This window comes from Delphinapterus leucas, chromosome X (assembly GCF_059928025.1).
Source record: "Delphinapterus leucas isolate spDelLeu-1000000601 "Yukka" chromosome X, BTC_Dleu_Yukka2, whole genome shotgun sequence".
Taxonomy (NCBI): Eukaryota; Metazoa; Chordata; class Mammalia; order Artiodactyla; family Monodontidae; genus Delphinapterus; species Delphinapterus leucas.
Genome location: NC_143150.1, coordinates 57,275,257 through 57,347,345, shown reverse-complemented (window position 1 = coordinate 57,347,345; position 72,089 = coordinate 57,275,257).

Genomic DNA, 72,089 nt, shown 5'->3' with positions numbered 1-72,089 from the left:
GCTGCTGCTGCCACACCAAGAAGCCTGTGTGCGAGCACAGGTCACTATCCACACCTCCTTTCCAGGGAGCCTGTGCAGGTGGCCACTGCTGGGTTCCCGGGATCCAGGGACAACTTAACCGGCAAAACACACGATGAGCCTCAGGCTGGTGCAACGTCACACTGGCCTCTGCCGCTGCAGGCTCACCCCACACTCCATGCCCCTCCCTACCCCCAGCCTGAGTGAGCCAGAGTCCCCGAATCAGCGGCTCCTTTAACCCTATCCTGTCTGAGAGAAAAACAGACACCCTCTGGTGACCTACATGCAGAGGCAGGGCCAAATCCAAAGCTGAGCCCCTGGGAGCTGTGAGAACAAAGAAGAGAAAGGGAAATCTGTCCCAGCAGCCTCAGGAGCAGTGGATTAAAGCTCCACAATCAACTTGATGTACCCTGCATCTGTGGAATACATGAATAGACAACAAATCATCCCAAATTGAGGAGGTGGACTTTGAGACCAAGATTTATGATTTTTTCCCCTTTTCCTCTTTTTGTGAGTGTGTATGTGTATGCTTCTGTGTGAGATTTTGTCTGTATAGCTTTACATCCACCATTTGTCCTAAGGTACTACCCATCTGTTTTTGTTTTTCTTTTAATTGTTTTTCTTTCTTAATAATTAATTTTAATAACTCCATTTTATTTTACTTTATCTTCTTTCTTTCTTTCTTTCTTTCTTTCTTTCTTTCTTTCTTTCTTTCTTTCTTTCTTTCTTTCCTTCCTTTCCTCCTTTAGACAACGAATCATCCAAATAGAGGAAGTGGACTTTGAGAGCAAGATTTGTGAATTTTTCCCCTTTTCCTCTTTTTGTGAGTGTGTATGTGTATGCTTCTGTGTGAGATTTTGTCTGTATAGCTTTACTTTCACCATTTGTCCTAGGGTTCTAACCATCCATTTTTAAAAAAAATTTCTCTTTCTTAATAATTAATTTTAATAGCTCTAATTTATTTTATTTTATCTTCTTTCTTTCTTTTTTTCTTTCTTTCCTTTCTTCCCTCCTTTAGACAACAAATCATCCAAATTGAGGAGGTGGACTTTGAGAGCAAGGTTTATGATTGTTTCCCCTTTTCCTATTTTTGTGAGTGTGTATGTGCATGCTTCTGTATGAGATTTTGTCTGTATAGCTTTGCTTCCACCATTTGTCCTAAGGTTCTATCTGTCTGTGGTTTTTGTTTTTAAATTTTTTTCTTAATAATTATCTTTTAATTTAAAAACTTTATTATATTTTACACTAATTTATTTTACTTTATCTACTTTCTTTCTTTCTTTTTTCCTTGCTTCCCTCCTTCCTTCCTCCCACTGACCCTCACTCCCTCCCTCCCTTCCTCTTTCCTTTCTTTCTTACTTTCCTTCTTTCCTTCTTTTCTTCTTTCTTTCTTTCTTCCTTCCTTCCTTCATTCCTTCATTCCTTCCTTCTTTCCGTCCTTTCTTTCTTTCCTCCTCTCTTCCTTTCTTTTTTTCTTTCTTTCTTTTTTCTTCTACTAATTCTTTCTCTCTCCTTTTTCCCTCTTTTATTCTGAGCCATGTGGTTGAAAGGCTCTTGGTGCTGCACCCAGGAGTCAGTGCTGTGCCTCTGAGGTGGGAGAGCCAACTTCAGGACACTGGCCAGCAAGAGACCTCCCAGCTCCACATAATATCAAATGGTGAGAATCTCCCAGAGATCTCCATCACAATGCCAGCACCCAACTTCACTCAATGACTGGCAAGCTACAGTGCTGGACACCCTATGCCAAACAACTAACAAAACAGGAACACAACCCCACCCATTAGCAGAGAGGGGCTTAAAATCATAATAAGTCCACAGACACCCCAAAACACACCACCAGATGTGGACCTGCTCACCAGAGAGACAAAATCCAACCTCATCCACCAGAACACAGGCACTAGTCCGCTCCAACAGTAAGCCTACACAACCCACTGAAACAACCTTAGCCACTGGGGACAGACACCAAAAACAACGGGAACTACGAACTTGCAACCTGCAAAAAGGAGAGCCCAAACACAGTAAGATAAGCAAAATGAGAAGACAGAAATACACACTGCAGATGAAGGAGCAAGATAAAAACCCACCAGGCCTAACAAGTGCAGAGGAAATAGACAGTCTACCTGAAAAAGAATTGAGAATAATGATAGTAAAGATGATCCAAAATCTTGGAAATAGAATAGACAAAATGCAAGAAACATTTAACAAGGACCTCGAAGAACTAAAGATGAAACAAACAACGATGAACAACACAATAAATGAAATGAAAAATACACTGGATGGGATCAATAGCAGAATAACTGAGACAGAAGAACGGATAAGTGACCTGGAAGATAAAGTAGTGGAAATAACTACTGCAGAGCAGAATAAAGAAAAAAGGATGAAAAGAACTGAGGACAGTCACAGAGACCTCTGGGACAACATTAAAAGCACCAACATTTGAATTATAGGGGCTCCAGAAGAAGAAGAGAAAAATAAAGGGGCTGAGAAAATATTTGAAAAGATTATAGTTGAAAACTTCCCTAATATGGGAAAGGAAATAGTTAATCAAGTCCAGGAAGCATAGAGAGTCCCATACAGGATACATCTAAGGAGAAATACACCAAGACACATATTAAGCAAACTGTCAAAAATTAAATACAAAGAAAGCTTATTAAAAGCGACAAGGGAAAAACAACAAATAACACACATGGGAATCCTCATAAGGTTAACAGGTGATCTTTCAGCAGAAATTATGCAAGCCAGAAGTGAGTGGCAGGACATATTTAAAGTGATGTAAGAGAAAAACATGCAACCAAGATTACTCTATCCAGCAATGATCTCATTCAGATATGATGGAGAAATTAAAACTTTTACAGACAAGCAAAAGCTGAGAGAGTTCAGCACCACCAAACCAGCTTTACAACAAATGCTAAAGAAACTTCTCTAGGCAAGATACAGAAAAGAAGGGAAAGATCTACAATAATGGACCCAAAACAATTAAGAAAATGGCAATAGGAACATACATATCGATAATTACCTTAAATGTAAATGGAATAAATGCTCCCACCAAAAGACACAGATTGGCTGAATGGATACAAAAACAAGAACCATATATACGCTGTCTACAAGATACCCACTTCAGACATAGAGATACATACAGACTGAAAGAAAGGTGATGGAAAATGATATTCCATGCAAATGGAAAGCAAAAGAAACCTGGAGTAGCAATTCTCATATCAGACAAAATAGACTTTAAAATAAAGACTATTACAAGAGACAAAGAAGGACACTACAAAATGATCAAGGGATTGCTCCAAGAAGAATATATAACAATTGTAAATATTTATGCACCCAACATAGGAGCACCTCAATGCATAAGGCAAATACTAAGAGCCATAAAAGGGGAAATCAACAGTAACACACTAATAGTAGGGGACTTTAACACTCCACTTTCACCAATGGACAGACCATCCCAAATGAAAATAAATAAGGAAGCACAAGCTTCAAATTATACATTAAACAAGATGGACTTAATTGATATTTATAGGACACTCTATCCAAAAAAAGCAGAATACACATTATTTTCAAGTGCTTATGGAACATTCTCCAGGATAGATCATATCTTGGGTCACAAATCAAGTCTTGGTAAATTTAAGAAAATTGAAATTGTATCAACTATCTTTTCCGACCACAACGCTATGAGACTAAATATAAATTATAGGAAAAGACCTGAAAAAATACAAACACATGGAGGCTAAACAATACACTGCTTAAAAAAAAGTGATCACTGAAGAAATCAAAGAGGAAAAAAAAATACCTAGAAACAAATGACAATGGAGACACGATGACCCAAAACCTATGGGATGCAGCAAAAGCAGTTCTAAGAGGGAAGTTTATAGCAATACAAGCCCACCTTAAGTAACAGGAAACATCTCGTATAAAAAACCTAACTTGCACCTAAAGCAATTAGCAAAAGAGCAAAAAACCCCCAAAGTTAACAGAAGGAAAGAAATCTTAAAAATCACATCAGAAAAAGAAGAAAAAGAAATGAAGGAAACAATAGCAAAGATCAATAAAACTAAAAGCTGGTTCTTTGAGAAGATAAAGAAAATAGATAAACCACTAGCCAGACTCATCAAGAAAAAAAGGGAGAAGACGCAAATCAATAGAATTAGAAATGAAAAAGGAGAAGTAACAACTGACACTGCAGAAATAAAAAAGATCATGAGAGATTACTACAAGCAACTCTATGCCAATAAAATGGACAACCTGGAAGAAATGGACAAATTCTTATAAATGCACACCCTGGCAAGACTGAATCAGGAAGAAATAGAAAATATGAACAGACCAATCACAAGCACTGAAATTGAAACTGTGATTAAAAATCTTCCAACAAACAAAAGCCCAGGACCAGATGGCTTCACAGGCGAATTCTATCAAACATTTAGAGAAGAGTTTACACCTATCATTCTCAAACTCTTCCAAAATATACCAGGGTGAGGAACACTCCCAAATTCCTTCTACGAGGCCACCCTCATCTTGATACCAAAACCAGACAAGAATGTCACAAAGAAAGAAAACTACAGGCCAATATCACTGATGAACATAGATGCAAAAATCCTCAACAAAATACTAGGAAACGGAGTCCAACAGCACATTAAAAGGATCATACACCATGATTCAGTGGAGTTTATTCCAGGAATGCAAGGATTCTTTAATATACGCAAATCAATCAATGTGATAAACCATATTAACAAATTGAAGGAGAAAAAACATGATTATCTCAATAGATGCAGAGAAAGCTTTTGAAAAAATTAAACACCCATTTTTGATAAAATCCCTGCAGAAAGTAGGCATAGAGGGAACTTTCCTCAACATAATAAAGGCCATATATGACAAAGCCACAGCAAACATCATCCTCAATGGTGAAAAACTGAAAGCATTTCCACTAAGATCAGGAACAAGACAAGGTTGCCCACTCTCACTGCTCTTATTCAATATAGTTTTGGAAGTTTTAGCCACAGCAATCAGAGAAGTAAAGGAAATCAAAGGAATCCAAATCGGAAAAGAAGAAATAAAGCTGTCACTGTTTGCAGATGACATGATACTATATATAGAGAATCCTAAAAATGCCACCAGAAAACTACTAGAGCTAATCAATGAATTTGGTAAAGTTGCAGGGTACAAAATTAATGCACAGAAATCTCTGGAATTCCTATACACTAATGTTGAAAAATCTGAAAGTGAAATCAGGAAAACACACCCATTTACCATTGCAACAAAAAGACTAAAATTTCTAGTAATAAACCTACCTAAGGAGACAAAAGACCTATATGCAGAAAATTATAAGACACTCATGAAAGAAATAAAACATGATACAAATAGATGGAGAGATATACCATGTTCTTGGATTGGAAGAATCAACATTGTGAAAATGGCTCTACTACCCAAAGCAATCTACAGATTCAATGCAATCCCTATCAAAGTATCACTGACATTTTTCACAGAAATAGAGCAAAAATTTCACAATTTGTATGGAAACACCAAAGACCCCGAATAGCCAAAGCAGTCTGCAGAACGAAAAACGGAGCTGGAGGAATCAGGTTCCCTGACTTCACACTATACTACAAAGCTACAGTAATGAAGACAGCATGGTATTGACCCAAAAACAGAAAAATGGATCAATGGAAAAGGATAGAAAGCCCAGAGATAAACCCACGCACATATGGTCAACTTAGCTTTGATAAAGGAGGCAGGAATGTACAGTGGAGAAAGGACAGCCTCTTCAACAAGTGGTGTTGGGAAAACTGGATGGGTACATGTAAAAGTATGAGATTAGATCACTCCCTAACCCCATACACAAAAATAAGCTCAAAATGTTTTAAAGGCCTAGATGTATGGCCAGAAACTATCAAACTCTTAGAGGAAAGCATAGGCAGAACACTCTATGACATAAATCACAGAAAGATCATTTTTGACCCACCCCCTAGAGAAATGGAAATAAAAAGAAAAATAAACAAATGGGACCTAATGAAACTTCAAAGCTTTTGCACAGCAAAGAAACCATAAACAAGACCAAAATACAACCCTCAGAATGGGAGAAAATATTTGCAAATGAAGAAACTGACAAAGGATTAATTTCCAAAATTTACAAGCAGCTCATGCAGCTCAATAACAAAAAAACAAACAACCCAATCCAAAAATGGGCAGAAGACCTAAATAGACATTTCTCCAAAGAAGATATACAGACTGCCAACAAACACATGAAAGAATGCTCAACATCATTAATCATTAGAGAAATGCAAATCAAAACTACAATGAGATATCATCTCACACCGGTCAGAATGGCCATCATCAAAAAATCTAGAAACAATACATGCTGGAGAGGGTGTGGAGAAAAGGGAACACTCTTGCACTGCTGGTGGGAATGTGAATTGGTACAGCCACTATGGAGAACAGTATGTAGGTTCCTTAAAAACTACAAATAGAACTACCATATGACCCAGCAATCCCGCTACTGGGCATATACCCTGAGAAAACCATATTTCAAAAAGAGTCATGTACCAAAATGTTCATTGCAGCTCTATTTACAATAGCCCGATGATGGAAACCACCTAAGTGCCCGTCATCAGATGAATGGATAAAGAAGATGTGGCACATATATACAATGGAATATTACTCAGCCACATAAACAAATGAAATTGAGATTTGTAATGAGGTGGATAGACCTAGAGTCTGTCATACAGAGTGAAGTAAGTCAGGAAGGGAATGACAAATACCGTATGCTAACACATATATATGGAATTTAAGAAAAAGAATTGTCATGAAGAACCTAGGAGTAAGACAGGAATAAAGACACAGACCTACTAGAGAACAGATGTGAGGATATGGGGTGTGGGCAGGGTGAGCTGTGACAAAGTGAGAGAGAGGCATGGACATATATACACTACAAAATGTAAGGTAGATAGCTAGTGGGAAGCAGCCTCATAGCACAGGGAGATAAGCTCGGTGCTTTGTGACCGCCTGGATGGTTGGGATAAGGAGGGTGGGAGGGAGGGAGATGCAAGAGGGAAGAGATATGGGAACATATGTATATGTATAACTGATTCACTTTGTTATAAAGCAGAAACTAACACACCATTGTAAAGCAGTTATACCCCAATAATGATGATAAAAAAAAAATCTCATCAAACTTTCATCAATGGATATAGTAACCATTATACATGATTTCCTTAAGAATAGCAAAAGTCACATTTCTTTTTTATTGTTTCATCTTTCTGGAGGTTCATTATGAATAAATATTGTATATATTTTAGGTGCAAAACATGATTTGTTATGTGTATTTTTTAGATTCCACATAAAAATGAGATTATACAGCATTTATCTTTCTGTATGTGGCTTATTTTACTTAGCATGATGTCATCTAGGTTCAGCACATCACAAACAGCAAGATTTCCTTCTTTCATGGCTGAATTATATTCCATTGAATATATGTAACCAAATTTCTCTTATATATTTATTCATCTATGGACACTTAGGTCATTTCATGTCTTGGCGACTGTGAATAATGCTGCAATGAACATGGGAGTACAAGAAACACGGAAGTACAATATCTCTTTATGATACTGGTTTCATTTACTTTGGTCATATACCCAGAAGTGAGATTGCTAGATCATACAACAGGTCTATTTTAAATTTTTGAGGAATCATCATGTTGTTTTCCATAACGGTTGTACCAGTTTACCTTCCCACCATTAGTGTACAAGGGTACCTTTATTGCCACACCCTCATCAACACTTGTTATCTCTTATCATTTTGATAATAGCCATTCTAACATTTGTGAGGTAATATTCTTGTGAGGTTGATTTGTATTTCCCTGATGATTAGTGAGGTTGAGCATCATTTTATGTACCTGTTGGCCATTTGTATGTCTTCTTTGCAAAATCAACTATTCAGAACCTCTGCTTATTTTTCAATTGCATTCATTGCTTTTTTTGCAATTGAGTTGTATGAGTTTTTATATACTTTTTACAGTTTTACTGAGGTATAATTTAGAAATAAAGTTGTATAAAATCATGGTATACAACATAATGCATTGATATATATATTTGTTGTGAAATTATTAGCAGAATAAAGTTAAAATATCCATCACTACACATATTTGGATGTTAACCCTTTATTATCAGATATGTGATTTGCAAAGTTTTCTTTCATTCTATAGGTTGCCTTTTCATTTTGTTGATTGTTTCCTTTGTTGTGCGAATTGTTTTAGTTTAATGTGGTCTCATTTGTTCATCTTTGCTTTCGTTTCCAGTGCTTTTGGTGTCATATATCCAAAAAATTATTGAAAAGAATAATGTAAAGGAACTTTTCTCCTATGTTTTCTTCTAGGAGTTCTACAGTTTTAGGTCTTCTGTTTGGGCCTTTAATCAGTTTTCAGTTGATTGTTGTGTATGGTTTAAATAGGTTTCAATTTCATTCTTTTTCATATGGATTTCCAGTTTTCCCAGCACTATTATTGCCCAATTGTGTATTCTTGGCACTCTTGTCTATGATTAACTTTCCTTAGAGGTATATATATATCTGAGCAGGCACTTACACAACAATCTACCTTGTGACACCAAGGCATCAGAGTTAACTGTTGGGACATTAACACCCAGGTAGTGGATATGTTAAAAGTCAGGAGTGGGACATATTATAACCAAGAATGTACACATCTGATTCAGATTATAGTAGCAAATACTACAATACTTATACATGCAACAATCTAAAATCCAGTCCATAACAATTGTCCCAAATTTGAAGGGTCCAGCCATAAAAATAGGTCAGTGATCTAAGGGTCCCTTGGAATCTTTTCAAAGATTTGTGTAATGTTGTGGAGTGTTTAGCATCTTGGGCTATCTGTGCAAGTGAGGAGGTCTCTGAGGTGGTGATATGTCCTTAAAGCATCACCTATATTTTAGGAGGCATAAACATCTCCAGCAGCATATTCTTGGGATGGGACAATATCATCTGAATCAGTATCCTCTCCAGGGTTGAGTCTATCTCACTCACGGGTTAGGTTCTCTGGAGTGGTGCCTTCCATGGAACAGATGACATTTCCATGTTACCATCCAGTAGAATTGTTGGTCATGGCCTGAGGGTAAGCTAGCCTGCTAAAACTTGGAGGCTTCTCTAAAGACTTAACTGCCTATTCAATGCATGCTGCTAGTGGAACAAATTGTTAAGAGCTCTGGAGTCTTTGGGGTCCCATGTAGCAATGGAATGGTGGTTGCCCTTACATTCCCCAGTAACTCATTCAAAGCACATAAAGATTCTGGGCACATTTATATTCTAGGCTAAGTGATATCTTATGGATGCTACTTAGGAAGTCCTGGGAGCAACATGTGTGGGCAATGGGCAAATTATGGGAGTACAGTCCCTGTAGCCAAGTGTGTTTAATGTGCAGGGAATCATAGGGCCAGTTAGCTTGTAGCAATATTTGGTGTAAAGAAGTTGAACAGCAATTGTCATTTAAACATTCTTTCCAGAGGTCTCACTGCCTATAAAGGGATTCAAACACTTTGCTGCCCAGACTCAATGGCATGCTGGCCTGAGCCCTTCCTACAGGGCTCTCCAATATTCCCTGCTTTTCCACCCAATGGCACAATTGTGACCTGGAGCATATTGTTCCAGTGTTATATCCTTTTGATGGTTATGACCAAGGGGTCTACCAGTAACCCTATCCCCCAGACTATAGAAAACAATAAGTATAGCCATAGTCATATAGGACATTGACATTTGATGAACTTGGGTTGGGTTCCTTCTGGATGAGCTATTTGTATGTTGATTAATAGCTGAGTATGTGTATCCTCTGTGAGAAAGTCATGGGTAATCTCGTTTAGTGTGCAGAAAGGCCACAACATGTAGCTTTCTCACCATGCTCTCATCTCCCAATATAGTTTGTATCTGCCAAGTGGAGAGTTTCTTCTCCTCTTACAGACTGAAGTGTTGCCACTGATTGGTCCTGGGGTAATGATTTCTACTTCCTCTAAATTGGTATGGGAACTTAATTTCATTAGCCAGCACTTATAGTCAGTATATTCAGGGAGAAGAACTCTTTTGGAAAGTCTTCAGCATTGTCAGGGTTTCCAAAGAAATGATATCACACTAACTTGGTGTGTCTTTTGGCCAGGGAGACATTCAATTATGAGAGAATCATATTGGACTATCCACTCTCAATTGGTTTGTCAGCATGAAGCAAATGACATGATGATCAAAATATAAGAGCAAGGGAGGGAAGTGGAGTCAAAGGATAAAATAAAAAGGACATCATCTTAGAGGGTAGAGGCTTGAGGATTGCCAGAGATGACAAAACAAGGAATATTGAAGAGTGTATAATAGTTTGTATGTGAGGTATGAAGGCTCAGGGCACAAGAGTTAAGCAAGATGAGGGCCTGGGACAAGAGTTCAAACCATTTCAAGGACTACCTGAAAAAAATTTAAGTATTTTTTTTCAGAAGAGTGCTAAGATGCTCAATGAGGTCAGCAGCCTGAGGGTGATAGCCTAAATGGAAGTTCCAAATGTTGGAGAGCCCACTGCTTAGTTTCCTGAGAGGTAAAATGTGCACCCTTGTCACAGTTAATAAAATCTGGGAATCCAAAGGGAATAAGAATAAATTTAGAAAGGAAAAATATTACCTGTTTTGAAGAGGAATTCCAGTTAGGGATCATCAAGAGACATCCCATGTCAGTATCAATGATTGTGATGGCATATCTGGATGTACCAACAGAACGAACAGTGGGCCAAAGAAATTAGTCAGCAGGAATATGGTTGGTCTCCCCAGGGAATATGTCCCCATCTGAATAGCCTCTATCTTTTGGTTTGGGAGCAGAGAATGCAGTCATCTACCACAACCTTGGCTGCCACTGGTGAGAGGGGAGTTTCCTTGTTTGAGCCCAAGTTGTTAAGACATAAATTCCCCAATGACTCAAGGTTGTGTAGTCCCATTTCTTGAGCTGGAAGGAAGGCTCAGTATCCTGAGGAGTTTCAACTTAAAACAAATAGCCTTCCAGATATTTCTCCAGCAGAGATGAGTGTATTTGGGATCAACTGAGAATTGCAATTCAGGTTCTACAACCATGGCGAAACACATGCAATCCCCTGCATAGGAAGGGAAGGAGAATATTTTTATAGAGGGAAAAGGAAGTTGAGAGGGCTTTAGTAAACAGAAGCCATGGTTTCCATTAGCTGAGTCCCGGCCAAGAAACAAGAGTAGTCTTTCTTCTTCCTGTTGGACTCTGCTATTGTTGTAGTGTGTGAGAGTTCCCTCTTCTGGTTTACCAAATCTATTTAATGAGTTTTCTGTTTATTATTTTTTACACTTACACCTTTTGATCAAGATCTTTCTCTGAAAACGTCACTGATCAAGAGTCTGATTTTACAATTTCAGCAGCTTTTGTCAATCCGGGCCAAGCAGATTGGAATCCTATTGAGATCACACTTGAGTAAAAAGGAGGGGTAAGAGGGAGAGAGAACTCACAGGTAATTTTTATCTAAACTCCGTATGTTATTGAAAGAATAAACATTGGAGATTATCTGAAGTGTTGTGTCATCGTCAAAGTTTTGGCAACATACCTCTAACAGGTTTGGTCCAGATATCTTGGGAAAAGTGTCTTATCAGATGTCTGCTTCAAATCCTTGAAATCTTTACCTTCAGGCCACAAGAAGATGTGTAATTCCAGTCAGTTTCAGTGCTTTCTTTAGATGTGTCACTTGAATCCAAGAGTCTATTCTTTGGACATGGTGGCACAAGAGGTGATTAGCAGTACCTGATAAAGGCCTTTACAACAAGATTGAAGAGAGTTCTAGAGGTGTCTTTTCCAGTAGACAAAGTATCCAGGAGGAAGGTGTGATGCTTAAGGTCTCTGTATTACAAGAGAACACAGGAAAAGGTTGTTCTGGCAAAACATGGTTACTTTCAATACAAGTAATTGGGCTTTTGCAATTTTCGAGTATCTCCTTTTATCAGCTGGGGTGAAAAGAAGCAGGAGCCAAGTGCACTGGGCATCCTGTGACTATCATAAAGGGTGAGAATTTATGTGTTCTAAAACGGGTGGCTCTGAGATTTACAATTCCATAAAAGTTAAAAGGATTATAAAAAAATATTATGAACAATTGTACACCAACACATGGGATACCTAGATGAAATGGATAATTTCTAGAAACATGCACCCCTTGAAGACTGAATTATGAAGAATTATGAATAAAGAGAAAATGTGAACAGGCCAATAATGAATAAGTAGATTGAGTTTTCAAAGAACTCCCAATAAAAAAGGCCAGTGCAAGATGGCTTTATTGGAGAATTCTACAAAAACTTTAAAGAAGGCCCATTCTGCAGGAACATCTTTAAGCAGGAAGCACAAGAGAACGAAAAGACAGACAAAAACAAACCCAACTGGATAGAAAGCCCAGAGATAAACCCAAACATATATGGTCACCTTACCTTTGATAAAGGAGGCAAGAATATACAGTGGAGAAAAGACAGACTCTTCAATAAGTGGTGCTAGGAAAACTGGACAGCTACATGTAAAAGAATGAAATCAGAACACTCCCTAACACCACAAACAAAACAAACTCAAAATGAATAAAGACCTAAATGTAAGGCCAGATACTATCAAACTCTGAGAGGAAAATATAGGCAGAACACTCTATGACATAAATCACAGCAAGACCCCTTTTGATCCACCTCCTAAAGAAATGGAAACAAAAACAAAAATAAACAAATGGGATCTAATGAAACTTAAAAGATTTTGCACACCAAAGGAAACCATAAACAAGATGAAAAGACAACTCTCAAAATGGGGGAAAATATTTGCAAATGAAGCAACTGACAAAGGATTAATCTGCAAAATTTACAAGCAGCACATGCAGCTCAATAAGAAAAAAAGAAGCAACCCAATCCAAAAATGGGCAGAAGACCTAAATAGACATTTCTCCAAAGAAGATATACAGATTGGCAACAAACACATGAAAGAATGCTCAACATCACTAATCATTAGAGAAATGCAAATCAAAACTACAATGAGATATCGTCTCACACCGGTCAGAATGGCCATCATCAAAAAATCTACAAACAATACATGCTGGAGAGGGTGTGGAGAAAAGGGAACCCTCTTGCACTGTTGGTGGGAATGTAAATTGGTACAGCCACTATGGAGGACAGTATGGAGGTTCCTTAAAGAGCTAAAAATAGAACTACCATATGACCCAGCAATCCCACTACTGGGCATACACCCTGAGAAAACCATAATTCAAAAAGAGTCATGTGCCCCAATGTTCATTGCAGCTCTATTTACAATAGCCAGGACATGGAAGCAACCTAAGTGTCCATTGACAGATAAATGGATAAAGAAGATGTGGCACATATATACAATGGAATATTACTCAGCCATAAAAAGAAACAAAATTGAGTTATTTGTAGTGAGGTGGATGGACCTAGAGTCTGTCATACAGAGTGAAGTAAGTCAGAAGGAGGAAAACAAATACCGTATGCTAACACATGTATATGGAATCTAAAAAGCCAAAAAAAAAAAAGTCATGAAGAACCTAGGGGCAAGATAGGAATAAAGACATAGACCTACTAGAGAATGGACTTGAAGATATGGGGAGGGGGAAGGGTAATTTGGGATTACGTGAGACAGTGGCATGGACATAAATACACTACCAAATGTAAAATAGATAGCTAGTAGGAAGTAGTCTCATAGCACAGGGAGATCAGCTCGGTGCTTTGTGACCATGTAGAGGGGTGGGATAGGGAAAGTGGGGGGGGGAGGGAGATGCAAGAGGGAAGAGTTATGGTGATATATGTATATGTATAACTGATTCACTTTGTTATAAAGCAGAAACTAACAAGCCATTCTAAAGCAATTATACTCCAATAAAGATGTTAAGAAAATAAACAAACCCAAGACAATTAAGAAAATGGTAATAGAAACATACATATCTATAATTACTTTAAATGTTAATGGATTAAATACTCTAACCAAGAGACACTGAATGGGTACAAAAGCATGACCCGTACATACGCTGTCTACAAGAGATCACTTCAGACCTAGGGACACATACAGAGTGAAAACAAAAGGAAGCTGGGGTAGCACACATATCAGACAAAATAGACTTTAAAATAAAGACTATTACAAGTGACAAAGGACACTACATAATGATCAGTGAACAATCAATCCAAGAAGAAGGTGTAACAATTGTAAATATTTATGCACCCAACATAGGAGCACCTCAATAAACAAGGCAAATGCTAAGAGTCATAAAATGGGAAATCAACAGTACACATAGTAGGGTATTTTAAAACCCTACTTTCACTAATCGAAAGGTCAACCAAAATGAAAATAAGGAAACATAAGGTTTAAATGACACATTAAACAAAATGGACATAATTGATAATTATAGGACATTCCATCCAAAAACAATAGAATACACTTTCTTCTCAAGGGCTCAAGGAACATTCTCCAGGATAGATTATATCTTGGGTCACAAATCAAACCTCAGTAAATTAAAGAAAATTGAAATCATATTAAGTACCTTTTCTGACCACAATGCTACATGACTAGTTATCAAATACAGGAAAAAATGTGTAAAAAATACAAACACATGGAGGCTAAACAATACACTACTAAATAAGCAAGAGATCACTGAAGAAATCAAAGAGGAAACCCAAAATTACCTAGAGGTGGAGACATTCAAGATGGCAGAGGACCAAGACGTGGAGATCAGCTTCCTCCCCACAAATACATCAGAAATACATCTACATGTGGAACAACCCCTACAGGACACATACTGATCGCTGGCATTCTCAGACTTCCCAAAAGGCAAGAAACTCCCCCACTTACCTGGGTAGGGCAGAAGAAAAAAGAAAAAACAGAGACAAAATAGTAGGGATGGGGCCTGCACTTCTGCAAGGGAGATGTGAAGGAGGAAATGTTTCCACACACTAGGCAGCCCCTTAACTTGTGGAGACTGGGGGGAGGTATCAGGGGGGAAGCTTCAAAGCCACAGAGGAGAGCAAAGAAATAGGAGTGCAGAGGGCAAATCAGTGAGATACTGGCACAGAAGATTGGTGCTGACCAGCACTCACAAGCCCGAGAGGCTTGTCTGCACACCTGCTGTGGTGGGTGGGGGCAGGAAGCTGAGGCTCCAGGTTCTGAGTTCAGATCACAGGGAGACGATTGGGTTTGGCTGCATGAACACAGCCTGAAGAAGGCAGGTGCACCACAGCTAGCTGGGAGGGAGTCCGAGGAAAAGACTGGAACTGCCTAAGAGGCAAGAGACCATTGTTTCAGGGTGTGCAATGAGAGAGGATTCAGAGAACTGCCTAAACGAGCTTGAGAGAAAGGGGTGAGCTGCGGATATCAGCACAGACACCAGAGAGAGACATGAGATGCTAAGGCTGCTGCTACAGCCACCAAGAATCCTGTGTACCAGCACTGATCACTGTCAACACCTCTCTTCCCAGGAGATTGTACAGCCTGCCACTGCAGGGTCCCCTGATCCAGGGACAACTTGCCCTGGAAAACACATGGCACGCCTCAGTCTGTTGCAATGTCATGCCAGCCTCTGTCACCACAGGCTCTTCACACATTCCACACCCCACCCTCCTCCTGGCCTTAGTGAGCCAGAGCCCCCTAATCAGCTCCTACTTTAACCCCATCCAGTCTGAGCGAAGGACAGATGCCCTCATGTGACCTAAATGCAGAGGCAGGGTCAAATACAAAGCTGAACCCCAGGAGGTGTGTGAACAAAAAAAGAAAAGGAAATTTCTCCCAGCAGGTTCGGGAGCAGCAGATTAAATCTTGACAATCAACTTGATGTACCCTGCATCTCTGGAATACCTGAATACGCAATGAATCATCCCCAAATTGAGGTGGTGCACTGTGTGATTTTGTCTGTATAGCTTTGCTTTTACAATTTGTCCTAGGGATCTCTCTGTCCATTTATTTAATTTTTTTCTTAGTATAGATTTTAGTGCTTGTTACCATTGGTGGATTTGTTGTTTGGTTTGGTTGTTCTCTTCCTTCTTTCTTTCTTTCTTTCTTTCTATCTTTCATAGTTTTTAATATTTTTAATATTTTTAAAAATTTTTTATTATAATAACTTTATTTTTTTTCTTTCTTTTTTTCTCCCTTTTCTTCTAAGCCATGGGGTGGACAGTGTCTTGGTACTCCAGACAGGTGTAAGGCCAGAGCCTATGAGATGGGTGAGCCTAGTACAGCACATTGGTCCAGCAGAGCCCTCCCAGCTCCACGTAATATCAAAGAGTGAAAGCTCTCCCAGAGATCTCCATCTCAATGCTAAGACCCAGCTCCATGTAACAACCAGCAAGCTACAGTGCTGGACACTTTATCCCAAACAACTATTGATACAGGAACACAACCACACCCATTAGAAGAGAGGCTGCCTAAAATCATAATAAGGTCACAGGCACCCCAAAACACAGCACCGGATGAAGTCCTGCCCAACAGAAAGAAAAGATCCAGCCTCACCCACCAGAACACAGGAACCAGTCCCCTCGACCAGGAAGCCTAAACAACCCATTGAACCAACCTTACCCATTAGGGGCAGACACCAAAAACAATGGGAACTACGAACCTGCAGCCTGCAAAAAGGAGATCCCAAACACAGTAAGTTAAGCAAAATGAGAAGACACAGAAATACGGAGCAGATAAATGAGCAAGGTAAAAACCAACCAGGCTAAACACATGAAAAGGAAATACACAGTTAACCTGAAAAAGAATTCAGAGTAATGATAGTAGAGATGATCCAAAATCTTGGAAATAGAATGGAGGAAAAAAAAAGAAAAGTTTAACAAGGACCTACAAGAAGTAAAGCACAAACAAACAATGATGAACAACAGAGTAAATGAAATTAAAAATTCTCTAGGAGGAATCAATAGCAGAATAACTGAGGCATAAGAACGGATAAGGGACCTGGAAGATAAAATATTGAATATAACTACTGCATAACAGAATAAAGAAAAAAAATGAAAAGAATTGATGACAGTACCAGAGACATCTGGGACAACATTAAATGCACCAACATTCGAATTATACGTGTCCCAGAAGAAGAAGAGAATAAGAAAGGGACTGATACAATATTTGAAGAGATTATAGTTGAAAAATTCCCTAGTATGGGAAAAGAAATAGTCAGTCAAGTCCAGGAAGCACAGAGAGTGCCATACATGATAAACCCAAAGAGAAACATGCCAAGACACATATTAATCAAACTAAAAAAATTAAATCCAAAGAAAAAATATTAAAATCAGCAAGGGAAAAGCAACAAATTACATACAAGGGAAACCCCATAAGATTAACAGCTGATCTTTCAGCAGAAACTCTGCAAGCCAGAAGGGAGTGGCAGGACATATTTGAAGTGATGAAATGGAAAAACGTACATCCAAGATTACTCTACGCAGCAAGGATTTCATTCAGATTCAACAGATTCAACTTACAGACAAGCAAATGCTAAGAGAATTCAGCATCAGCAAACCAGCTTCACAAGAAATGCAAGAGGAACTTCTCTAGGCAGGAAACACAAGAGAAGGAAAAGACCTACAAGACCAAACACAAAACAATTTAGAAAATGGTAATAGGAACACACATATCGATAATTACCTTAAATGTAAATGGATTAAATTATCCAACCAAAAACAATAGACTGGCAGAAAGAATATAAAAAGAAGACCTGTATATATGCTGTCTACAAGAGACCCACTTCAGCTCCAGGGAAACATACAGACTGAAAGTGAGGGATGGAAAAAGATATTCCATGCAAACGGAAATCAAAAGAAAGCTGTCATAGCAATTCTCAAATCATACAAAATAGACTTTAAAGGCTGTTACAAGATAAAAAGAAGGACTCTACATAATGATCAAGGGATCAATCCAAGATGAAGATATAAAAAATGCAAATATATATGAACCCAAATTAAGAGCACCACAACACATAAGGCAAATGCTAACAGCCATAAAAGGGGAAATCGACAGTAAGACAATCATAGTAGGGCACTGTAACACCCCACTTTGACCAATGGAGAGATCATCCAAAATGAAAGTAAATAGGGAAACAGAAGCTTTAAATGACACATTAAAGAAGATCAACTTAATTGATATTTATAGGATATTCCATCCAAAAACAACAGAATACACTTTCTTCTCAAGTGCTCATGGAACATTCTCCAGGATAGGTCATATCTTGAGTCACAAATCAAGCCTTGGTAAATTAAAGAAAATTGAAATCATATCAAGTAACTTTTTAGACCACACACTACAAAGCAAGATATCAATAAAAGGAAAAAATCTGTAAAAAATACAAACACATGGAGGTTAAACAATACACTACTAAATAACCAAGAGATCACTGAAGAAATCAAACAGGAAATCAAAAAATACCCAGAAAGAAATGACAATGATAACAGGATGACTCAAAACCTATGGGAGGCAGCAAAAGCAGTTCTAAGAGGGAAGTTTATAGAAATACAATCCTACATCAAGAAACAACAACATCTCAAAAAACAACCAAAACTTACACCTAAAGCAATTAGAGAAATAAGAACAAAAAACCCCCAAAACTTAGCAGAAAGAAAGCAATCAAAAAGATCAGATTAGAAATAAATGAAAAAAAAGTGAAGGAAAAAATAGCAAAGATCAATATAACTAAAAGCTTCTTCTCTGAGAAGATAAACAAAACTGATAAACAATTAGCCAGACTCATCAAGAAAAAAATGGAGAAAACTAAAATCAATAGAATTAGAATTGAAAAAGGTGAAGTAACAGCTGACTCTGAAGAAAGACAAAGGATCATGAGAGATTACTACAAGCAACTAAATGGCAATAAGATGGACAACCTGCAAGAAATGGACACATTCTTAGAAAAGCACAACGTTCTGAGACTCAAACAGGACAAAAGAGAAAATATAAACAGACCAATCACAAGCAATGAAATTGAGACTGTGATTAAAAATCTTGCAACAAACAAAAGCAGAGGACCAGATGTCTTCACAGGTGAATGCTGTCAAACATTTAGGGAAGAGTTAACACCTATACTTCTCAAACTCTTCTAAAATATAGCAGAGGGATGAAAACTCCCATACTCATTTGACAAGGCCCAAATCACCTTAATACCAAAACCAGACAAAGATATCACAAAGAAAGAAAACTACAGGCCAATATCACTGATGAACATAGATGCAAAAACCCGCAACAAAATAATAGCAAAAATAATTCAACAGCACTTTAAAAAGATCATACACCATGATCAAGTGGGGTTAATCCCAGGATTGCGAGGACTCTTCAATATACGAAAATCAAACAATGTGATATACCATATTAAAAAATTGAAGGAGAAAAATTTTATGATATCAGAATACATGCAGAAAAAACTTTTGACAAAATTCAACACCCATTTATGATAAAAATGCTCCAGAAAGTAGGCACAGATGGAACTTATCTCAATATAATAAAGGACATATATGACAAACACAGAGGCAACATCATTCTGAATTGTGCAAAGTTGAAATCGTTTCCTCTAAGATCAGGAAATAGACAAGGTTGTCCATTTTCACCACTATTATTCAACCTAGTTTTGGAAGTTTTGGCCAAAGCAATCAGAGAAGAAAAAGAATTAAAAGGAAATCAACTTGGAAACGAAGGAATAATGCTGTCATTGTTTGCAGATGACATGGTACAATACACAGAGATTCCTAAAGATGCTACCAGAAAACTACAAGAACTAATCAATGAATTTGGTAAAGTAGCAGGATACAAAATTAATGCACAGAAATCCCTTGCATTCCTATACACTAATGATGAAAAATCTCAAAGTAAAATTAAGAAACACTACTAATTACCATTGCAACAAAAATAATAAAATACCTAGAAATTAACCTACCTAAGGAGACAAAAGACCTGTATGCAGAAAAATATAAGACACTGATGAAAGAAATTAAACATGATATACCATGTTCTAGGAGAGATATACCATGTTCTAGGAGAGATATACCATGTTCTAGGATTGGGAGAATCAACATTGTGAAAAAGACTATACTACCCAAAGCAAGCTACACATTCAATGCAACCCCTATAAAGGTAACAATGCAATTTTTGATAGAACTAGAACAAAGAATTTCACAATTTGTATCAACCCAAAAGACCGCGAATAGCCAAAACAATCTTGAGAAATAAAAAATTGGAGCTGGAGGAATCATGCTCCCGGACTTCATACTATAATATAATGCTACAGTAATCAAGACAGTATGGTAATGGCACAGAAACAGAAACATAGACCAATGGAACAGGATAGAAACCCCAGAGGTATACACATGTACATATGATCACCTTATCATTAATAAAGGAGGGAAGAATATACAATGGAGAAAAGACAGCCTCTTCAATAATTGTTTCTGGGATAACTGGACAGGTATATGTAAAAGAATGAAATTCGAGCACTCCCTTACCCCATATACAAAAATAAACTCAAAATGGACTAAAGACCTAAATGTATGTCCAGACAATATAAAACTCTTAGATAAAATCATAGGCAAAACACTCTATGACAAAAATCACAGCAAGATCCTTTTTGACCCACCTCCTAGAGAAATGGAAATAAAAGAAAACATAAACAAATAGGACCTAATGAAACATAAAAGTTTTTGCACTGCAAAGGAGACCATAAATAAGACAAAAAGACAACCCTCAGAATGAGAGAAAATGTTTGCAAATGAAGCGACTGACAAAGGATTAATCTCCAAATTTACAAACGGCTCATGCAGTTCAACATTAAAAAACAAACAACCCAATTCCAAAAAGGGCAGAAGACATAAATAGACATTTCTCTAAGGAAGATATACAGACATCCAACAAACACATGAACGAATGCTCAATATCACTAATCATTAGGGAAATGTAAACCAAACTATGTTAAAGTATTATGTCACAATGGTCAGAATGGCAATCAACCAAAAACCTAAAAACAATAAATGCTGGAGTGGGAGTGTAGAAAATGGAACACTCTTGCACTGTGGGTGGGAATGTAAATTGGTACAGCCACTATGGAAACAATATAGAGGTTCCTTAAAAAACTAAAAATAGAACTACCATAAGATCCAGCCATCACAGCACTGGGCATATTCTCTGAGAAAACCATAATTCAAAAAAATCATGTACCACAATGTTCACTGCAGGTCTATTTACAGTAGCCAGGCCATGGATTCAACAGTAGCTGGGCCATGGATGCAAACTAAGTGTCCATCAACAGATGAATAGATAAAGAAGATATGGCACATATATACAATGGAATATTACTCAGCCATAAAAAGAAACAAATTTGAGTTATTTGTAGTGAGGTGGATGGACCTAGAGACTGTCATACAGAGTGAAGTACGTCAGAAAGAGAAAAAATATATACTGTATGCTAACACATATATATGGAATATAAAAAGAAAAAAGTCTGCAAAACCTTGGGGCAGGATAGGAATATAGACGTAAATGTAGAGAATGGAGATGAGAACACAGGAAGGGGAAGGGTAAGCTGGCAGGAGATGAGAGATTGGCATGTACATATATATACACAACCAAATTTAAAATAGATAGCTAGTGGGAAGCAGCCACATAGCACAGGGAGATCAGCTCGTTGCTTTGTGTCAATCTAGAAGGGAGAGAGTGGGAGGATGTGAGGGAGAAGCAATAGGGAGGAAATATGGGGACATATGTGTATATGTAGCTGATTCACTTTGTTATAAAGCAGAAAGTAACACACTGTTGTAAAGCAATTATACACTAATAAAGATGTTAAAAAAATGAAACCTAGAAACAAATGACAATGAAAACATGATGACCCAAAACCTATGGCATGCGCCAAATCAGTTATAAGAGGGAAGTTTATAGCAATACTACCCTACCTCAAGAAACAAGAAACATCTGTAATAAACAACCTAACTTTACACCTAAAGCAGTTAGAGAAAGATGAACAAAAAGACCGCAAATTTAGCAGAACGAAAGAAATCAAAATGATCAGATCAGAAATAAATGAAAATGAAATGAAGGAAATGATAACAAAGATCAATAAATGTAAAAGCTGGTTCTTTGAGTAGATAAAGAAAATTGATAAACCATTAGACAGACTCACCCAGGAAAAAAGGGAGAAGACTAAATTCAATAGAATTAGAAATGAAAGAATAGAAGGAACAACTGACACTGCAGAAATACAAAGGATCACGAGCAATACTACAAGCAATGCTATGCAAATAAAGTGGACAACCTAGAAGAAACGGAAAATTCTTTGAAAAGCACAACCTTCTGAACCAGGAAGAAATAGAAAATATAAACAAACGAATCACAAGCACTGCAATTGAACCTGTCATTAAAAATCTTCCAACAAACAAAAGCCCAGGACCAGATGTCTTCACAGGCGAATTCTGGCAAACATTTAGAGAAGAGCTAACACCTATCCTTCTCAAACTCTTCCAAAATGTAGCAGAGAGAGGAACACTCCCAAACTCATTCTACGAGGCCAACATCACCCTGATACCAAAACCAGACAAAGATGTCATAAAAAAGAATACTACATGCCAGTATCACTGATGAACATTGATGTAAAAATCCTCAACAAAATACTAGCAAACAAAATCCAACAGCACATTAAAAGGATCATACACCATGATCAAGTGGGGTTTATCCCAGCACTGCAAGGATTCTTCAGTATAGGCAAATCAATCAATGTCATACACCATATTAAAAAATGGAAGGATAAAATCTCTATGATTATCTCAGTAGATGCAGAAGAAGCTTTCAATAAAATGCAACACCCATTTACGATAAAAAACCCTCTATAATGAAAGAATAGACTGAACTTACTTAAACATAATAAAGTCAATATATGACAAACCAACAGGCAATATCATTCTCAATGCTGAAAAATTGAAACCATTTCCATTAAGATCAGGAATAAGACAAGGTTGCCCACTCTCACCACTATTATTCAACATACCTTTGGAAGTTTTAGCTACAGCAATCAGAGAATAAAACAAAATAAAAGACATGCAAATTAGAAAAGAAGTAGTTAAACTGTCACTGTTTGCAGATGACATGATATACATGAGTAGAGTAGCTTAAAGATGCTACCAGAAAAATACTAGAGCTAACCCATGAATTTTGTAAAGTAGCATGATACAAAATTAATGCACAGGAATCCCTTGCATTCCTATACACTATTGATGAAAATCTGAAAGATAATTTAAGAAACACTCCCAATTACCATTGCAACAAAAAGAATAAAATATCTGGTAATTAACTTACCTAAGGAGACAAAAGACCTGTATGCAGAAAGCTATAAGACACTCATGAAAAAAAAATAAAGATGATACAAAGAGATGGGGAGATTTACCATTATCTTGGATTGGAAGAATCAACATTGTGAAAAGACTACACCACCCAAAGCAATCTACAGATTCAGTACAATCTTTATCACTACCAATGACAGTTTTCACAGAACTAGAACAAAAAATTTCACAGTTTGTGTGGAAACACAAAAGACCCTGAATAGCCAAAGCAATCTTGAGAAATAAAAAATGGAGCTGGAGGAATCATGCTCCCGGACTTCATACTATAATATAATGCTACAGTAATCAAGACAGTATGGTAATGGCACAGAAACAGAAACATAGATCAATGGAACCGGATAGAAACCCCAGAGGTAAACCCATGCACATATGGTCACCTTATCATTAATAAAGGAGGGAAGAATATACAATGGAGAAAAGACAGCCTCTTCAATAATTGTTTCTGGGATAACTGGACAGGTATATGTAAAAGAATGAAATTCGAGCACTCCCTTACACCATACAGAGAAATAAACTCAAAATGGACTAAAGACCTATATGTATGGCTAGACACTATAAAACTCTTAGAGAAAAACACAGGCAGAACACTCTATGACAAAAGTCACAGCAAGATCCTTTTTGACCCGCCTTTCAGAGAAATGGAAATAAAGACAAATATAAACAAACAAGACCTAATGAAACGTAAAAGTTTTTGCACTTCAAAGGGAACCATAAATAAGACAAAAAGACAACCCTCAGAATGAGAGAAAATATTTGCAAATGAAGCAACTCACAAAGGCTTAATCTCCAAATTTACAAATGGCTCATGCAGCTCAACATTAGAGAAATAAACAACCAAATTCCAAAAAGGGCAGAAGACGTAAATAGACATTTCTCCAAAGAAGATATACAGACAGCCAACAAACACATGAAATAATGCTCAATATCACTAATCATTAGGGAAATGCAAACCAAACTACATTAAGGTATCACATCACAACGGTCAGAATGGCAATCACCAAAAACCTACAAACAATAAATGCTAGAGTGGAAGTGTAGAAAATGGAACACTCTTGAATAGTGGGTGGGAATGTAAATTGATACAGACACTATGGAGAACAGTATGGATGTTCCTTAAAAAACTATGAATAGAACTACCATACGACCCAGCAATCCCACTACTGGGCATATACCCTGAGAAAACCATAATTCCAAAAGTGTCATGTTCCACAATGTCCATTGCAGCACTATTTACAATATCTAGGACATGGAAGCAACCTAATTGTCCATCAACAGATGAATGGGTAAAGAAGATGTGGCACATATATACAATGGAATATTATTCAGCCATAAAATGTAATGAAATTGACTTATTTGTAGTGAGGTGGATTGACTTAGTGTCTGTCACAGAGATTGAAGTAAGTCAGAAAGAAAAAAACAAATACCTTATAATAACACATATATATGGAATCTAAAAAAAAAAAGGTTCTTCAGAACCTAGGGGCAGTACAAGAATAAACACACAGACATGGAGAATGGACTTGAGGTCATGGGAAGGGGAATGTGTAAGCTTGGATGAAGTGAGAGAGTGGCATGGACATATATACACTACCAAATGTAAAATAGATACCTAGTGGGAAGCAGCTGCATAGCACAAGGAGATCAACTTGGTGCTTTGTGACCACCTAGAGGGGTGGAATAGGGAGGGTGGAGGGAGACACAAGAGACAGGGGATATGAGGATATATGTATACGTATAGCTGATTCACTTTTTTATACGTCAGAAAATAACACACCATTGTAAAGCAATTATACTCCAATAAAAATGTTTTAAAAATCTTGTGATAAGCCATAATGGAAAATAATATGGAACAGAATATATATATTTATAACTGAGTCACTTTGTTGTACAGCAGAAATAACACACCATGGTTATTCAACTGTACTTCAATAAAATAAAATAAAAAAACTTTAAAGAAGTAGCATCTATCTTCCTGAAGCTCTTCTCAAAATTAGAAGAGTTGGGAAGAGTCCAAACTCATTTTATGAGACCAGATTTATCCTGAAATGGAAACCAAAAAAGGGCTTTTCAAAAAAGAAAGTTACAGATCAATATCACTGATGATTATTGATGTAAAAATCCTCAACAATATACTTGCAAACCAAATTTTACAGCACACTGTAAGGTTTATGCCCCATGAGCAAGTGCCATTTATTCCTGGAATGCAAGGATGTTTCAACATCAGAAAATTAATCAGTATAACACACTACACAAACAGAATTAAAGGCAAAAACCTCATGATCATCGCATTTGATGTAGAAAAACCATTTGACAAGATTGAACACCCTTTCATGGTAAAAATTTATTGTTCCAGAAGTAGAGGTAAAGTACTTCAATATAATAAAGGCCATTTATGAAAAGCCCACAGTTAACATCTTACTCAATGGTGAAAGTCTAAAATCATTTTCTCTAAGATCAGGAACAAGGCAAGGAAACCTGCTATCAACCCTTCTATTCAATGTAGTATTGGAGGTCCTTGTCAGAGGACTTAGAAAAGAAAAAAAGGTGAATTCGACATTCAAATCAGATAGGAAGAAGTAAAATAATCTCTTTTTGCAGATGAAATAATCTTGTGTGTGAAAACTCTCACAATTTCCCCCAAATTTTTGTTAGAACTAATAACCTTATTGAGCAAAGTTGTAGGATACAAAGTCATCATGCAAATTCAGTTGCATTCTATATACTTACAATGAATAATAAAAAAATATATTAGAAAAACTCCAGATGAACCTGTTTGCAAGTCATAAATAGAGACACAGATGTAGAGAACAAAGGTATGGACACCAAGTAGGGAAAGTGGTGGTGGGGGTGAGGTTGGTGGGATGTACTGTGAGTTGGGGTTTGACATATATACACTAATTTGTATAAAATAGATTAATAAGAACCTGCTGTATAAAAAAGTAAAATAAAATTCAAGTCAGCTATAAAAAATAAAATAACAACAAAAAAATAAAAAACTCTCAGTTCTATTTAAAAAAGAAAAAAAAACTATTCCTCTTAACTTCAAAAAGAGTAACATACTTAAGGATTAAATCTAACCAAGGAGGTGAAAAATTTGTATACCAAAAACTAAAAAGCACTGATGAAGGAATTTTAAAATGAAAACAATAATTGGAAAGACATTTTGTGTTCATGAATTTGAAGGGTTAATACTGTTAAGATGCCCATAGTACCCAAATCAATTTACAGACTTAACCAAATTCTTATCAAAATGGCCTTTTGGTTATTGCATTTTTTGCTGATATGAAAAGTTATCCTAAAACTCATTTAAAATATCAAGGAACCCTGAATTGCTAAAACAATTTTGAAAAAGAACAAAATTGGGAAACTCACACATTCTGATTTCAGAACATATTACCAAGCTACAATAATCAAACAGTGTGGTACTCGTGTAAAGACAGACAAATAGACTGAAGCAATAGAGCAGAAAGCACAAAAATAAACTCTTATGGATATGGTCAAATGATATTCTGCAAGGGTTCCAGGACCAATTATTAGAGGATGGACACATTTTACAAATGGTGTTGGAGTAACTGGATATCCACATACAAAAGAATAAAGTTGGACCATTATACCATATACAAAAGATAACCAAATGAATAAAAGATGCAAAGTCAAGATCTACAAGTGTAAAATTCATAGAAGGAAACATAGGGGAAACCATTTATGATATCAAACTTACAATAATTTCTTGTATACTACATCAAAAACACAGGTAACAAAATAAATAATAGACAAATGGGACAACATCAAACTTAACTTTGTGCATCAAAGACCACAGTCAATAGAGTGAAAAGGTAACCTATGAAATGGGAGAAAGTATTTGCAAAAATATATCTGTTAAGGGGTTAATATCTAGAATATATAAAGAACTCCTATATATCAACAATTAAAAAATGAAATAACCTAATTAAAAATAGGCAAAGAACTTGAATAGACATTACTACAAAGGTGGTAAACAAATAGCTAGATAGCATATGAAAAGATGTTTAACATCATAATTTTCAGAGTTTTTCAAATTAATACCACAATAGACTTCCTCTCACATCCATTTGATGGATAATGAAAACAAACAAACATAGGAAACACACGGAAGTAACAAGTGTAGTAAGTATATGGAAAGTTGGAGAACTTGTGCACTGCTGGTGAGATTGTAAAATGACATACCACTCTGGAAAATAAATCCTAAAACTATTAAAAATATAACTACTATATAATCTAGCAATCGCTCTTCTGAGTATTTATCCAAAATAATTTAAAGCAGAGTCAAAGAGATATTTTCTTTCCCATGTTCACAGCAGCACTATTCACAATTGCCAAGAAATGTAAGGAACTCAAATGTCCATTGACTCATAAATGGATAAATAAAATGTTGTATATTCACAAAATGGAACATTATTCAGCATTATTCAACATTATTCAAATTCAGAATTTAAGGAAGTATGTTATATGTTACAACATGGATGAACCTTGTGGGAAATAAACCTGACAAGGTCACAGGTGAATTCTCCCAAATATCTAAAGAGGAATTATTGCCAATCGTATTCAAACTCCTCCAAAGATAGATAAAGAGGGAATACCATTTAACACATTCTATGAGGCTAGAATTACTCTGATATCAATACCCAAAAAAGATACCACAAGAAAGAAATGACAAAACAATATCTGTTGCAAATACAGATATAAAAATTTAATAAAATACTAGCAAATTTTATCAATTTGTCAGGGCAGCCATAACAAATACTACAGACTGAGTATATTAAGTAACATAAAGTTATTTTCTCACAGTTCTGGAGGCTAGAAGTCCAAGATCGAGGTTCTGGCAAGTTTGGTTTCTTCTAAGGGCTTGTCTCTTTGGCTTGTAGATGACCATCTTCTCTCTGTGTCTTCACATGGTCTTTCCTCTGTGTGTATCTCTGCCCTAATTTCTTCTTATAAAAATGCCAGTCATACTAGATTAAAGACCATCCCAATGGCCTAATTTAACCTTAGTTATCACTTTAAAAGCTTTCTTTCCAAATATAGTCACATTCTGAGGTACTGAGGTTATGATTTCAACATATGAATTTTGAAACAATTAAGCCTATAACACAAACTAAATCTAACAGCACATTAAAAGATTATACATCATGGACTTCCCTGGTGGCACAGTGGTTAAGAATCTGCCTGCCAATGCAGGGGATATGGGTTCAAGCCCTGCTCTGGGAAGATCCCACATGCTGCGGAGCAACTAAGCCCGTGCAGCACAACTACTGAGCCTGCGCTCTAGAGGCCGCGTGCCACAACTACTGAAGCCCATGCATCTAGAGCCCATGCTCCACAACAAGAGAAGCCACCGGAATGAGAAGCCCGTGCACCGCAATGAAGAGTAACCCCCGCTAACTGCAACTAGAGAAAGCCTGCGCACAGCAACGAAGACCCAACACAGCCAAAAATAAATAAATAAATTTATATATATATAAAAAAGATTATACATCATGACTATGTGGAATTTATTACATGAATACAAGGTTGGCTAAACATTAAAAATCAACCAATGTAATGCATGTGATTAATAGAATTGGGGGAAATAACCCACATGATCATCTAAATATATGCAGAAAAGCATTTGTTAAAATTTAACATCACTTCATAAAAGAACACTCAGCAAACTAGGAGTAGAAGGAAATTGTTTAAACATTATAAAGGACATTTATTAAAAACCCAAAGATAACATCACATTCTTTGATGATGGACTAAAATATTTCCCTCTAAGATTAGGAACAAGACAAGGATGCCTACTTTCATCACTTTTATTCAACTTTGTACTAGGAGCCCTAGAAAGAACAGTGACCTTTGTGGTTTTTATCTTGCTGTATTCCAGTCTCACTATCTCCAGTATTGCAACCACAAGAACTGTGAAAAGCAGAAGCCTAGCAGCCACTAGAGGAAGACAACAGGTTTGGAGCTCTGCCAAATGCCTCATTTTCAAAGAATTATTAATAGTTGACCCCAATGAAGTCCAGATTTTTGCCTTTCTAGAAAAAGACTTTAAATTAGTTATGTTAAATATGCTCATATCAAACTATTTAAATAGATGTATGAAAATTAGGTATCACCAAAAATACTATCAATAAAAAGGTAAAAAATAGGAAAAATAACCAAATAGAAATCCTGGAGTTGAAAACTGTAATAGTTGAAATGCAAATATTCACTGCAGGATCAATAGTAGATTTGAACTGACAGGGGAATTAATCAGTGAACTTGAAATGAGGCTAATTAGAATTATCCAGCCTGAGGAACAGACAGAAAAAATAATGAATACAGACTCAGAGACCATGGGATACATCAATTATACCAACATATGCATTATGGAAGTCTCAGAGATGAGAGAAAAAAATAAGAAAAAAGTATATTTGAATAAATGATGGCCAAAATCTTCTTAAATTAAATGTAAAACCTTAATTTATACCTCCAAGAAAAGTAATAAATTCCAAGTAGGATAAACTCAAAGAGATCTACACAAAGGCACATTGTAATAAAATTACTAAAAATAAAATATTAAGAGAGAATCTTGAAAGTATCAAAAGGTAAGTACCCATTCACACAAAAGGATGCTTCAATAAGATTAACATCAGATTAGTATAACTGAATCACTTTGCTGTACATCTGAAACTAACACAACTTTGAAACTCAACTATAGTCCAATATAAAATAAAAATTAAAAAAAAAACTAACAGCAGATTAGTTATTAGAAACTTGGAAGCCAGAGACAGTGGAATGATATTTAAAGTACTGAAGGAATAACTGTCATTCATTAATTCTATATATGGCAATACTGACCTTCAAAAATGAGGGATAAATCAAGACATCCTAGATGAACAAAAGTTAATGAAGTTAAGAGCCAGCAGACCTGACCTACAATAAATGTTAAGGGAAGTCCTTCAGGATGAAATGATGGGCACTACAGTATTTTGAATCTATAACAAGCCTTGTAAGAGGTAACTACATAGGTAAATATAAAATATACTATAAATACATTTTTCATTCCAAAACTTTTATTTCCTTGTTTTCTATCTGATTTACAAGATAACTTCATAAAGCAGTAATTTAAAAAAATGTATTGATAGGTTATAATTTATAAAGATGTAGTTAATATGTCCATAACAGCTCAAAATATGGGGAAAAGGTAAAGTGATATAGTAAGAAAATTTTGGTATAATATTGAAATTAGTTGATATTAATTCAAACTAGATTATTACAAGTTAAGATATTTTTGTAATGCTTAGGGAAATCTCTAAGTAAATAACAAAACTATAGCAAGAGAAATTACAAGAGAATTGAGATGGTATACTAGAAAACATATATTTAACACAAAAGAAGGCAGTAATAGTGCAATAGAGGAATAAAAATGACATAATATAAAAAGAAAACAATTATTAAATGACACGCAAAACTCCAACCTTATCAGTGTCTACATTAAGTATAAATTAACTAAACAGTGTAATCAAAAGGAAGAAATTGGCTGTAGGATACAAAAAATAAAACATTATAAACATGTGGTATCTGCAGGAGAAATATATGATTCAAAACCACAAAAAGATTGAAAGTAATACAATGGAAAATTATATACTATGCAAAGAGTAACCAAAGGAGAACTGGAGTGGATAAAGTGGATAAAGTTACATTAGTGAATGCAAACTTTCAGAAAATAATTTTTACTACAGACAAAGAAGGATATCTTATAATAATGAAAGGGTCAATGCATCAGGGAAACATAAAACAATTATAAATATATATAAACCTAAGAACAGAGTGAAAAACATATGAATCATAAAATGACATGTGTTGAAGAATGTCAGCAAAATGGTGAACTAGGAAGCTCCAAGGTCTCTTTTCCCCACAGAAGCATGAAAAATAATGAGAAGCTGTCTGAACTTTGTAGGAGCTAGGAAATCAATCAAAAGTTTATAGAAACCAAGCAAATGCATAATCAAGAAAAAATAATTTTCAAAATGGTAGGAAAGCTTTGTAATATTTTTACTTGCACTTGCCCCCACTTCCTTCCTGATGAGGCAGTGATCTTAAGTCTTGAACAGTGGCAACAAGGTTTTTGGTTTCTCTCCTTGAACTGTAGGTAGTAGAGCAGAACTTATTTGTAAATTATGCTGTACTTCCATTTGAAGCTCACTCGGGGATACTTGAAGACCGATTTGCTCATCTATGTCAACCATAAGTTGGAATTCAGATGGTAAAAGTGGCATACTTTGCTCATTAAAGCTACAAGAGAATTATAAACCAAAATACACCAGGGGTAAGTGTTTCCAGGTGGTGACATCTAAGCCCTGAAGGAAAAGCTAGGGTGAGACTCTTTTAGAAATAAGGACTTATCAAAAACAACCATAACAATGAAGTTTAATCCCTAACTTACACTATATGTAAATTTAACTCAAAATTCAGAAAAGACTTAAACTTAAAAGCTAATACTATAAAACTGTTAGAAGAAAACTCATGGGAAAAATGTATGACATTGGACTTGTGATAATACCATAGATATGGTACCAAAATCACAAATAACAAAAAATATATACATTGTTTTTTATAAAAATTAAAAATATTTGGGCAACAAAGGACACATCAAGAGTATGAGAAAACAATCAATAATAAGGGAGAAATATTTGTAAATCATATATCTGGTAAGAAATTAGTATCAAGAATATATGGAACTCCTACAACTTAGCAAAAAGAAAACAAGCAACACAATAAAAAATAAGCCAAGGACTTAATAGACATTTCTCCTAAGAAGATATACAAATGGATATTAGAAATATCACTAATCATTAGGGGTATGTGAAATAAAAAGAGTGTGATACCACTTCAAACCCAGTAGGATGACTATAATACATTAAAAAAATGGGAAATTAACAAGTGTTGGGGAAGGTGTGGCGCAATTTTAGCCCTTGTGCATTGCTCATGGGAATGAAAAATGGCACAGCCACTGTGGGACAGAGTATGGTGGTTTCTCAAAAGGTTAAATCTAGAATATTCATATGACCTACCAAAACTATTAGGTATCTACCCAAAATAATTTAGGCAGAGCTCAAACACACACTTGAATACCAACGTTCATAGCATAATTATTCACAACAGTTAAAAGGTAAAAACAATTCAAATGTCCATCATCAGAAGAATAGATAAACAAAATGTATATACATACAACAGAATATTATTCAGTCTTAAACGGGAATGAAATTCCAGTACATGTTACAACATGGAAGAACTTGAAAATATTATGCTAGCCTGAATTGGCCAGACACAAAAAGGACATATGATTCAACTTATATGATTTACCTAGAATAGGCAAATTCATGAGGACTGAAAGCATAATAGAGGTTAAGAAGGGCTGGGAAGAGAGGGGAATGGTGAGTTATTTTAAATGGATACAATGTTTTATTGGTCATGTTCAAAAAGTTATGGATTTAATGCTACTGAATTGTACACTTTAAAATGGGTAAAATGATAAAATTTATAGTACCACAGTTAAAAAATAGGGATAAAATATATGGGGAGAAATATACAATTCAGCTATAACAGTATTCAGATAATTCAAAATGCAATATTTAGTATTGCATAGAAAAATTAGGTTAGGCAGAAGAGCAACAAGGAAATAGAAGAATATTACCACATTATAAACAAACTAGACCTACCAGTGTTGCCATATGGAGTTTATAATGCCATTTTATATATTGTGATACTAAAGGAAGTTGTATTATTTTTCATTGAATTAGTAGACTAAATTATTTCAAAAATCTGCATTTTAAATGTGGACACTGGCTGTTTGAAAAATAAAATACAGAATACAGGGGTTTTTTTTAAACATCTGTATTGGAGTATAATTGCTTTACAATGCTTTGTTACTTTCTGCATTATAACAAAGTGAATCAGCTATACATATACATATATCCCCATATCTCCTTCCTCTTGTGTCTCCCTCCCTCCCACCCTCTCTATCCCACTCCTCGAGGTGGTCACAAAGAACTGAGCTGATCTCCCTGTGCTATGCAGCTGCTTCCCACTAGCTATCTATTTCACATTTAGTAGGATATATTAGTCCATGCCACTCTCTCACTTCATCCCAGCTTACCCTTCTCCCTCCCTGTGTCCTCAAGTACATTCTCTACATCTGCACCATTATGCCTGTCCTGCCCCTAGGTTCTTCATAACCATTTCTTTAGATTCCGTATATATGTGTTAGCATACAGTATTTGTCTTTCTCTTTCTGACTTACTTCACTCTGTATGACAGACTCTAGGCCCATCCACCTCACTACAAATAATTAAATTTTGTTCCTTTTTATGGCTGAGTAATATTCCACTGTATATATCCATATACTGTCTATTGTAAAAAGAGTGGCAATGAACACTGTGGTACACGTTTCTTTTTGAATTATGGTTTTCTCAGGGTATACACCCAAGAGGGGGATTTCTGGGTAATGTGGTAGTTCTATTTTTAGTTTTTTAAGGAACCTCCATAGTGTGCTCCATAGTAGCTGTATCAATTTACATTCTCACCAACAGTGCAAGGGGGTTTTCTTTTCTCCACATCCTCTCCAGCATTTATAGTTTGGATATTTTTTGATGATGGCCATTCTGACTGGTGTGAGGTGATACCTCAATGTAGTTTTGATGTGCATTTCTCTAATGATTAGAGATGTTAAGCATCCTTTCATGTGTTTGTTGACTCTCTGTATATCTTCTTTGGAGAAATGTCTATTTAGTTCTTTTGCCCATTTTTGGATTGGGTTGTTTGTTTTCTTGATATTGAGCTGCATGAACTGCTTGTAAATTTTGAAGATGAGTACATTGTCAGTTGCTTCATTTGCAAATATTTTCTCACATTCTGAGGGGAGTCTTTTCATCTTGTTTATGGTTTCCTTTGCTGTGCAAAAGTTTTTAAGTTTCAATAGGTCCCATTTGTTTATTTTTGTTTTTATTTTCATTTCTGTAGGAGGTGGGTCAAAAGGATCTTGCTGTGATTTATGTCATGGAGCATTCTGCCTAGGTTTTCCTCTAAGAGTTTTATACTGCCTGGCTACACATTTAGGTCTTTAATCCATTTTGAGTTTGTTTTTGTGTATGGTGTTAGGGAGTGTTCTAATTTCATTAATTTACGTGTACCTGTCCAGTTTCCCAGCACCACTTATTGAAGAGGTTGTCTTTTCTCCATTTTATATTCTTGCTTCCCTTATCAAACATAAGGTCACAATATGTGCGTGGGTTTATCTCTGGGATTTCTATCCTGTTCCATTGATCTATATTTCTGTTTTTGTGCCATTACCATACTGTCTTGATTACTGTAGATTTGTAGTACAGTCTGACGTCAGGGACCCTGCTTCCTCAAGCTCCATTTTTCTTTCTAAAGATTGTTTCAGTTATTCGGGGTCTTTTGTCTTTCCATACAAATTGTGAAAATTTTTTTTCTAGTTCTGTGAAAAATGCCCTTGGTAGTTTGATAGAGATTGCATTGAACCTGTAGATTGCTTGGGGTAGTATATTCAGTTTCACAATGTTGATTCTTCCAATCCAAGAACATGAAATATCTCTCTATCTGTTTGTATCATGTATAATTTCATTCATCAGTGTCATATTTTTCTGCATACAGGTCTTTTGTCTCCTTAGGTAGGTTAATTTCTAGGTATTTTACTCTTTTTGTTGCAATGGTAATTGGTAGTGTTTCTTAATTTCTCTTTTAGATTTTTCATCATTAGTGTATATTCAAGAGATTTCCTGTGCATTAATTTGGTATCCTGCTACTTTACCAAATTCATTGATTAGCTCTAGTAGTTTTCTGGTAGCATCTTTAGTATACTCTATGTATAGTATCATGTCATCTGCCAACTGTGACAGCTTTAATTCCTCTTTTCCAATTTGGATTCATATTATTTCTTTTTCTTCTCTGATTGCTGTGGCTAAAACTTTGAAAACTATGTGGAATAATAGTGGTGAGAGTGGGCAACCTTGTCCTGTACCTGATCTTAGTGGAAATGGATTCATTTTTTCACAATTGAGAACAATGTTGGCTGTGGGTTTGTCATCTATGTCCTTTATTATGTTGCAGTAAGTTCACTCTAACGCTACTTTCTAGAGGGTTTTTATCATAAATCGGTGTTGAATTTTTTCAAAAGATTTTCCTGCATCTATTGAGATAATCATATGTATTTTCTCCTTCAAATTGTTAATATGGTGTATCACATTCATTGATTTGCATATATTGAAGTATCCTTGCATTCCTGGGATAAACCCCACTTGATCATGTTGTATGATCCTTTTAATGTACTGTTGGATTCTGTTTGCTAGTATTTTGTTGAGGATATTTGCATCTATGTTCATCAGTGATATTGGCCTGTAGTTTCCTTTCTTTGTGACGTCTTTGTCTGGTTTTGGTATCAGGGTGATTGTGACCTCGTTGAATCAGTTTAGGAGAGTTCTTCCCTCTGCTATATTTTCGAAGAGCTTGAGAAAGATAGGTGTTAGCTCTTCTCTAAATGTTTGATAGAATTCGCCTGTGAAGCCATCTTGTCTTCGGCTTTGTTTGTTGGAAAATTTTTTATCACAATCTAAATTTCAGTGCTTGTTATTAGCCTGTTTATATTTTCTATTTCTTCCTGGTTCAGTCATGGAAGGTGTGCTTTTCTAAGAATTTGTCCATTTCTTCCAGGTCGTCCATTTTATTGGCATGGAGCTGCTTGTAGTAATCTCTCATGACCTATGTATTTCTGCAGTGTCAGTTGTTACCTCTCCTTTTTCATTTCTAATTCTATTGATTTTAGTCTTCTCTCTTTTTTCTTGTTGATTCTGGCTAATGATTTATCAGTTCTGTTTATCTTCTCCAAGAACCAGCTTTTAGTTTTATTGATCTTTGCTATTGTTTTCTTCATTTATTTTTCATTTATTTCTGATCTGATTTTTATGATTTCTTTCCTTCTGCTAAGTTTGGTGTTTTTTTGTTCTTATTTCTCTAATTATAGGTGTAAAGTTAGGTTGTTTATTTGAGATGTTTCTTGATTTTTGAAGTAGGCCAGTATTGCATTATATTTCCATCTTAGAATGATTTTGCTGCATCCAGGAGGTTTTGGGTCGTCGTGTATTCATTGTCATTTGTTTCTAGGTATTTTTTGATATCCTCTTTGATTTCTTCACTGATATCTTGGATATTAAGTAGTGTATTGTTTAGCCTCCATATGTTTGTATTTTATACACATTATTTCCTGTAATTGATATATAGGCTCATAGCATTGTGGTCAGAAAATATACTTGATATGATTTCAATTTCCTTAAATTTACCAAGGCTTGATTTGTAACCCAAGATATGATCTATCCTGAATAATGTTTCATGAGAACTTGAGAATAAAGTGTATTCTTTTTTTTTGTATGAAATGTCCTATAAATATCAATTAACTCCATCTTGTTTAATGTATCATTTAAAGCTTGTGTTTCCTTATTTATTTTCATTTTGGATGATCTGTCCATTGGTGGAATTGGGAGTTAAATTCCTCTACTCTGACTGTGTTACTGTATATATCCCCTTTTATGCCTGTTAGCTTTTGCCTTATGTATTGAGGTGCACCTATGTTGGGTGCATAAATATTTTCAATTGTTATATCTTCTTCTTGGATTGATCCCTTGATCATTATGTAGTGTCCTTCTTTGTCTCTTGTAATAGTCTTTATTTTAAAGTCTATTTTGTCTGATACCAGAATTGCTACTCCAGCTTTCTTTTGATTTCCATTTGCATGGAATATCTTTTTCCATCCACTCACTTTCAGTCTCTATGTGTCCCTGGGTCAGACGTGGGTCTCTTGTAGACAGCATATATATGGGTCTTGTTTTTGTATACATTCAGCCAGTCTATATCTTTTCGTTGGAGAATTTAATGCATTTACTTTTAAGGTAATTATTGATATGTATGTTCCTATTACCATTTTCTTAATTGTTTTGGTGTTGTTACATTAGGTCTTTTCCTTCTCTTGTGTTTCCTGCCTAGAGAAGTTCCTTTAGCGTTTGTTGTAAAGCTCATTGGGTGGTGCTAGCTTCTCTTAACTTTTGCTTGTCTATAAAGGTCTTAATTTCTCTGTGAAATATGAATGAGATCCTTGCTGTGTATAGTAATCTTAGTTGTAGGTTTTTCCCTTTCAACACATTAAATATGTCCTGCCACTCCTTTCTGTCTTGCCGAGTTTCCACTGAAAGTTCTGTTATTAACCTTATGGGGATTCCCTTGTAGGTAATTTGTGTTTTCCCTTATTTCCTTTAATATTTTTTCCTTTGCAATTAATTTTGGACAGTTTGATTAATATATGTCTTGCCATGTTTCTCCTTGGATTTATCCTGTATGAGACTCTCTGTGCTTCCTGGACTTGATTAACTATTTCCTTTCCCATATTAGGGAAGTTTTCAACTATAATATCTTCAAATATTTTCTCAGTCCCTTTCTTTTTGTCTTCTTCTTTTGGGGTCCCTATAATTCGAATTTTGGTATGTTTACTCTTGTCCCAGATGTCTCTAAGACTGTCTTCAATTCTTTTCATTCTTTTCTCTTTTTTCTGCTCTGCAGTAGTTATTGCCACTATTTTATCTTCCAAGTCACTGGTCCTTTCTTCTGCTTCAATTATTCTGTTATTGATTCCTTCTAGAGAATTTTCTATTTCATTTATTGTGTTGTTTGTCATTGTTTGCTTGTTCTTTAATTCTTCTTGGTCCTTGTTAAAAATTTCTTATATTTTCTCCATTCTATTTCGAAGATTTTGGATCATCTTTAGTATCATTACTCTGAATTATTTTTCAGAGAGAGTACCTATTTCCTCTTCATTTGTTTGGTCTGGTAGGTTTTTACGTTTCTCCTTCATCTGCTTTGTGCTTCTCTGTCTTATCATTTTGCTTAACTTACTGTGTTTGGGGTCTCCTGTTTGCAGGGTGCAGCTTTGTAGTTTATGGTATTTTTTGTCTCCCCCAGTGGCTAAGCTTGGTTTAGTGGGTTGTGTTGGCTTCCTGGTGGAGGGGACTAGTGCCTGTGCTCTGACTGATGTGGCTGGATCTTGTCTTTCTGGTGTGTAGGACTACGTCTAGTGGTGTGTTTTGGGGTGCCTGTGACCTTATTATGATTTTAGGCAGCCTCTCTGCTAATGGGTGGTGTTGTGTTCCTGTCTCGCTGATTGTTTGGCATAGGGTGTCCATCACTGTAGCTTGCTGGTTGATGGATGGAACTGGGTCTTAGTGTTGAGATGGTGATCTCTGGGAGAGCTTTCACTGTTTAATATTACGTGGAGCTGGACGTCTCTGCTGGACCAATGTCCTGAACTTGGCTCTCCCACATCAGAGGCACAGGCCTGACACCCAGCCAGAGGACCAATACCGTGCCAGCCACATGCCTTAGAAGTATAGGGAGAAAAACAGAAAGAAAGAAAGAAAGAAATATTTAAGTGCCAAGTCTATATCCGCATGCCATAAAACACCTCACTTAAGATGTGAAAAACAAGGGCTTCCCTGGTGGCACAGTGTTTGGGAATCTGCCTGCCAATGCAAGGGACATGGGTTCAAGCCCTTGTCTGGAAAGATCCGGCATGCTGCTGAGCTACTAAGCCTGTGTGCCACAAGTACTGATGCTGTGCTCTAAAGCCCATGAGCCCCAGCTACTGAGCCCACGTGCCAGAACTACTGAAGCCCACACACCTAGAGCCTGTGCTCTGCAACAAATCAAGCCACTGCAATGAGAAGCCTGTGCACCACAGTGAAGACTAGCCCATGCTCACTGCAAGTAGAGAGAGCTCAGGTGCAGCAACAAAGACCCAATGCAGCTAAAAATGAATTTAAAAAAATAAAAAAATGAAAAGATGTGAAAAACAGTGATATATAGTGGGATGGCCAAAAAGTTCATTCGTTTTTTCTAAAATCTGTTTTTGGCCAACCCTATATATATATATAAAACATGGAGAACCCGAACGAACTTTTTGGCCAACTCACTCTATATTATTTTATACATATATACATATATAGCAACAAAATGGAAGATATGGAGGAAAGGACTTACCTCATATAACAATTCAGAAGGACCCCAAAATGTCCTATTTGCCTAAAAATCCACTTTTTTCCACTGTGCTAAGTTTGACATCAGAGTTATTACTTTTAAGGAAGTATTCTCTGTTTACATGAAATACCTTGAGAGGAACTTCATATTATTGTCAGTCAGTTACAGTTTGGTATCATTAGTGTGCCAGTACCTTTCTATATAACCACTGGCTAAGAATAGTGCAAGTGCTTAGGAAATGAAGCAAATGTGGTAAAAATGCAGAGAATAAACCACAACACTCCTGTTTTTCCCTTTGATTCGTAATAGTAGAGCTTTATAGTACTCTCTCCACTCCCAGATCTATCATTTCTTTATAACAGTAATTTTCAATTGGTAGACAGCAACATCACTTGGGAAGTTTGTTAAAAGGTATTCTGATATACAGTAAGAATTGAGAATTACTGTTCTAAGAGCTTCTTACTTAGGGGTCATTTCTTTATCTTATAAACTTGGATAATCACTAAGGACAAAAAAGGAGTAAACCAATATGTGATGTAGGTGATCACTTTGCCTCAAGAGTAGTTGGCATTTTAGATATTCCAGTCCAATAAGTGAAATCCATCTTCTTGGTCCAACATTTCCACTCAGGAGTAATTTCTCTAAGGTCTTTTTATTAACACATTAAAATAAAATACATTAGTTCCCCTTATCCACTGGAGATATATTACAAGACCCATAATGGATGCTTGAAACCATGGATAGTACAAAATCCTATATAGAGTATGTGGTTTCCTATATATACATACTTATGATAAAGTTTAATTTATAAGTTAGGCAGAGAAGGGATTAAAAACAATAACAAATAATAAAATAGAACAACTATAACAATATACTGTAATAAAAGTTATGTGAATGTGGTCTATCTCTCTCTCTCAAAATATTATATTGTATTGTTCTCACCCGTCTTCTGATGATGATGTGAGATGAAGTGAGGTGAATGATGTAGGAATTCTGAGGTAGTGTTAGGCTACTATTGACCTTCTGATGAATCAGGAGGATCATTTGTTTTGGGTGATCCTGGATCATCTAGCCATGACGATGTCAATGGTTGGAAGTAAGGAGCAGAGGATGTGGATGACTGGGGATCTCAGGAAGGAAGGAGCAGGGCAGTGTGAGATTTTATCCCACTACTCAGAACAGCATTCAATTTAAAACTTATGAATAGTTTATTTCTGGAATTTCCTATTTAGTATTTTTGAAACATGTTTGACCATGGGGAACTGAAACTGTGGAAAGGGAAACTTCAGATTATGAAAGACTACTGTATATACATATGCATTAAGATTAAGATGCATATTGTTTACTTCACAATCATAGGAAAAATTAGTTCATGCTCAGATTTTGGCTAATCGATTTCTTGAAAAGGTCATATACGAATCATATGTATATCCTTAGTTTTTTGGACTGTACCATATACTTCTATAGCTTTTGTAGCTAAACAGCTGAGTATTTTGCTGGTCATAGACATGGTGAAAATATAAGATAAATGAAGAAAGCAAGACTCCAGAGTAATAGGAACTTTTTTAGTTCAAAGTGATAGATCTGGTTATAGCTTACCTGTTCAAACATTGGCAAAGTCCAGGAATATCTCACTTCAGGAAATATTTGATCCAGGTTTTCAAATATACAATACATATTTTCTCTGTTATTTTCAAGGCTAATCTGTCCTCTGTGCTACCTTCACTGTCAGACTGATTATTTCCAGAAAATGACAACATGTTTCCCAGCATCTCCAGACATATTTTACTAGCTCAGGAGACCATTGGAAAGTGAACTTTCTCTTTCCAGTAACTCAAGAAAATATTACAGAATTAATTGTGGTGAGATAAACTTGAATCATGTGCTTATCCCTCGTCCAATTATTGTGCCCAAAGGATAGAATATGAATATTTGCCGGGTCTGGTTCTTGTGCTGCACTTGTACCTAGAGAGATCAATAATATTTGCTAAAACGACATTGACAATACCTATATATTAATTAATCACTGTTCTACAACCTTTACAGATATTAACTAATTTAATCCCTAAGACAGCCCTATGGAGAGTGGGAAACTATTATTATTGCCATTTTATAGGGTTAGGGAATTGATATGAGGGTTAAGTAAATTGTTTACAGTTACACAGATGTGGAGTGATAAAGCAAGTATTCAAACACGGGATGTGTTGAAACAAAGTTAGAACTTAACCAATACACTATATGGAAGAGGTAGATGAAAGGCCATGAAAAAACTAGCCTGTTGTTACTAAAAGAAGGGTCAATGAAAGGTAAGAATAAGTTATATCCACTCTATGGGATAGTGAAAGAAAAGCATTAAAATTAGTGAGTCAAGGGTAAAGACAAAGCAGTATAATTTTTTGGTTCACAGAAGATTTCTGTCCCTACTTTTGACATTTGTACGTTCTTGTGCAGATTGTTTCCTAAAACCACTATCTTTACCATTCTAGCACTTTAGATTGTGCATCCATGTATCTGTTCATTGTCTGTCTTCCACAATAGAATATAAGTTCCATGAAGGCTGCTTTTTTTTGGGTGGGGGGGTGCACCACACAACTTGTGGGATCTTAGTTCCCCAACCAGGATGGAACCTTGGTAGTGAAAGTGTGGAGTCCTAACCACTGAACCTCCAGGGAATTCCTTACCATTCTATTTTTAAAAGAAGTTTTATTTAATCTACCTTAATATCCAATATTCATACCACACACATATGCCATTTTAATTGAGAAGAACTCTTTCTCTCTCCTTCACTGTAAAGAATAGTGGGTAAATATCACAAAAGCTTTTTTGGAACCAAGTAGTTCATGGACAATTGTACTCTAGGAACCAATGTTCATTTGAGTCTATTTCTTAAATTATTAATTAAAATATATTGTTTTGTCACAGGTGTGTATGTTTATCTCAAGGATTCTTTCCCTGTAGAGAAATGGTGCCAAGAAAGTTAAATTGGAAAATAATTCCATCCAAAATTTTTTCCTAATTATTATCAATCAGAAACAGGAAATACAGCAACAGCAGATCTATTATTTTAGAAAACAAAGTCACTGAATTACAATTTTAACATGGCTTCCTGAATACTTTCTATCAACTCACTTCCCAACCCCAACACACGTACAGACATCCACTAATTTATTTATGCCTCTTTGTTTGTTTATTTTTCCTTTTGCATATTGTGTAAAGAGCTTTACATTTACATCGTACATTTTCCTCTCAACCCCTTAGAGGAAAATGTCGTTGGCATTCTTACAAGTGTTTGGCATTTTAAAGTCTCCAGATCCAAGCAGCTAGCAAACAGAAAGCAAGAATGGAACAGTCCCTTTCAATTTGAGCAGAATCTCATAGACTTAGAATCTGGAAAATGGCAGGTGCTTATCAGCACCATTATTTCCTATCAGGAAGTGAAAAAAGATACTCTAATTTGTATTGGAGAGGAAAATTAGACCCAAATTAATCACTTAAGTTGTGATATGTTCAATATTATTTTTTTCTATTTCTAAACAAAACAAAATTTAAAAACCCTCAAATTTTTAAAGACTAAGAAATTCAACTTTTAACAATCCAACACTCCTGCAAAGATGGGGCCATAAGAAACTTTGCACCTACAAAAGGAATTTTTGAATGGTTCTCAGTACTCATTGAAAAGGAAGAACAACTCCTCAAGTAGTTCAATGGTATCCCATTTCCTCTTGTATTCTGAAGTATACTGCAAAGAGTTTGAAGTTAAGGACTGTATTTTATTTATCTTTAACCCCTGGGTATGACATAAAGCCTAGTAAACAGTAGTCACTCCATGAATACTTGAATGAATCAAATAATTATAAAACTGAAAGACTATCTACTCTAAATAGTTTACAAAGATTCATACAATTGATATGTAATAATTAGGAAACTGATAGTAATGTGGCAAAAACTAGTTACACTTTGATTTCAACTGGCATAGATTTTTCATTGCCATGGTATGGTTTTCCAACTTTCTGGTACTTTAACTAAGGTATTTTTATTGATCACTATTTATGGATATAAATACAAAAGTTGAGGAGGGACATTTACTACGTTGCCCTAAAAATTTCAGAGAAGGGAGGTAACTTTTTCTTTGTTCCACACGACAGATTAGTATTGGAGTGAAAACTTTCAGTCTCTCTCTCTCCCTCACTTACTTCTGCCTATGGTAGGACAAGACATTTGTGCAATCTAGAACAAAAATACGTATTAGGACATACTGCTCAGGAAACAGAATCTTGATATTAAAAAGCCAGTGTATTCTCTCTTTGACTATCTTGTCCTCTTTGTTCTATGGGTGAATGTATTTGTCAAGTGGGTGATTTTTCAGGCAACTGTCTTGCAGATTCTAATCTCTTTATAGTTAGTTGTGAGAATCCATAATTTTCTCTAGACTTAAAGATATCCTCCAACACTATTTTCCAGAATAATAAAAATGATATATTGATCCTCATATGTTCTTTCTCAAATGGCTGGAATTCAGAAAGGGGTTACCCAAATTTTCGATAGTGCTAAGAATATTTAAACTTTGAAACTTAGAAAAGTTAGAGTCATGATTGATGACTGTTATTATTTTTACAATTAATTAATCATTTGGGATTGATAATTTTCTAACCAGAAATATTTTAAAAATATTTTGATGATATATTTTGTATTCTTTCAGGATTCAAAGGGTACTTCAGGAAGTGACAACACAGAAAGTGATAGAGTAAGAACCTTGTTAAATTCCCTTCCATAAAAGCACTAAGAAAATTGGAAAATAATAATCACAATTAACATTCTGAGGACACTAGAAATTAACCAAAGTCTTGGAGTATTCTGGAAAGCATTTATTCAAGAAAAAAGTTCAATATTGGTAAGTACAGCAGCCTATGTGGTGTTTTTGTGTTTTGTTTTGTTTTGTTTTGTGGTACGCGGGCCTCTCACTGTTGTGGCCTTTCCCATTGCAGCGCACAGGTTCCAGATGCGCAGGCTTAGCGGCCATGGCTCACGGGCCCAGCCGCTCCATGGCATGTGGGATCTACCCATTCCGGGGCATGAACCCATGTCCCCTGCCTCAGCAGGTGGACTCTCAACCACTGTGCCATCAGGGAAGCCCTATGTGGTGTTTTAACTTGTCTTATTTTCATTGATTTTTTCCAGCTCCATGGTGGTCTTAAAAACCAACAGCCTAGGTCATCCCTGGTGGCGCAGTGGTAGGGAGTCCACTTGCCGTTGCAGGGGACACGGGTTCGTGCCCCAGTCCGGGAGGATCCCACATGCCGCGGAGCGGCTGGGCCCATGAGCCATGGGCGCTGAGCCCGTGAGCCATGGCCACTGAGCCTGTGCGCCCGGAGCCTGTGCTCTGCATTGGGAGGGGCCACAGCAGTGAGAGGCCCATGTACCACAAAAAAATAAAAATAAAAATCAACAGCCTACAACCATGGTAAAAATCAGCAACCTGGTAGTCACTGGAGGGAGCGGAACTAGGTTGGAGCTACATTATAGCACCATTCTCAGAGAATTACCATTATTTGACCTATCAGGTAGCCCCCTGGAAGACCCCACTCTCAAGACCGCATTTATTTTATCTGAGTTGGAAAGAGCCATTCCATGTATGCTTATCCCTATGATTGAAGGTAGGTAAAGAAATAACAAGTTGTGATGACTCAAGACAGATAAGAAACAAAATAAGCTGATAGAAATATGGGAGAACATGAATCCATTTAGTTTTCTTTTTCTAGTTGAGACCTTATTTTGTTTGAGAAGTTTTATTTTACAGAAAAAACTTAAGATAAAAGTACAGAGAGCTCTACTCCTTTTACTCCTTATCCCCAAATTTCACCCCTTATTAACATCTTACATTAGCGTGGTATATTTGTTAAAACTGATGAGCCAATATTGATACGGTGTTAACTAAAGTCCATAGTTTACAGTAGAGTTCACTCTTGGTGCTGTATATATATATATATATATATATATATTAACATCTTTATTGGGGTAAAATTGCTTTACAATGGTGTGTTAGTTTCTGCTTTATAACAAAGTGAATCAGTTATACATATACATATGTTCCCATATGTCTTCCCTCTTGTGTCTCTCTCCCTTCCACCCTCCCTATCCCACCCCTCCAGACTGTCACAAAGCACCGAGCCAATATCCCTGTGCCATGTGGCTGCTTCCCACTAGCTATCTACCTTACGTTTGTTAGTGTGTATATGTCCATGACTCTCTCTCGCCCTGTCACAGCTCACTCTTCCCCCTCCCCATATCCTCAAGTCCATTCTCAAGTAGGTCTGTGTCTTTATTCCTGTCTTACCCCTAGGTTCTCCATGACATTTTTTTTTCTTAAATTCCATATATATGTGTTGGCATACGGTATTTGTCTTTTTCTTTCTGACTAACATCACTCTGTATAACAGACTCTAGGTCTATCCACCTCATTACAAAGAGCTCAATTTCGTTTCTTTTTATGGCTGAGTAATATTCCATTGTATATGTGTGCCACATCTTCTTTACCCATTCATCCGATTATGGGCACTTAGGTTGTTTCCATCTCCGGGCTATTGTAAATAGAGCTGCAATGAACAATTTGGTACATGACTCTTTTTGAATTTTGGTTTTCTCAGGGCATATGCCCAGTAGTGGGATGGCTGGGTCATATGGTAGTTCTATTTGTAGTTTTTTAAGGAACCACCATACTGTTCTCCACAGTGGCTGAACCAATTCACATACCCACCAGCAGTGCAAGAGTGTTCCATTTTCTCCACACCCTCTCCAGCATTTATTGTTTCTAGATTTTTTGATCATGGCCATTCTGACTGGTGTGAGATGATATCTCATTGTAGTTTTGATTTGCATTTCTCTAATGATTAATGATGTTGAGCATTCTTTCATGTGTTTGTTGGCAGTCTGTATATCTTCTTTGGAGAAATGTCTATTTAGGTCTTCTGCCCATTTTTTGATTGGGTTGTTTGTTTTTTTGTTATTAAGCTGCATGAGCTGCTCGTAAATTTTGGAGATTAATCCTTTGTCAGTTGCTTCATTTGCAAATATTTTCTCCCATTCTGAGGGTCGTCTTTTGGTCTTCTTTATGATTTACTTTGCTGTGCAAAAGCTTTGAAGTTTCATTAGGTCCCATTTGTTTATTTTTGTTTTTATTTCCATCACTCTAGGAGGTGGATCAGAAAGGATCTTGCTGTGATTTACGTCATAGTGTTCTGTCTATGTTTTCCTCTAAGAGTTTGATAGTTTCTGGCCTTATATTTAGGTCTTTAATCCATTTTGAGCTTATTTTTGTGTACGGTGTTAGGGAGTGATCTAATCTCATACTTTTACATGTACCTGTCCAGTTTTCCCAGCACCACTTATTGAAGAGGCTGTCTTTTCTTCACTGTATATTCCTGCCACCGTTATCAAAGATAAGGTGTCCATATGTGCGTGGGTTTATCTCTGGGCTTTCTATCCTGTTCCATTGATCTATATTTCTGTTTTTGTGCCAGTACCATACTGTCTTGATTACTGTAGCTTTGTAGTATAGTCTGAAGTCAGGGAGCCTGATTCCTTCAGCCCCTTTTTTCGTTCTCAAAATTGCTTTGGCTATTCGGGGTCTTTTGTGTTTCCATAAAAATTGCAAAATTTTTTGTTCTAGTTCTGTGAAAAATGCCAGTGGTAGTTTGATAGGGATTGCATTGAATCTGTAGATTGCTTTGGGTAGTAGAGTCATTTTCACAACGTTGATTCTTCCAATCCAAGAACATGGTATATCTCTCCATCTATTTGTATCATCTTTCATTTCTTTCATCAGTGTCTTATAATTTTCTGCATACAGGTCTTTTCTCTCCTTAGGTAGGTTTATTCCTAGATATTTTATCCTTTTTGTTGCAATGGTAAATGGGAGTGTTTTCTTGATTTCCATTTCCGATTTTTCATCATTACTATATAGGAATGCCAGAGATTTCTGTGCATTAATTTTGTATCCTGCTACTTTACCAAATTCATTGATTAGCTCTAGTAGTTTTCTGGTAGCATCTTTAGGATTCTCCATGTATAGTATCACGTCTTCTGCAAACAGTGACAGCTTTACTTCTTTTCCGATTTGGATTCCTTTTATTTCCTTTTCTTCTCTGATTGCTGTGGCTAAAACTTCCAAAGCTATGTTGAATAAGAGTGGTGAGAGTGGGCAACCTTGTGTTGTTCCTGATCTTAGTGGAAATGCTTTCAGTTTTTCACCATTGAGGATGATGTTTGCTGTGGGCTGGTCATATATGGCCTTTATTATGTTGAAGAAAGTTCCCTCTATGCCTACTTTCTGGAGGGTTTTTATCATAAATGGGTGTTGAATTTTGTTGAAAGCTTTCTCTGCATCTATTGAGATGATCATATGGTTTTTCTCCTTCAATTTGTTAATATGGTGTATCACATTGATAGATTTGCGTATATTGAAGAATCCTTGCATTCCTAGAATAAACCCCACTTGATCATGGTGTATAATCCTTTTAACGTGCTGTTGGCTTCTGTTTGCTAGTATTTTGTTGAGGATTTTTGCATCTATGTTCATCAGTGATATTGGCCTGTAGTTTTCTTTCTTTGTGACATCCTTGTCTGGTTTTGGTATCAAGGTGATGGTAGCCTCGTAGAAGGAATTTGGGAGTGTTCCTCCCCCTGCTATATTTTGGAAGTGTTTGAGAAGGATAGGTGTTAGCTTTTCTCTAAATGTTTGATAGAATTCGCCTGTGAAGCCATCTGGTCCTGGGCTTTTGTTTGTTGGAAGATTTTTAATCACAGTTTCAATTTCAGTGCTTGTGACTGGTCTGTTCATATTTTCTATTTCTTCCTGATTCAGTCTTGGCAGGTTGTGCATTTCTAAGAATTTGTCCATTTCTTCCAGGTTGTCCATTTTATTGGCATAGAGTTGCTTGTAGTAATCTCTAATGAACTTTTTTATTTCTGCAGTGTCAGTTGTTACTTCTCCTTTTTCATTTCTAATTCTATTGATTTGAGTCTTCTCCCTTTTTTTCTTGATGAGTCTGGCTAGTGGTTTATCTATTTTGTTATCTTCTCAAAGAACCATCTTTTAGTTGTATTGATCTTTGTTATTGTTTCCTTCATTTCTTTTTCATTTATTTCTGATCTGATTTTTGTGATTTCTTTCCTTCTGCTAGCTTTGGGGCTTTTTTGTTCTTCTTTCTCTAATTGCTTGAGGTGCAAGGTTAGGTTGTTTGTTCGAGATGTTTCCTGCTTCCTAAGGTGGGCTTGTATTGCTATAATCTTCCCCCTTAGAACTGCTTTTGCTGCATCCCATAGGCTTTGGGTCGTTGTGTCTCCATTGCCATTTGTTTCTAGGTATTTTTTTAATTTCCTCTTTGATTTCTTCAGTGATCACTTCATTATTAAGTAGTGTATTGTTTAGCCTCCGTGTGTCTGTATTTTTTACAAATCCTTTCCTGTAATTGATATCTAGTCTCATGGCGTTGTGGTCAGAAAAGATACTTGATATAATTTCAATTTTCTTAAATTTACCAAAGCTGGATTTGTGACCCAAGATATGATCTATCCTGGAGAATGTTCCATGAGCACTTGAGAAAAATGTGTATTCTGTTGTTTTTGGATGGAGTGTCCTATAAATATCAATTAAGTCCATCTTGTTTAATGTATCATTTAAAGCTTGTGTTTCCTTATTTATTTTCATTTTGGATGATCTGTCCATGGGTGAAAGTGGGGTGTTAAAGTCCCCTACTATGAATACATTACTGTCGATTTCCCCTTTTATGGCTGTTAGTATTTGCCTTATATATTGAGGTGCTCCTATTTTGGGTGCATAAATATTTACAATTGTTATATCTTCTTCTTGGATTGATCCCTTGATCATTATGTAGTGTCCTTCTTTGTCTCTTTTAATAGTCCTTATTTTAAAGTCTATTTTGTCTGATATGAGAATTGCTACTCCAGCTTTCTTTTGGTTTCCATTTGCATGGAATATCTTTTTCCATCCCCTTACTTTCAGTCTGTATGTGTCTCTAGGTCTGAAGTGGGTCTCTTGTAGACAGCATATATAAGGGTCTTGTTTTTGTATCCATTCAGCCAATCTGTGTCTTTTGGTGTGAGCATTTAGTCCATTTACATTTGACGTAATTATCGATATGTATGTTCCTATTCCCATTTTCTAAATTGTTTTGGGTTCGTTATTATAGGTCTTTTCCTTCTCTTGTGTCTCTTGTCTAGAGAAGTTCCTTTAGCATTTGTTGTAATGCTGGTTTGGTGGTGCTGAACTCTCTCAGCTTTTGTTTGTGTGTAAAGGTTTTAATTTCTCCATCAAATCTGAATGAGATCCTTGCTGGGTAGAGTAGTCTTGGTTGCAGGTTTTTCTCCTCATCACTTTCAGTATGTCCTGCCACTCCCTTCTGGCTTGTAGGGTTTCTGCTGAGAGATCAGCTGTTAACCTTATGAGGATTCCCATGTGTGTTATTTGTTGTTTTTCCCTTGTTGCTTTTAATATGCTTTCTTTGTATTTAATTTTTGACAGTTTGATTAATATGTGTCTTGGTGTATTTCTCCTTGGATTTATCCTGTATGGGACTCTCTGTGCTTCCTGGAATTGATTAACTATTTCCTTTCCCATATTAGGGAACTTTTCAACTATAATCTCTTCAAATATTTTCTCAGTCCCTTTCTTTGTCTCTTCTTCTTCTGGAACCCCTATAATTCGAATGTTGGTGCATTTAATGTTGTCCCAGAGGTCTCTGAGACTGTCCTCAGTTCTTTTCATTCTTTTTTCTTTATTCTGCTCTGCAGTAGTTATTTCCACTATTTTATCTTCCAGGTCACTTATCCGTTCTTCTGCCTCAGTTATTCTGCTATTGATCCCATCTAGAGTACTTTTAATTTCATTTATTGTGTTGTTCATCGTTGCTTGTCTCATCTTTATTTCTTCCAGGTCCTTGTTAACTGTTTCTTGCATTTTGTCCATTCTATTTCCAAGATTTCGCATCATCCTTACTATCATTATTCTGAATTCTTTTTCAGGTAGACTGCCTACTTCCTCTTCATTTGTTAGGTCCGGTGCGTTTTTATCTTGCTCCTTTATCTGCTGTGTGTTTTTCTGTCTCCTCATTTTGCTTATCTTACTGTGTTTGGGGTCTCCTTTTTGCAGGCTGCAGGTTCGTAGTTCCTGCTGTTTTCGATGTCTGTCTCCAGTGGCTAAGGTTGGTTCAGTGGGTTGTGTAGGCTTCCTGGTGGAGGGTACTAGTGCCTGTGTTCTGGTGGATGAGGCTGGATCTTGTCTCTTTAGCAGGCAGGTTCACGTCTGGTGTTGTGTTTTGGGGTGTCTGTGGCCTTATGATTTTAGGCAGCCTCTCTGCTAATGGGTGGGGTTGTGTTCCTGTTTTGCTATTTGTTTGGCATAGGTTTTCCAGCACTGTACCTTGCTGGCCGTTGAGTGAAGCTGGGTGCTGGTGTTAAGATGGAGGTCTCTGGGAGATTTTCGCCATTTGATATTATGTGGAGCTGGGAGGTCTCTTGTTGACCAGTGTCCTGAATTTGGCGCTCCTACCTCAGAGGCACAGCACTGACTCCTGGCTGCAGCACCAAGAGCCTTTCATCCACATGACTCAGAATAAAATGGAAAAAAAGTAGAGAGAATTAGTAGAAGTATGAGGAAAGAAAGAAGGAAAGGAGGGAAGGAAGGAAAGAAGGAAGAAAGAAAGAAAGAAAGAAAGAAAGAAAGAAAGGAAGAAAGAAAGAAGGAAAGAAGGCAAGAAGGAAAGAAAGGAGGGAGGGAGGGAGGGAGGAAGGAAGGAAAGAGGGAAAGAAGGAAAAAAGACAGAAAGAAAGAAGATACAGTAAAAATAAAGTAAAGTAAAATAAAGTTATTGAATTAAAAAATACTTATTAAAAAAAAAAGGGACGGATAGAACCTTAGGACAAATGTTGGAAGCAAAGCTATACAGACAAAATCTTACACAGAATCATTCACATACACCGTCACAAAAAGAGGTAAAGGGCGAAAAATCATAAATCTTGCTCTCAGAGACCACCTCCTCAATTTGGGATGATTCGTTGTCTAAAGGAGGGGAGGAAGGAAGGAAAGAAAGAAAGAAAGAAAGAATGAAGGTAAAGTATAATAAAGTTATTAAAATTAATTATTAAGAAAAATTTTTTTTTAAAAATCCATGGACGGATAGAACCCTAGGACAAATCGTGGAACCAAGAATATACAGACAAGATCTCACACAGAAGCACACACATACACATTCACAAAAAGAGGAAAAGGGAAAAAAATCATAGATCTTGCTCTCGAAGCCCACCTCCTCAATTTGGGATGACTCGTCTATTCATGTATTCCCCAGATGCAGGATACATCAAGTTGATTGTGGAGCTTTAATCTGCTGCTTCTGAGGCTAATGGGAGAGATTTCCCTTTCTCTTCTTTGTTCTCACAGCTCATAGGGGCTCAGCTTTGGATTTGGCCCTGCCTCTGCGTGTAGGTCGCTGGAGGGCGTCTGTTTTTTGCTCAGACAGGACGGGGTTAAAGGAGCCGCTGATTCGGGGGCTCTGGCACACTCAGGCCGGGGGGAGGGAGGGGCACTGCACGCGGGGCGGGCCTGTGGCGGCATTGCACCAGCCTGAGGCCCGCCGTGCGTTCTCCCGGGGAAGTTGTCCCTGGATCCCAGGAACCTGGCAGTGGCGGGCTGCACAGGCTCCGTGGAAGAGGGGTGTGGAGAGTGACCTGTGCTCGCACACAGGCCCCTTGGTGGCGGCAGCAGCAGCCTTAGTGTCTCCCGCCTGTCTCTGGGGTCCGTGCTTTTAGCCGCGGCTCGCGCCCGTCTCTGGGGTTCATGCTTTTAGCCGCGGCTCACGCCCGTCTCTGGAGTTCCTTTAAGCAGCGCTCTTAAATCCCTCTCCTCGCGCACCAGGAAACAAAGAGGGAAGAAAAAGTCTCTTGCCTCTTCGGCAGGTGCAGACTTTTCCCCTGGCTCCCTCCTGGCTAGCCGTGGTGCACTAACCCCTTCAGGCTATGTTCAAGCCACTAACCCCAGTCCTCTCCGTGTGCTCCGTCGGAAACCGAAACTGGAGCCTCAGCTCGCAGCCCCGCCTGCCCCGGCGGGTGAGCAGACAAGCCTCTTGGGCTGGTGAGTGCTGGTTGGCACTGATCCTCTGTGCGGGAATCTCCCCGCTTTGCCCTCCGCACCCGTTGCTGTGCACTCCTCCGCGGCTCTGAATCTCCCCCCTCTGCCTCCCGCAGTCTCCGCCCGCGAAGGGTCTTCCTAGTGTGTGGAAATATTTCCTCCTTCACAGCTCCCTCACACTGGTGCAGGTGCCGTCCCTATTCTTTTGTCTCTGTTTTTTCTTTTGCCCTACACAGGTACGTGGGGAGTTTCTTGCCTTTTGGGAGGTCTGAGGTCTTCTGCCAGGCTTCAGTAGGTGTTCTGTAGGAGTTGTTCCACGTGTAGATGTATTTCTGGTGTATCTGTGGGGAGGAAGGTGATCTCTGCATCTTACTCTTCCACCACCTTCATGGTCCCCCCCAGTGCTGTATATTTTATGGGTTTTGACAAAAGTAAATGACAGGTATCCAGCATTACAATATCATACAGAATAATAATTTCACTGCCCTAAGAATTCCTTGTGCTCCACCTATTCATTCCTCTATCATGAAGAAACCCTGATAACCATGGATATTTTTACTGTTGCCATGGTTTTCCCTATTCCAGAATGTCATGCAGTTGGATCCATATAGAATGTAACCCTTTCAAAATTGGCTTCTTTCACTCAGCAATATGCATTTAAGTTTCCTCTATGTCCTTTTGTGGCTTGATAGCTTATTTATTTTTATTACTGAATAATATTCCACTATATGAATATGCCATAGTTTATCTGTCTACCTTAAAGGACATCTTTGTTGCTTCCAAGTTTTGGCAATTATAAATAAAAAAGCTGTGAACATCTGTGTGCAGGATTTTGTGTAGTTTTAAGTTTTCATTTCATTTTGGTAAATTTTAAGGATCATTGCTGCTGGATTGCATGATAAGAATATGTTTAGTTTTGTAAACTGCCTCTGATTATTAATTTTATGTGTAAAATTTATGGGCCACATTGTGCCCAGACATTTGGTCAAACATTATTCTAGATATGTCTATGAGTATGTTTCTAGATGAATATAACATTTGCTTCTGTAAACTGAGTAGAGCAGATTGTTCTCCTTAATGTGGATGGGCCTTATCCAAACAGGGTGGCCTGAATAGAACCAAAAGCTTGAATAAGAAGAAACTCTTCCTGCCTGACTGTTTTCAAGCTAGGACATCAGTTTTTTTCTTGCCTTCAGATATAAACTGAAACATGAGCCCTTCCTGGACAGCAAGACTGCCAATCTTCATAATGGAAACACACCATCAGCTTTCCTGGTTCTCAGGTCTTCAGACTTGGACTTGGAAGTATATCATAGGTTATACTGGGTCAGGGCTTGTCAGTCTCCATAATTGTGTAATCCAATTCCTTATTGTAAATCTATTACACACACGCACACACATGTATCCTATTGGTTCTGTTCTTTGGAGAACTCTAATACAATATCAAATTGTCTTCCAAAGTGGTTGTATCATTTTGCATTCCTACCACTGTGAATAAGAATTCTTGCTGCTCAAAGTTCTCACCAGCATTTGATGTTGTCAGTGTTTGGGATTTTTGCCATTCTAATATCTGTGTAGTGCTATCTTATCTTTGTTTTAATTCGCAATTCCTTACTAACAACTCTAAATGTTTATATTAGAGAAGAAGAAGGATGCAAAGTAAGTAGACTAACCTTTCTCCTTAAGAAAATGGAAAAAGAATAACAGACTGAACCCAATGCAAGCAGAATAAAGAAAACTCATAAAGAGCAGAAATAAAGTATATAATTAGAAAAAATATATAGAGAAATCTAATGAAAACTATAGTTGGCTCTGAAAAGATTAAAAATATGGACGAACCTTTAGCTAGACTAACCAAAAAAAAGACTCAAATTACTAAAATACAGAATAAAAAGAGGGGACATTACTATCAATCCTATAGAAATTTAAAAAAAGGATTATAAGGGAATAGTCTGAACAATTTAATTCCAAGATATTAGATAATCTAGATGTAATGTGCATATTCCCAAAAAAACATTAACTATTGAAATTCATTTAAGAAGCAACAGAAAATCTGAAAAAATGCAAAAATAACCAAGGAGATTGATTTAGGGGAAAAAACAAAACTTCCCACAAAAAAAGTCCCGAACCATATAGCATCACTGATGAATTCTTTCAAATATTTAAGGAAGAGTTAACAGAAATCCATCACAAACTCTTCCAAAAATAAACGCTTTGCAACAAATTATTTGAGGCCAGCATCTTCTATACCAAAACCAGACAAAGACATCACAGGAAAAACAATGGCAGACCAATAGCCTTTATGAACATAAAAACAAATACCCTTTTCTCCACACCCTCTCCAGCATTTGTTCTTTCTAGACTTTTTGATGATGGCCATTCTGACCACTGTGAGATGATATCTCATTGTAGTTTTGATTTGCATTCCTCTAATGATTAATGATGGTGAGAAATCTTTCATATGTTTGTGGGCAATCTGTATATCTTCTTTGGAGAAATGTCTATTTAGGTCTTCTGCCCATTTTTGGATAGGGTTGTTTGTATTTTGTTATTGAGCTGCATAGGCTGCTTTTAAATTTTGGAGATTAATCCTTTGTCAGTTGCTTCATTTGCAAATATTTTCTCCCATTCTGAGGGTGGTCTTTTGGTCTTGTTTATGGTTTCCTGCTTTTCAGTCTCATTAGGTCCCATTTGTTTATTTTTGTTTTTATTTCCATTTCCCTAGGAGGTGGATCAAAAAGGATCTTGCTGTGATTTATTTCACACAGTGTTCTGCCTATGTTTTCCTCTAAGAGTTTGATAGTGTCTGGCCTTACACTTAGGTCTTTAATCCATTTTGAGTTTATTTTTGTGTATGGTGTTAGGGAGTGTTCTATTTCCACACTTTTACATGAGTCTGTCCAGCTTTCCCAGCACCACTTATTGAAGGCTGTCTTTTCTCCATTGTATATTATTGCCTCCTTTATCAAAGATAAGGTGACCATATGTCCATGGGTTTATCTCTGGGCTTTCTATCCTGTTCCATTGATCTATCTTTCTGTTTTTGTGCCAGTACCATACTGTCTTGATTACTGTAGCTTTGTAGTATAGTCTGAAGTCAGGGATCCTGATTCCTCCAGCTCCAGTTTTCATTCTCAAGAATGCTTTTGCTATTTGGGGTCTTTTGTGTTTCCATACAAATTGTGAATTTTTTGTTCTGGTTCTGTGAAAAATGCCAGTGGTAGTTTGATAGGGATTGCATTGAATCTGTAGATTGCTTTGGGTAGTAGAGTCATTTTCACAATTTTGATTCTTCCAGTCCAAGAACATGGTATATCTCTCCATCGGTTTGTGTCATTTTTAATTTCTTTCATCAGTGTCTTATACTTTTCTGCATACAGATCTTTTGTCTCCTTAGGTAGGTTTATTCCTAGATATTTTATTATTTTTGTTGCAATGGTAAATGTGAGTGTTTTCTTAATTTCACTTTCAGATTTTTCATCATTGGTGTCTAGGAATGCCAGAGATTTCTGTGCATTAATTTTGTATCCTGCTACTTTACCAAATTCATTGATTAGCTCTAGTAGTTTTCTGGTAGCATCTTTAGGATTCTCTATGTATACTCTTGCAGTGTTGGTGGTAATGTAAATTGATATAGCCACTATGGAGAACAATATGGAAGTTCCTTAAAAAACTAAAAATAGAACTACCATACGACCCAGCAATCCCACTACTGTGCATATATGCTGAGATAACCATAATTCAAAAAGTGTCATGTACCAAAATGTTCATTGCATCTCTATTTACAATAGCCAGGACATGGAAGCAGCCTAAGTGTCCATCATCGGATGAATGGATAAAGAAGATGTGGCACATATATACAATGGAATATTACTCAGCCATAAAAAGAAATGAAATTGAGTTATTTGTAGTGAGGTTGATGGACTAGAGTGTGTCATACAGAGTGAAGTAAGTCGTGAAGTAAGTCAGAAAGAGAAAATCAAATACCATATGCTAACACATATATATGGAATCTAAGAAAAAAAAAGTTTCTTGAAGAACCTAGGGGTAAGACGGGAATAAAGACACAGACTTACTAGCGAATGGACTTGAGGATATGGGGAGGGGGAAGGGTAAGCTGTGACAAAGTGAGAGAGTGGCATGGACATATACACACTACCAAATGTAAAATAGATATCTATTGGGAAGCAGCCACATAGCACAGGGAGATCAGCTTGGTGGTTTGTGACCACCTAGTTGGGTGAGATAAGGAGGGTGGGAGGGAGGGAGACACAAGAGGGTCGAGATATGGGAACATGTGTATAGGTATAACTGATTCACTTTGTTATAAAGCAGAAAATAACACAGCACTGTAAAGCAATTATACTCTAAAAAAATGTTAAAAATAAAACAAAAACAAATATCCTTGATACAATAGATAAAGGATTGCACACCATGGCCAACTGGCATTCACTCACTGGACAATGTTCAACACAGTTTTATGATAAAAACAGTCAACAAACTAGGGATAGAATGAAATTCCTTCACTGTTAAAGGGCAGTTGTAATAACAACCCAGAGCTAACGTTATGCTTTTTGGTGAAAATTGAACACTTTCCAGGTAAGTTAAGCAATAAGAAAAAAATGTCTACTGTCACATTTCTATATAACATTGAATGCAGGTTCTAGGTGGGGCAATTAGGCAGGAAAAAATAAAGACATTCAGATTGGAAAAAAGACATAAAACTAGTTTTTTCTCCATTTTTAAATGACATGATTTTGTTTACTGAATAGCTTAAAGCATCCAAAAAAAAGAAAAAAAAAACCTAGAAGAAAAAGTAAAGAACTTCACCAAGGTTATAGGATAAAGGGTGCATACACAAAAGTCAATTTTATTTCTACACACTACCAAGGAATATCTGAAAATAAGATCAATAAAATATTCCACTTAATGTACTATCTAAAATAGCAAAACTCGTAGTTGTAACTTTAACCAAGGAAGTGTAACACCTGTACGCTGAAAACTACAAGAAAAAGTTGAAAATAATTAAAGACTTAAATAAATGAAATAGCATCCCTTGTTCATGAATTGGAAGACTTAATATTGTTAAGACCACAATATTTTCTTAATTGATCACCAGATTTAGTGCAAGTTTTATATAATGTCCAACTGCCATTTCTGAAGAAAATGGAAGAGCAGATTTCAAAATTGATATAGAAATGCAAGTCACTCAGAATAGACATAACAATCTTAAAAAAAAGAAAAAAAAGTAGGGGGACTCATTTTTACCAATTTCAAAATTTACCATAAACAAATGGCAATCAAGACAATGTTGTTCTGGCATAAGGATAAACTTATAGGTCACTGGAATAGAATTAAGAGCTCAGGAATAAAACCATGTGTCTACCAATTTTCAACAAGTGTACCAAGACAATTCTATAGAGAAAAATCATTTTATTTAAAAAAAATTACTAGAATAATTGTACATTAACATACAAAAGAACAGAAATGGACTTTTACCTCAGGCAATACACAGAAATTAACTCAAAATAATCAAAGAGCTAAATGTAAGAAGTAAAACTATAAAACTCCTAGAAGAACACATAGGGATAATTATTTGTAACCCTGGAAGGAGGACTACTTTTTTATATATAATATTAAAAGTAAAAGCAACAAGAAAAAAATATATAAATAGACATTATCAAGTTAAAAACTTTTGTATTTCAAAAGCTTCCATCAAAAAAGTAAACAGACAACTCACAAAGTAGAAGAAAAATTGTGCCAATCATACAACTGGTAAGTAACATTCCTAGAATATATAAAAAAAACTTTTCCTTAATAATAAGACCAATGACACAACTGAAAATGGAGAAAGAATAAAAAACAAAACCTAAAGTTATTAGAAGGAAAGAAATCATGAATAACATAGGAGAAATAAATGAAATAGAGACTAAAAAACCCTTTAGAAGATCAATGAAACTAAAAGCTGTTTCTTTGATAAGATTAACAAAATTGATAATCCTTTAGCCAGACTCATCAAGAAAAAAAAGGGGGGAGAGTGCCGAAATCAATAAAATCAGGAAAGAAAACAGAAGTTACAACTGACACCATAAAAATACAAAGGATCCTAAGATTATTACAAACAGATATATTCCAAAACAATGGACAATCTAGAAGTGGGCAAATTCTTAGAAATGAACAATCTCCCAAAGCTGAAGCAATGAATAGAAAATATGAACAGACCAATTACCAGCAATGAAATTGAATCAGTAATTTAGAAACTGCCAACAAACAAAATTTCAGGACTGGATTGCTTCCAGGTGAATTCTACCAAACATTTAGCGAAGAGTTAACACCTATCCTTCTCAAACTACTGCAAAATATTGCAGAGGAAGGGACACTCTTGAACTCATTCTGTGAGACCAGCATCACCAAAACCAGACAAAGATTTCACAATAAAAGAAAATTACAGGCCAGTATCACTGATGAAAAATGATGCTAAAATCCTCAACAAAATATTAGCAAACCGAATCCAAAAATGTATTAAAATGATCATACACCATGGTCAAATTGGATTTATTCCAGGGATGCAAGGATTTTTCAGTATCTGCAAATCAATCAATTTGATACACTACATTAACAACCTTAAGAACAAAAGCATATGATCATCTCAATAGATTCAGAAAAATCTTTTGACAAAATTCCACATCCATTTACAATAATAATAATAATAAAAAACCTCCCCAGAAAATGGGCAAGAGGGAACATACCTCAACATAATAAAGGCCGTATATGACTCACTCACAGCTAACATCATGCTCAATGTTGAAAAACTGAAAGCATTTCCTCTAAGATCAGGAACATGAAAAGCATGCCACTCTCACCACTTTTATTTAACATAGTATTGGAAATTCTAGCCACAGGAATCAGAGAAGAAAAGAAAATAAAGAAGTTAAAATAGGCAGAGAAGTAGTAAATCTGTCACTGTTTGCAGATGACATGATACTATACATAGAAAATCCTAAAGAAGCCACCAGAAAAGTACTAATGCTCATCAATGACATCAGTAAAGTTGTAGGACATAAGATTAATATACATAAATATGTTGGATTTCTATGCACTAACAATTAACTATCAGAGAAATTAAGGAAATAACCCCATTTACCATTACATCATAAACAATAAAATACCTAGGAATAAACCTCCCTAAGGAGGTAAAAGACTTGTACTCAGAAAAGCATAAGACAATAATGAAAGAAACTGAGGTCAATAAAAAAAAGATGGAAAAAATACCATGTTCCTGGATTTGTAAAAATTAATATTGTTAAAATGGCCATACTACAAGGCAATCTACAGATTTAGTGCAATCCCTAACAAAATACCAATGTCATTTTTCACAGAACTAGAACAAATGATTTTAAAACCTGTATGGAAACAGAAAAGATCCCAAATAGCCAGAATAATCTTAAGAAAGAAGGACAGAGCTGAAGGAATCACGTTTCCTAACTACAGACTATGCTATAAAGCTAGAGTAATCACAACAGCATGGTACTGGCACAAAAAACAGACACATACATCAATGGAACAGAAGAGGGACCCCAGAAATAAACCACACACCTATGGTCAATTAATCTACAACAAAGGAGGCAAGAATATACAATGCAGAAAAGGCGGTCTTTTCAATAAGTGGTGCTGAGAAAACTGTACAGCTACATGTAAAAGAATGACATTAGAACATTATCTAACACCGTATACAAAAATAAGCTAAAATGGATTAAAGACCTAAACATAAGACCGGAAACACTTAATGTCCTAAAGGAAAACATAGAACAGTCTTTGACATAAATTGTAACAATATTTTTTTTGATCTGTCTCATAAAGCAAAGGAAATAAAAGCAAAAATAAGCAAACTGGACCTAATTAAAGTTAATAGCTTTTGCACAGCAAATGAGACCATTGACAAAATGAAAAGACAACCTATGGAATGGGAGAAAGCCTTTGCACATGATATAATGAATGAGGGTTTAATATCCAAAGTATATGAACAACTCAACATCAAAAAACCCACAAACAACCCAATTATAAAATGGGCAGAAGATCTGAATAGACATTTTTCCAAAGTGGAAATGTAGATAGTCAACAGGCACATGAAAATATGCTCAACATTGCTAATCATCAGGGAAATGCAAATCAAAACAACAATGAGATATCACCTTAAATCTCTCAGAGTGGCTGTCATCAAAAACAACACAAATAACAAATGTTGGTGATAATGTGGAGAAAAGGGAACCATCATACACTTTTGGTGGGAATGTAAATTGGTGCAGCCACTGTGGAAAACAGTATGGAAGTTTCTCAATAAATTAAAAATAGTACTAACATATGACCCAGCAATTCCACTCCTGGGTATATAACTGAAAAAAAAACTCCAAAAAACAGAAATACTAATTTCAAAAGATACATGCACCACAATGTTAATAGCAGCATTGTTTAGAAATGCCAAGTTATGGAAGCAACATAAGTGTCCATCAAGTGTCATTATTCATGACATTATATTCACATATATATATATATATATATATATGAATGTCACCTGTGTCACTTATATATATATATGAATATAAAGGAGTATAATGGAATACTACTCAGCCATTAGAAAGCACAAAATGTTGTCATCTGCAATAACATGGATGGACTTAGGGGTATTATGCTAAGTGAAATAAGTCAGACAAAGACAAATAATTTATGATATCAGATGATATACGTGAAATCTAAAAACTACAGCCAACTGGTGAATATAACAAAAAAGAAGCAGACTCACAGATATAGAGAACAAACTAGTGGTTACCTGTGGGGAGAGGAAAGGGGGAAGGGCAATACAGAGATAGGTGATTAAGAGGTACAAGTTATTACATATAAAATAAGCTACTAGGATATACTGTATAACACAAGGGATATAACCAATATTTTGTAATATCTCTAAGTGGAATATAACCTTTAAAAATTGTGACTCACTGTATTGTATACTTGTAACGTTTTTTTTTTTTGCAGGGCCCTCACTGTTGTGGCCTCTCCCATTGTGGAGCACAGGCTCCGGACGTGCAGGCTCAGCCGCCATGGCTCACAGGCCTAGCCGCTCCACAGCATGTGGGATCTTCATGGACCGGGGCATGAACCTTCGTCCCCTGCATCGGCAGGAGGACTCTCAACCACTGCGCCACCAGAGAAGCCCTCTGTAACTTTTATAATATTGTACATCACCTATACATCAATAAATTTTTTTGGGTAAAAACCATGAAAGAATGTTTAACTATTTTACATTATTTTAAGAATGGAGAAAGGTTCTGAATAAAGAATTCTCCAAAGAAACTATGCAAATATCCAAGGAGCCCAAGCAAAGATGTTCACCATTTTTAGCCACCAGGGAAAAGTAAATCAAAAACACAATCAAATATCACTTCACATCGACTAAGATGACTAATTAAAAAGTCCAGTATTAACTAGTGTTGGTAGGTATATGGTGAAATTGGAACCCTCATACTTTGCTGTTGGAATGCAAAATGCTACAGCTGTTTTATATAATATCTGACAGTTCCTCAAATGGTTAAACATAGAGTTACTATGTGAATTACTGAATTCCACACCTAGGTCTATACCCTGAAAAAATGAAAACATATGTCTACACGAAAACTTGTCACCAATGTTTCTAAATGGCCAAAAATGCAAATAACTTAAATGTCTATCAGCTGATGAATGGATAAATAAAATGTATACCCATACAATGGAATAATATTCAGTAATTTAAAAAAAAATGAAAGCACTGATTGAAGCTAGAGTATAGATGACTTTTGAGACCATTATATTAACCCAAAAAAAGGCAGTCACGAAGCAGCACATATTGTAGAATTTCATATACATGAAATGTTCAGAATTGGAAAATGTGTACAGATAGAAAGTAAATTATTGGTTGCTTAGGGCTGGAAGTGGGGAGAATGAAGCAGTAGGGAGGTGATAGCTAAGGGGTTTGCAAATTCTCTTTGGGATAATAAAAATGTTCTAAAATTGATTGTCGTAATGGATGTACAAGTCTGTGAATATACTGAAAGCCACTGAATTTTACACTTAAATGGGTGAATTTTATGGTATACAATTTATATCTCAATAAACATCACCCTCTGAAGCTCATACTCACACTAGAACCTAAGAATAAGATCTTACTGAGGTGCATACTTAGATACATTCGTATCATATTTTAGAAACTTTTTTCTAGGTCTGATACATTTTCATAGGCTATTGAAAACTCTATTGGCACTAGGGATGGGAATGTGCTGATGATGCATACTGAGAAAAGCAGGCCTAGCTGTGGTCAAGATGGGGTTTCAGAGGCAGGCTAACTTTAGCTGAAATCCCATTTCTGCCACTGACCAAGTGTGGCCTTGGACAGTTTAATAAATTGCCTTGTATCTCAGTTTCCTCATCTCTAAAATGGGGAAAATATCACTTTCCTCACAGATTTGTTATCAGAATTAAATGAAATAATTATAAAAATATATAAATACTTAATTTGACACCACTGCCATCACAATGATTATAATTTAAATGTGCCTATAAAGATTATAGAACATTTGGGTAAGTTTCAGACATGTGAGCTGGTCATTCTAGGCAGAGAGAACCATCTGAGGAAAGGCATGGATGTAAACAGCATAAGACATATTTGCAGAACTGGATATAGTGTATGTTGTGTGCAGAGGAAAAACTGAACAAATTGACTGATTCCAGATTTTGGGAGGTAAAGAGTGTCAAGCTAAAGGAACTCTGAAACAGCAGTGCAGAGGTAATTCTTTATTCAACCTTGAATTCTTGGAAACTAGACCTAACAGCTTTGATAAAGAAGAACAAAATTGGAGGACTGATATTAATTGACTTCAAAGTGTATGAAGTTGCATAAATGGTGATGGCGTGTTAATTGTGTTAGATATATAGATCAATGGAGCAGATGAGAGCATTCAGAAAATGGGCCACACATATATGACCAATTGTGTTTTGACAAAGTCCTTAAGGCAATTCAGTGGAGAATGTATAGTCTTTTCAATAAATGGTATTACAACAATCAGATATGTATATGTGAAAAAATGAATTCCAATCCATGCTTCACCCAATATACAAAAATTAACTCAAAATAGATCATAGACAAACATTATAAATGTAAAATTATAAAACTTCTAGAAGAAAGCAAGGAAAAAAGTCTTGGTTACCTTCAGTTAGGGCAATGCTTTTTAGATACATCCACAAAAGCATGATCCATAAATATCAAAATTAATATATTGGACTTTATAAAAATAAAAACTCTGCTCTTCAAAAATATTGATAAGGGAAGGAAAAGACAAGCTATATATTGGGAAAAATATTTTCAAATCACATATCTGATTAAAGACTGGTATCCAATATGTATAAAAATAAAGGAGGGTGACTTAAATGGGAAATTAATTTGAAAAAGAATAGGTACATGTATATGTATAACTCAATCACTTTGCTGCACACCTGAAACTAGCACAACATTGTTAATCAACTATACTCCAATATAAAATAAAAAGTTAAAGTAATAAAAATAATAAGAGAGGCAAAATATTTGAACAGACACTTCACCAAAGAAGATATACTGAGGGCAAACAAGAACATAAAATGATGTGCAACATCAGTAGTCATTATAGAGATACTACTATACATCTATTAGACTGGCTAAAATTAAAAACAAGACCATCTTAAGTGTTGATGAAGATGAGAAGTAGCTGAGAGCAGATCAAAATGGTGGAGGAGTAGGACATGGAGCTCATCTTCTTCCCATAGATACATCAAAAATACATCTACATGTGGAACAGCTCTCATAGAACATCTACTGAACACTAGCAAAAGACATCAAACCTCTAAAAGGGCAAGAAAAATTCCACATAAATGGGTAGGACAAAATAAAAAAGAAATAGAGAGAAAGGAATCAGGACAGGGTCTGCCCCCCTTCCAGGAGGGGAGCTGTGAAAGAGGAAAGGTTTCCACACTTGGGGAAGTCCCCTCACTGGTGAGAAGATCAGCCAAGACAGAGGGGGGCTCTTCAGAACCTTGGAAGAGAGTGTAGCAACAGGTTTATGAAGGGTAAAGCAGAGAGACCTACACAAATGATTGGTGCCAACCGGCACCCCCCAGCCTTTGACGTTCATCTGTTGGGGCATGTGGGGCTGGTTGTTGAGGCTCAGGCTTTGGACGTCAGATCTTGGGGGGAGGATTGGAGTTGGCTGCTCAAAGACAGCCTGAGGGGGCTAAGGTGTGGTGTGCCACAACCAAGGGAATTTGGGAAGAAGCCTGGGTCCACCAGAGAGGCAAGGTGCTGGGTGCAAGCCAGCCTACCAGAGCTATGGGGGCAGGTGCAAGCTGCTGCTGCCTTCCTGGATTCCATAGGCAGACACAAACAAGACCTCTGCCACCACCAAGGGTCCTGTGAGTGGCTGTTGGTCATTGCCCCACATTCCCGGGAGTGTTTGTAACCTACCAATGCCAAGAGTATTGCAACCTGGCAACAACCACTGCCCCCACCACTCACGGGTTTCTTGCATGACCTGCTGCCACTGCCAAGGGTCACATGATCTGGTGCCCACTGCTGCACCTACCTCCCCATGAGTACGTGCAGCCAGCTGCCTAAACCAATAGACCTGTGACCTGGAACCAACCACTACCCCCTCCTTCCTGGGAGTGTGTGCACTGGCCATGCACCTGCACACACCCTATCAAGGGGATAACAACCAGCACACCCTGAGGAAAGAGGTAGCAAGCATCAAAACCAAAAACAGCACTCATGCCAAAAAAAAAATGTTAAACCCACACAAGCTATGCAGGGACACTATATAAATAGCCTTCCAACACTACAGTATATATTTGTTTCGCCTAAACACAGAGTAAGAGAAATAAGCAAAATGAAGAAACAGAGAAACAACTCTCAGATAAAAGACCAAGAGAATTCCCCTGAAGGAAAAAAACAATGAAACAGACCTCTTCAGTCTAACAGACAGCAAGTTCAAAAAGGAGGTAATGAAAATACTGGAGGAACTAAGAAAGGCTATAAACAGAAATGCAGATTACTGTAAAAAAAGAGCTAGAATCTATAAGGACAGTCAAGAAAAATTTAAAAAGTCATTTGCTGAGACAAAAGCTGAGCACAAGGCAATGAATAGCATAATGAATAATGCAGAAAAAAGAATAAATGACCTGGAAGATAGAATAATGGAAATTACCCAATCAAAACAACAGACAGGGGTTTCCCTGGTGGCACAGGGGTTGAGAGTCCGCCTGCTGATGCAGGGGACACGGGTTCATGCCCCAGTCTGGGAAGATCCCACATGTCGCGGAGTGGCTGGGCCCGTGAGCCATGGCTGCTGAGCCTGCGTGTCTGGAGCCTGTGCTCTGCAACGGGAGAGGCCACAACAGTGAGAGGTCCATGTACCACAAGAAAACCCAAAAAACAAAAAACAAAAACACAGCAGACAGAAAGCCAAATGAAAGAAAAATAAAATAAAAAAGAAAGCAATATAACAGACATATGGGATAATAAAAAGAGGGCCAGTCTATGCATAATAGGGATTCCGGAAGGAGAAGAAAGAGTAAAGGGGATTGAAAATATATTAGAAGAAATTATGGCTGAAAACTTCCCAAACCTAAAGAAAGAAACAAACATCCAGATATAGGAAGAACAGTGGGTCCCATACAATATGAACCCAAACAGACCTACACCAAGATATATTATAATAAAAATGGAAAAATTAAAAAATAAAGAGAGAATTCAAAAAGCAGCAAGAGAAAAGCAAAGAGTCACATACAAGGGAAATCCCAAAAGGCCTTCAGCTGAGTTTTCTGCAGAAACTTTGCAGGTCAGAAGGGTGTGGTATGATACATTCAAAGTACAAAAAAGGAAAAAAAAATTGCAACCTAGGAAACTCTACTCAGCAAGTTTATCATTTAAGATTGAAGGAGAGATAAATAACTTTTCAAACAAACAAAAAATTAGAGGGTTTGGCAAAACCAGAAACTATAAATATGGCATTATTAATTGTGAAGCTTAATGGAACAATTGATGTTCCTGTGTAACTTGTTTACATAATTAAAATCTTTGATCTGTAAGTAAAAGATTTACTCATACTGCTCATTAGAGTAAATAGACCTTTAAATTATATTAAGATAGCATATACAATTTTCAGATCTTCAGAAAACATTTGCTTGATTGTTAAGTAAACTTAAAAATCTATTTGTGACCAAATATCTGTTTTCTCTCTTTATGAAAGTTATTAATTCTAAAGTATTTTATTTATTTCCTCTAATTTAACTTGTTGAAATAAGAGTCTACTAGAATAAGTACCATCTTAATCAATTTATGTTCATTAACTACTTCACTATGAAAAGAATAATCCATAAATCCATACTGCCTGCATTGCCTGGGGAATATGTATGCTTTATTTAAAAAAAAATACACATATGGTAACCTTTACTCTCAACTAAAATTATACAAGATCTTAAGAAATACTCATAAGTGATGCATCTTAAATATTTTATATATTACATATATCAGTTATTATTTCAAAAACTAAATATGTTGAATAAAAACTACTTATTATTTTGCCTGCAACAGCCATGAAGCAGAGAGGAAGACCCAACTCAAATCCTGCACAAGCTCTAGGTACTACAACACCAACCACACCCACTCTCAAGGGGCTAATAGTCTGCACACCCTGAGAAAATATGTGGCTGGTGTCCATACCAATACCAGTCCCCCAACAAAAACACTAGACACAAAGAGTCTAAACAGGTATGCTCCCACATAAAAACAGTCCTTCAACACCACAGTAGATAATGGTTTCTCCCAAATTCATAGAGACAGAGAAAGTTATGAAAATGAAAAGGCAGTGGTACTACACTCAATTAAAAAAGAGAGAGAGGGCTTCCCTGGTGGTGCAGTGGTTGAGAGTCTGCCTGCCGATGCAGGGGACACGGGTTCATGCCCCAGTCTGGGAAGATCCCACATGCCGCGGAGCGGCTGGGCCCGTGAGCCATGGCTGCTGAGCCTGCGCGTCCAGAGCCTGTGCTCTGCAATGGGAGAGGCCACAACAGTGAGAAGACTGTGTAACACAAAAAGAAAAAAATAAGAGAGAGAGAGAGAGAGAGAGAAATATCCTGAAAGAACAAATAATAAAATAGAGCTTCCCATTCTACTAGACCCTCAGTTCAAAAAGGAGGTAATTAAATATGCTACTTATTATACATAGAAATGCAGATCACTGTAACAAGTAACTAGAAACTATAAAAATGAACAAATAAAAAAAATGAACCAATAAAATATATACAATTCTATTGTTGAGATAAAAGAAAGTCCAGAAGCAATGAATAGCAGACCAAATAACAGAGAAAAACAAATAAGTGATCTGGAAGCTAGAAAAAAGGAAATAATCCAATCAGAACTGCAGACAGATAAATTTTTTAAGAAGATGAAAGCAACACAGAAGACCTAAGAGATAATATAAAACCTACACATAACCGGGGTTCCAGCAGGAGAAAAGGGAGAGAGGGGATTGAAAATGTATTTGAAGAAATTAGAGCTGAAAAATTCTCACTTAAAAAAGGAAACAGATATCCAGGTACAGGAAGCACAGAAGGTCCCCAACAAGATGAACCCAAACAGACCCACACCAATATATATCATAATTAAAATGGCAATAGTTAAAGATAAGGAGGAGATTCTGAAGGCAACTAGAGAAAAACAAAGGGTTTATTACAAGGGAAAGAGCATAAGGCTATCAGCTGATTTTCTGTGGAAATTTTGCAGGCCAGAAGAGTGGCAAAATAAATTCAAAGTCTTGAAAAAGAAAACTCTGCCACCTAGAATACTCTTCCCTACAAGATTTAGAATCATTCAGAACAAGAGGAGAAATGAATTTCTCAGACAAGCAAAAACTAAAAGAATACAGCAGTACTAAACCTATCCTAAAAGAAATACTGAAAGACCATCTCTAAACAGAAAAGATGCAAGAAATTATAGGAAGAAGGAAATCACAATTGGAAAGTAAATCACAAATTAGTCAGTATAGAGAACAAAAAGAAAAAAAATCTATTTGTGAAAGCAATGATAAGCACAAGGAATATCAAAAGGATAAACATGAGGGCTTCCCTAGTGGTGCAGTGGTTGAGAGTCCACCTGCCAATGGAGGGGACACAGGTTCATGCCCCAGTCTGGGAAGATCCCACATGCTGCAGAGTGGCTAGGCTCGTGAGCCATGGCTGCTGAGCCTGCACGTCTGGAGCCTGTGCTCTGCAGCAGAAGAGGTCACAGCAGTGAGAGGCCCACATACTGCAAAAAAAAAAAAAAAAAAAAAGGATAAACATGAAGATGAAAAAAGGATATCAAAATCATAAAATGTAGGGAAGGATAGGAAGAAAATTCAGATTCTTCTTCTTTCTTTTTTTTTAATGTGTTTGAGCCTATGTAACTGTCAGTCTAAAGCAAGCAGATATAGGAAGGTGTTAACATACTTGAAAACAGGGCAACCACAAATGAAAAACATACATTAGATTCACACACAGAAAAAGAAGAGAACACAAGCATAAAATAAAAGGAAATCATCAAAAAGAAAAACAAAAAAGATAAAGAAAGGAACAAGAAGAACGAAGAATCAACTGGAAAACAAGTTTGAAATGGTAATAAATACATATGCATCAATAAATACCTTAAATGTCAGTGGACTTAATGTTCCAGTCAAATACATAGAGTGCCAGACTGGATAAAAAATAACAACAAAAACAAAAACAAACAAACAAAAAAACAAGAGCCTACAATATGCTGTCTACAAGAGGCCCACCTCAGGGCAAAAGACACACATAGATTGACAGTGAGGGAACAGAAAAAGATATTTCAGGCAAATGAAAATGAAAAGTAAGCAGGAGTTGCAATACTCATATCAGACAAAATAGACTTTAAAGTAAAGATTATAAAGAAAGATAAAGAAGGACACTATATAATGATAAAAGTATCAATGCAGGAAGAGGATATTTCACTCATCAACTTATATGCACCTTATATAGAAACAATGAAATATATAAAATGAATACTAATAGACATAAAGGGAGAAATCAATGGGAATACAATAATTATAGGAGACTTTAACACCTCACTCACATCAATGGACAGATATTCTAGACTGAGACTCAATAAGGAGACAGAGATCCTAAATGATACAGTAGAACGGTTAGACTTAATTGATATCTTCAGGACATTACATCCAAAAAAATCAGGATACACATTCTTTTCAGGCACACACAGAACATTCTGTAGGATTGACCACATACTTGGGAACAAAACTAACCTCAAAAAATTTAAGAGTGCAGAAATTATTTCAATCATCTTCTCTGACCACAATAGCATGAAACTAGAAATCAACCACAGGAAAAGAAATGAGAAAAAATTGACTACAGGGAGACTAAACAACATCCTACTAAAAAACCAAAGGGTCAATGAGAAAATAAAAAAGGAAGTTAAAAAGTACCCTGAGACAGGGCTTCCCTGGTGGTGCAGTGGTTGAGAGTCCACCTGCCTATGCACGGGACACGGGTTCGTGCCCCGGTCCGGGAGACAGTGAGAGGCCCACGTACCGCAAAAAAAAAAAAAAAAAAAAAAAAAGTACCCTGAGACAAACGACAATTAAAACTCAAACATATAAACCTATGGGATGCAGCAAAAGCAGTTCTTAGAAGAAAGTTCATAGCTATACAGGCCTTCCTCAAAAAACAAAATAATCTCAAGTCAAAAACCTAACCTAACGCCTAAAAGCATTAGAAAAAGAACGAACAAAACCTAAAGTCAGCAGAAGGAAGGAAATAATAAAGATCATGGATGAAATAAATAAAATAGAGATTAAAAAACAATAGAAAAAAATCAATAAAACCAAGAGCTCGTTCTTTGAAAGGGTAAACAAAATAAATAAACCTCTGGCCAGCCTCACCAAGAAGAAAAGAGAGAGGGAACCCAAATAAACAAAATAAGAAATGAAAAAGGAGAAATCTCAGCTGATACCATAGAAATACAAAAAACTCTTAGAGAACACTATGAATAATTATGCACCAAAAAATTTGACAACCTAGAAGAAATGGGCAAATTTCTAGGAACATACAGACCACGAAAATTGAATCAAGAAGAAATAGATGATTTGAACAGGCCAATCACTAAAACTGATATAGAATCTGTAAAAAAAAAAAGAAAAAAGAAAAAAATCAAGCAGACAAAATAAAACTCTCTACAAACAAAAGTCCAGGACCGGATGGCTTCACAGGCAAATTCTACCAAACATACAAAGAACTTATACCAATTCTCAAACTCTGCCAAAAGATTGAAGAGGAGGGTACACTCCCAAAGAGATTCTATGAAGCCATCATGACCCTCATACCAAAACCAGACAAAGACACCACCAAAAAGAAAATTACAGGCCAGTATCTTTGATGAATATATATGCAAAAATTCTCAACAAAATATTATCAAACTGAATCCAACAACACATAAAAAAGATCATATACCATGACCAAGTGGGATTCATCCCAGCTTCACAAGGATAGTTCAGCATTCACAAATCAATCAGTGTAACACACCATATTAACAAAAGAAAAAAAAAAAACACATGATCATCTCAATACATGCAGAAAAAAACATTTGACAAAATTCAACATCAATTCATGATAAACACTCTTAGCAAAGTGGGAATAGAGGGAACATATCTCAACATAATGAAAGCCATTTATGACAAACCCACAACCAATAAAATACTCAACAGTGAAAGCTAAAAGCCTTCCTGCTAAAATCTGGAACAAGACAAGGATACCCACTCTCACCACTTCTATTCAACATAGTATTGGAAATCCTAGCCATGGCAATCAGGGAAGAAAAAGAAATAAAAGGAATCCAAATTGGAAGAGAAGGGTTGAAATTGTCACTATATGCAGATGGCATGATACTATACATAGAAAACCCTAAGGAATTTAAACAAAAACTGCTACATCTAATAAATAAATTCAAAAAAGTGACAGGACACAAGATTAACATTCAAACATCCATTGTGTGTCTTTACACTAACAATGAAATATCAGAAAGGGAATGTAAAAAAAAAAAACCTTTTAAAATAGCACCAAAGGGCTTTCCTGGTGGTGCAGTCGTTGAGAGTCCTCCTGCCGATGCAGGGGACACGGGTTCGTGCCCCAGTCCAGGAAGATCCCACATGCCGCGGAGCAGCTGGGTCCGTGAGTCATGGCCGCTGAGCCTGTGCATCCGGAGCCTGTGCTCCACAACAGGAGAGGCCACAACAGTGAGAGGCCCACATAGCACACACACACACACACACACACACAAATAGCACCAAAAAAAAATACTAAGGAATAAATCTGAGCAAGGAGGTGAAAGACATATAGGC